The sequence below is a fragment of the Apium graveolens genome, chromosome 1 (genome assembly GCF_009905375.1).
Source record: "Apium graveolens cultivar Ventura chromosome 1, ASM990537v1, whole genome shotgun sequence".
In the NCBI taxonomy this organism is placed as follows: domain Eukaryota; kingdom Viridiplantae; phylum Streptophyta; class Magnoliopsida; order Apiales; family Apiaceae; genus Apium; species Apium graveolens.
In genome coordinates, this window is record NC_133647.1 from 80,245,552 (window position 1) to 80,317,640 (window position 72,089).

Consider the following 72,089-nt stretch of genomic DNA (forward strand, 5'->3'; position numbering starts at 1 on the left):
GGGATGCAAAGGTCATATGTAGCATGTTTGTTTATCATATATGCAAAAAGAACTTATAATTACAATAATTATATATTTATGAAATCCGCTAAATGAGGACATACTATACATTTGATAGGATATATTGATAAGAATAAACGGAGAAGTAGGGAATATAGTGTTAGATAATGAATACAACACAGAGGGGGGTGAATGTGTTTTGGATTATTTTAACCTTTTTGAACTGTTATGGATGTGATGAACAAAGTAATCTAACTTGTAGAGATAGAGTGTTTTAATATAAATAATAAAACATGCACATGAATACACTATCTTCAAAACTCACTTAATTTTATATTAAAATCAAGTATGTCTTGCTACAAATTTCTGGGTTCTTTGTTGATAAAGAACTCAGCTTCTTTCTTGAGAGATTTACAAGATTTTTAGATCTATTTGTTACTTCTAAAACAAAGCATCCATTGTTTACTTTATAGAACAGTATGTTGGGTATAATTCTAACTACACAGCAATAATGGGCAGTTATATATATAATAACAAGAACAAGGAAAATAACCAAATAACCAACTAACGAAATAAAACACGAAGGCAATAACAAACTATAAAGACTGTAATTGACAAAGAAAGTAAAGATCACTTATCTCTTATCGCTTTCCAAATTCTGATAAGAAGAAGAACACAACAACTGAGTCGCCAAACCCTTCAAGAGGACTTGACTGTTCTTGAAGAGATTATTTCCCCCACTTAAGTTGTGATGGAATGCAGCAATATCGCTTCCAGGATAAAACAGCAACAGATCAATCTGGCCACAGAACCAACAATGATCAACGGTGACTCGCACCTCAGTTTGCCCATAAAAAACCTATGCAACTCATATATGTTTGTGAGGTAGGCACCGAGACTTGTGTTATATTTATCTCAAGTATACCTCTCAATATATAGGCATCTCAAGTTGCTCTTTTTCTATTTTACTCGATGTGGTATCTCAAGGAACAAAACAGAAAAAGTAAACAAAATGGGTTTTCCTTATTATTTATATTATATCCTGATTAATTAATATTAATATTACAAAATATATTCAGAGTATGATTAAATAATCCTTACTCAATATATTTAATATTAATAATTAAATAATCAATATAAATAATTAAACTTATAATAGAATAGAAAAATATAAGAGGTTCCACTAGCACTAGGCCACACAAACATTCCACTTATGCTAGTAGTTGTAAACAACACTAACATAAGATGCTATATAAACTCAATATCTTTCTTTAACAATATCAATGTGGGACAAAATCCCCATAACCCATTTCAAACAAGCAACTTTGTCTCAATATATTCATGGATTCCACTAAGAAAATGACTTAGATCCAAATATGAAAGTTTAATTCCTCATGTCAAGGGACAACCTCCAAGTGTTAGCTTCCGGAAATCATATCAAGAACATATAAAAAATATGCCTCAAACTATCCATTTTCTAACAATCCCCTACAAATCCGTAATTAAATTGCATACCAGATTTTATACATGACATGTTTTTCAGAGTCGGTACCCTTCCGAGTTTGAACCCTCCTAAGTCCTCTACTTCGATGGCTACCGGATACAGATGGAATGTTTCACCTTGAATCTTTATCCTTTAAGTGTAACCACACTCCATAGATGACGACAAGTCAAAGGCTATGGTTTCAATCTACGGCTTTGAGACGTTAATGGTCATGTCTCGATCCTGTTCGTTGAATGTTTTAAGAAATAACCATTTTCTCTAATTGCGACCACACAATTACATTCGCTTAGCTGGGCATCTCCAAAATATATACTGCTAACATCTCGTCTTTTGACTTGACCCCATTTAGAGTTTATAAATTTTGACACAGTATTTGGTCCATTGGAATTAATTAAGTCATAATCTAAAACTATTACAATCAGAGTTTGTTAAAACTCTTGCTAACTAGCAGTCCAAGTACCTCTTAAGGTTTACAGGGGATAGACTCAGATACATAAGTATCTAAATGTATATGGTAGACGTACTACCAATTCATCCTTACAATTTGTTATTACCACATTGAATACACTTCGAGGGATCTCCTCTCATGTGTATTGGGTTCCCTGCTGTTGATGAATTATGATGGGTTATCAGTCTTATCCCCAACCTCGACTTAAGGACTACAGTATGCTCAAGCACTTTAGTCAGCAGATCATCTATATTATCCAGAGTTCCTATGAACTCTATAGAAATAATCCTATCAGACACAAGACCCCTTATAGACTTTAATCTAACTTGGATGTGCCTCTTTATTTTAGCATTATACTTTACACTTTTGACCTTGTCGATAGTTGTACGTCTATCAAAATGAACAGAAATGGCAGGAAGCGGCTTGCTTACTACAGGTAACATACTCATGAGTCCATGTAACCATTCAGCCTATGTCCCCGTGGCATCAAGTGCACACAACTCAGCCTCAAAAGTACACCGAGTAATCAAAGTCTTTTTAGAAGACTTCAAGGACACTGCTGCACCCCCAAGGGTAAACAAATATCCAGTCATTCCATTAGAACCGGATTTCTTAGTTATCCAACTTGCATCACTGTACCCCTCGAGTACTCCCGGAAATCTCCGATAATGCAAACCAAGGGAAATAGTTCCCTTGAGATATATAAGAACTCTATCCAGTGCCTCCTAATGAGTCTTGTTCGGACAGCTTGTATATCTAGCTAACTTAGACACTGAATAAGAAATATTTGGTCTAATCACATTAGCAAGATATTGCAAACTACCAATAATCTGAGAATACCTTAACTGAGACACAGGAACACCAGAACTATTCTTGATAAGGCCAACTCTAGGATCGAATGGAGTACTAGCGATTCTATAATTTGAATAACCATACTTCACAAGTATAGATTTCTTTATATAATGAGACTGTGACAAGGTTATTCCATCAGTTAAGCGAGTCAACTTGATCCCAAGAATCACACTAGCTTTACTCATATCTTTCATCTCAAAGTGCCTTTTCAAAAAACTTTTTATCTCGTTAATAATCTCAATATTGGTTCCAAACAACAAAATATCATCCACATATAGGCACACAATCACACATTCATTTCCTCTAACCTTATAGTAGACGCACTTGTCACTTTCATTAACTAAAAACTCAAAGCCTAAAATAGTTTCATCAAACTTTTTATGCCAGTCTATTGGAGCTTGTTTTAAGCCATAAATGGATTTGACTAACTTATATACTTTCCTCTCGTTACCAGAAGCAACAAATCCCTCAGGCTGATCCATATAAATCTCTTCTTCAAGGTCACCATGAAGAAAAGTTGTCTTTACATCCATCTGATGGATGGTAAGACCATTTACGGAAGCCAATGCAATAAGCAATCTGATTGTTGTCATTCTAGCAACAGGAGAGTATGTATCAAAATTGTCAATTCCTTCTCTTTGCCTAAAGCCCTTAGCAACTAGCCTAGCCTTGTACATATCTATTGAGCCATCAGGTAACTTCTTCTTAAAAATCCACTTACATCCTATAGTAGAACACCCGGGAGGGAGATCGACTAACTCCCATGTTCCGTTAGAAACAATAGAGTCCATCTCACTCTTCACAATGCCTTTCCAGTGCTTCGACTCCGAAGAATCCATGGCCTGACGGAAAGTTAAAGGTTCGTCCTCGACATTGTAAGTGACATAATAACTTCCAAAGTCCTTGACTACCCTTGCACGCTTACTCCTTTTAGGTTCCTCTACTTCGTTAGGAATAGAGATACTACCAGGATCCGCCCCCACATTCGACATCCTTTCCACATGATCGGGAATGGAACTCGATGTGCGAGTGGGATCATCATCAAAAGTACCTTGAGGTATACCAGTCTTCATAGGGAACACATCCTCAAAGAATGTTGCATCACAAAACTCAACTATCATATTCGCCACAATACCATCTATGTCAGATTTTTAGACTAAAAATCTCATAGCAATTGTGGTTTCAAGAGAGCCCAGAAAGACACAATCAACAGTTTTCGGTCCTAGTTTCTTTCTCTTGTGTTCAGGGACAAGCACCTTGGCAAGGCACCCCCACACACGAAGATATTTCAAACTAGTTTTATGTTTTCTCCATAATTCATAAGGAGTCTTTTCCATGTGTTTCAGAGGGACTCCGTTCAGAATATGGCAATCCATATTCAGAGCCTCTCCCCACATGTACTTAGGTAACCCCGAATTAATCAACATACTGTTAATCATATCTTTGAAAGTTCTGTTCTTTCGCTCTGCCACCCCACTAGACTCAGGTGTGTATGGTGGAGTCACCTCATGAACTATACCATTGTTTGCGCAAGATTCATTAAATGGGGTACTCGTATACTCACCTCCTCTATCCGATCTCAACCTTTTAAGTACTTTGCTAGTTTGTGTTTCAGCTTTTTTTTTAAACATAATAAATTTATCTAGTGCTTCATCTTTATGTTTAAGCAAATAAACATAACAATATCTACTACAATCATCTATAAAGGTAATGAAATATCTACAATGATCCTTAGTCAACACACCACCAAATTCATATATGTATGTGTGTACTAAATCAAACAAGTTAGAATCCCCAACAACATTATGAAATGGTTTCCTTGTTAGTTTAGCAGTCACACATACTTGACATTTAGTTTTCTTATCAATGGCATGCTTTGGAATTAACTCTAAATTCATCATATTCTTTATAGCACCAAAATTTAAATGACCAAGTCGTAAGTACCACAAATCAGATGATTCTACACAATTAACAGAAGGTGTGCAACACTATCATTAATATAACCACCCAAAACGGGTTCAACATTTATTAAAACCAAACCATCAAACAAGTAACCCTTGCCAAAGAATGTACCAGTATGAGTAATAACTACTTTATTACACTTCAAAGAAAGTTCAAAGTCGTTTTTAACTAAACAACTTCCACTTATAATATTTCTACGAATAGAGGGAACATGATGCACTCTAGTGAGAGATAGAATCCGCCCAGAAGAAAACTTCAGGTCCACATTTCCTATTCCAAGCACTTGTGCAACACTAGCATTCCCCATCGTCACTGTCACTCCATGACTCTGTTGATAAGATACAAACAAGCTAATATCAGCACAAATATGTACATTAGCTCCAGTATCAATCAACCACTCATGTGACAGATAAGTGGAAAGTAGTACAAGGTGGTAAGTAACATACCCGTCATCGGTTCCAGAGGCAACAACCTCACCAATGACCATGTTAGCTACTGGCCCACTCGTGGTTCCAAGTCCAAGCACAGTATTTGCTTGAGCTACCACTCCAGCTTTTTTAACTTTCTTACTTTGACAGTCCTTGCTCCAATGACCAACCTATCCACAAGACCAACATGGTTTGTTCGCCTTTGGTTTCTTAGCCTTATCAGGTTTAGTGTTAGTCTTCTTAGTGACTACATTTCTTTTTTTGTCCTACAGTCACTACATTCACCTTCGAGCTCCCATGTTCCACAGGCAACACATGTCCCTATTTGGACTTGTGCTGCTCATGTATAGAGATGTCCAACATCAAGTTAGTTCATATGATCTCTCCTTTCTATCTTTTCAGGGAGAGAGCAAACTCTTCCCAAGACTTAGGGAGTTTTTCAATCACAGACATCACTCGAAACTTCTCAGGAAAGACCATATCGGACTCGCCCAAAGCATGAACCAACATCTCAAACTCATGAACATGTTCAGTCATGGATTTCCCATGCACCAACTTGAAATCAAGAAACCTAGCCATAAAATACTTCTCAAGACCTTAAGAATCAGTAACATGGGTTTGGTCCAGCTTATCCTATAAGACTTTAGCAGTATAGGCATCTGATGAATAAACATCGAACAAGGTGTTCTCCAAGACGGCCAAAATGGTTGCCCTAGCCACCCCATCCTTCTCAGCCTATAAAGCATAAGCCTTAACAGATTCAGCCTTCTCTTGATCCAACACAGGAGGATCATACTATACCACTGGCCATAGACCCTTAACCGTTAACCAGAACTTCATATTTTTCTGCCAACGAGAAAAAGAAACTCTACTACCGAATTTATCAGGCATACCCGATAAATCAATTGGCTGAGGAAAATGATACGTAATCCAATCAATTGAAATAGTACCACCAGAACCAGCCTCAACAGTATTAGGAACATCACTAGTTTCGTTAACCATCATGCGAATTAACTATATATATAACTATAATCTCTTCAAGATTGTTGGGTATAATTCTAACTACACAGCAACAATGGGCAGTTATATATATGATAACAAGAACAAGGCAAATAACTAAATAACCAACTAACGAAACAAAACAAGAAGACAATAACAAACTATAAAGACTGTAATTGACAAAGAAAGTAAAGAACACTTATCTCTTATCGTTTTCCAAATTCTGATAAGAAGAACACAACAGCTGAGTCACCAAACCCTTCGAGAGGACTTGATTGTTCTTGAAGAGATTATTTCCCCCCACTTAAGCTGTGATGGAATGCAGCAATATCGCTTCCAGGAAAAACAACAACAGATCAATCTGGCCACAGAACCAATAATGATCAACGGCGAATCGCACCTCAGTTTGCCCATAAAAAACCTATGCAACTCATATATGTTGGAGAGGTAGGCACCGAGACTTGTGTTATATTTATCTCAAGTATACGTCTCAATATATAGGCATCTCAAGTTGCTCTTTTTCTATTTTACTCGATGTGGTATCTCAAGTAACAAAACAGAAAAAGTAAACAAAATGGGTTTTCCTTATTATTTATATTGTATCCTGATTAATTAATATTAATATTACAAAATATTTTCAGAGTATGATTAAATAATCCTTATTCAATATATTTAATATTAATAATTAAATAATCAATATAAATAATTAAACTTATAATAGAAAAGAAATATATAAGAGTTCCCACTAGCACTAGGTCACACAAACATTCCACTTATGCTAGTAGTTGTAAACAACACTAACATAAGATGCTATATAAACTAAATATCTTTCTTTTACAATATCATTGTTGGACAAAATCCTCATAACCCATTTCAAACAAGCAACTTTGTCTCAATATATTCATGGATTCCACTAAGAAAATGTCTTAGATCCAAATATGAAAGTTTAAGTCCTCATGTCAAGGAACAACCTCCAAGTGTTAGCTTCAGGAAATCATATCAAGAACATATATAAAATATGCCTCAAACTTTCCATTTTTTAACACAGTAAACACAGGTTTTAAACAGCATGCAATAGCATGTACTGAACTCTACGTTAAGTTAACTAAAACTTTCTATTTCTGGCTTAGTGTATCTTTGCAAATCGTACATGTCTGTGACTTTACTTTGTCAGTTAATCTTGGCCTTTGATCTTGTAATCTTTAAGCTGCTTTTTGTATACTTTTCAAATTAGTGGTTGATTTGTTTGTTGATTGATAATCTTGGATATTTAACCGGACTACATCTTGTACTTTCAGTTTCATATCGAGATCTCCAGTTTGTTATATAGAGAACTCGACATCTCGATAAGTATAATGGTTTATCGAGATCTCTTATTACTCTATAGTTATTTTGACTTATCGAAGTCTTTGAGATCTCTATAAGAGAATTTGGCTTGTCGAGATCTCTGAATTTCTGCTTGTGGAAAAGACTTGTCGATATCTCTGAGATCTCTATAGGCATATTTACTTATCGATATCTCTGAGATCTCTAATGAGAATTTGACTTGTCGATATCTCCAATCTTCATATCTTTATTTGACTTGTCGATATCTCTGAGACTTCCCTGTAAGCTATTTTTGACTTGTAAATAAGTCATTCTGGAGTTCTCGAATGACTTCTCTATAAGACTTAATTTGTAACTTGTAGATTTCTTAACTTAGAATGTTTTTCTCAAAACATATTTATTCAACTCCAAGCTTCTTCACAATTTCTCTGAGGCATGATCTTCATGATCTTCTTCTAGAGTTTATTCTTAGGCTTAAGACTGTTCACAGAAAAATACTTCAGTCTAATCTATTTACACTTTTACAGACTTAAGTGATACAATACAAAGTGCAAACTTATATAATCATACAACTTACTTAGGGTTGTCAATTTGACTTATTCTTGTTATAGTACAGGCATGTCTTGCACAACATATAGGTATAGAAGTACCCTAACCCGCCTTTTCCAAATTCCCTTCTATTCTCTTAACTTTTCCAGCAATGCCATTTATTCTTTGGCAACATCTCTCAAAGAGAAACATCCTGCAAGATTTGCACACTCTTTGCGAACCTGCAAAGCCACAAGTAGTTCAATTTTAATTTGTTAATGCTTAACTAGTTCAAACACTTATGATTGCAAGATAGAGTACTGCATCAATAAGTCTTGTTTGGATTACTCTCTCATTAAGGTTTCTATATATTTAGAAAATGAAAAATAGCTAATGAGAAAGTGGACTTCAGCTAAGCACTATAACTTCCCGCATTAAGTGCTAATTGAGTGTTAAGAATGGTAGAAATTTTATTAATTTACTTCTTACCATAGTAAAAGGAGAACTATATAAATAAAAGTCATTAAAATGGAGAACTTTTAGTCCTTATGCATATAATTAGTTCACCGCTTGCCAAAAATGACATAGATATCAAATGATTCGGTGCAAGCTGACATTAATTTCAGGTTAACCAGGTTAGCAGAGCGTGCTATGAAAAGAAATCAAGACATACCAACTTGCTGAATTTGGATAAGAACAACTCATTTATGCACTAGTATTATTTCTTGCCTATTTCATAAGTTACGGTAATAAATAGAAGCATTTTGGCAAAAAATGCATATGTCAAACATATATGGTATCTCTAACCAAGGTAAGTCAATTCTTTAGAACAATCAAAAATATATACGAACATAAAAGGTCCAAGCCTGGTATAAGTAGTCTCATATTTTTGCGATCTAATCTTTAGAACCAACAAAAGATGAAATGAGCATTTACAAATAGGAATGGGTACCGAATCACACTTCAATTTAAGTATGAGTAGCAACAATAACAACTTGGATCCTGAGAGGGTACCTAGATAATAATTCCATGTAAGATTCCTACATTACAAGTGGTATTACAAAACAGAAAATAGATCTAAAATATAAATCAGTGTTATACATACTCTACTATCCCAGCAGTAGGTCATGCCTAGTTGTATAATATCAAACCATTAGTCCCAACATCAATAGGCAGCAATCCTACCAAATTCTCAAAGCTTGAAAATGTTGATCCGCGGAAGTTCATTCCTGCAACAAGTAGTGTATACATGTATGAATTAATGTGGGTAAGTATAGAGTATGATTGTAGTAATTTAATCTACTACACAAGTTACAACATTGCACTAGCGAAAAACGTACACATATAATTTTAACCTCGTACATACTCTAGGAAGTTTAACTAAAAGTAAATATTTGTAACATTCTCCCCTCTATCCATTCTTGGAGACCATTCTGTATTATCTGCAAAAGATTCACAACCAAAATCCGAAATAAGAGAAATTATACGGTCGTGCAAGTGGTATTACATTGAAAAACACCATAAAAACATAGAATGCCTATGGTATATAAGATTTATCGATTTTTTATAAATGGAGAAGAAAAATTAATTATACATATCTAGCTAGCAGATAAACACACTCAGAGACCCCATTCTACGATATAGTGATAATAAGAAATTAAGAATATATTAAGAGAGAGGGACAAAGATATAGAGAGACGGACAACGATAGAGAGAGCAAGAGCTAGAGAAACACACACACACACACACAGAGATGTTGAATCTATTACACCCAAATTAAAACTCTTACCATAATTGACCCAAAACTAATCTCATGGAACCACTTGAACTGAATCTAACCATAGGTAAAACTCTAATTGAACCCCAAACCATTGAATCGAACTCGAATATGATACTCAATGTGCCGGCACTTGAAAGTGTTTAAACCCTAATTAAGCTTGACTGAGAGAGATAGCGTCGAGAGAGAAAGAGTGGACAGAGAGATAATTGAGAGTGCATTGTACTCTTTTGATCAAAAAGATTTTTCTCTTTCTTTTTTCCCAAAAATTTCAATTACCCCTCCAATATTCGGTCGTCTGACTCATTTTTCATTCACTTTTGTTTTATTCAAAAAAATATAAATATAATAATCTTTTATAAATTATACACATTATAATTATTCTTAAAATCATATTAAATTTAGTTAATTTGTAAAATTTTATATAATTTACAGGCTCTTAATTTTCATCATAAAGGCTTTGGTGATTTCAATAAAAAAATTATTTATTATATAAATTAAATTTTAATATATAAATTTATTAAAGATATTTTAATATTAAAAAAAATATATTGAAATAAAAATTTTCAAAATTTATAAGATATGTATAATTATTTTATTTGGCGGACACTTACTATCTAGGAAAGTTGTTAGGAATATGTTGTGAACTTGATGATAAATCATACAAAACACCTTAGTATATTTAACTTAGTGAATTTGTAGCACTCGACGGATGATCAAATATAGTCCCGACGGATGATTCAATATAGTCCCGACGGATGATGATTTGATATCCATCGAGTGAGTAGCTTATGTAATAATAAGTATTGTAGCACATTTCTGCAAAAAACTTTGTATAGATTTTGTAGTAGCATATGAGTTATGTTGACTACTAGTAGATATACAGAATAGGTTGATTAATTATAAATAGGAGATGTCTTGTAATTTTACATAAATAAAATGGAGTCAAGTGTCAAATAGCTACCCGACGGATGATCAACAAAGCTACCTGAGGGATGATCAACAAACCACCCGACGGATAACAAGCATGTACTCGACGGATGATCAATTCAAATATCTGTTGACAGTGACAAGACAGTCACATGTGTTGGGTGTTTGCAAAAGGAATGTAATAACCCCAAAATTTTGAACTTTTTGTAACCCTTATGAATAGTGTTTTTGCTGATTATGCTGAATAAGAAAACTTTTCATGCCACACTTTGTAGGGGTTCTTCTATTGTTATTCTAAGATTTTATTAGTACTCTATATGGTATATAAGTGTATGTAAAGATCGTCAGAATCTAAATTTGAACACTTTGATTTTTCCCAAAAATCCACCAGATATCGAAAGAATTGAGTATAAGGTAATAGGATAAAAAGGATTTAAATTCAAGGATTATAAGAGAGGATCATAAAAGGAATATAATGTATTGAGAAAGGTTAAGGAAACCCAAGTAATAAGATCCCGGGTATAATCCCTCAAACGATAAACGAGAACGAAAGTTAAGCGAACCGTATAACAGATCAGCGGTCATTAGCCAAGTAATTAGGAGCTAGTCAAAGAGGTTAGTGATGATGATGTCACCACACCAACAAGAAGAGGACAAGTGTGGGAAGATGATATAGGAAAATGACATAAGCATGACCAAAGGGAAGGAAGTGTTGGTTGATTATAAACCACACAAAATTTACCATGGTTAAAAGGTAATTAAGCAAAATAAAAGGCAAAACAACCAACAAAAAAAATCACAAATCACAAAAACACATTTTACTCCACCTTTTCAAGAAGAAGCTCTCGACCCTTGTATTTTTCAAAGAAAGAAAAACTCAAATTCAAGTTCCAAGCTTTGTTAATTAGTGAGGTAATTATCTAAGGTTCCTTGTACATAGATATAGATTTCCTATGAATCTAAGCTTCAAATTCCTTCACAATCTCTTCCTATAATTCATGGAAGAAAAGAGTGAATAGTGTTTTTCAAGAACTTGAAATTTTGATCTTGTGTTTTTGTTTAGATAAAGCTTTAGTAAGGATTTTCCAAGGTTGTTTCAAGCTCATTACTTACTCCTACTCATAAGGAAGGTATAATCTCTTAACCTAGCATTGTTATTGAATGTTAAGAGCTTATTATGAGTACTATAGTTCATGAGAGGCATGATTATTGAATATTTAGAGATTGGTTAGTTTTGTAATGTTTTTGGAGTTGTAAATCTTGATGATTAGTTAATGAACTTAAGTAAGCTCTTAGTTCATGATTGAGAAGTAGTATAAATTGGAAATATTGAGTTGTTGGGGCTGTTGTAGTAAAGAATGGATGAAGTTTGGTTGTAGTGGTGATTGTGGGTTGAATTGTGAATTGACTGGATTGGTTTAAATTTGGTAATCGCGTAAATATAGCCGTCGTAATGCCCGATTTACTTTAGACTGTTTTTGTTCTTAACATCAGGACCCGAGAACTCACTGTTAGGTTTTGACCATTGCCATGATTAGATATTTCATGTTACGAGCTTCATTTTGATATGTGGTTCGCTTGAATCCGACGTACGGTTTAGGAGAAACGACCGTTTTAAGTAACGGCATTTTACGACCGAACCATTACCCCTCGCCTTACTTTGAAACCTTGGTTAAGGCCCTTAAATGACTAATTGGAGTATAAAACAATTATGTAAAGTGTATTAGGCAGTTGGTAGGGTACTCTGTTAGGGCAAAAATACGCACTAATATTCACGCAAGTATACGCGTTCGCAAGTAATATAGAATACTTTCTAGTTCGTTCCCTCAGAGACTCAGACTAAATTATTGTCTAATTAAACTCACTCACCAATGTATGATTACTTCTCAATGTTAAGACACTAACACTTAAAATTGTTGATTAAATATTAACTATAATTAACTACTTAATTAATCACTTAACTAACACTTCAATTTATCAATAATAAAACACTCATGAGATCACAACTTCATTATTACTTCCTTCTATAGCCATTGTTATTACCTTTAGCATGTGACAGTGATGATATTAATCGAATAACACGAAACTGATAAAAGCCAACTTTCATTGTACTAATACCATTCTACCAAACATCCACAATTAAGATAGAAGTTGAATAGTCATCAATTATGTTGAGTTCCCATATGTCTATAGAAATTGACAACACAACGATTTAAGCACAAGTTATTCCTTTTGATTACATAGGGCAAATAAAACTGTTAGAGTTACCCACTAATCATGCATAACGTACTTGAAACTATGCTAGCATGGCAAGTTCTAAATCTCAAGATCCACCGTCGCTACACAAGAGATTAACACCCTATCTTATATGTTCGCGACGCACATAAGACGAATACGCACAACCAATACTAGATATCATGCAATCATCACACACTAAAGTATTCAACAATTAACTAAAGAATTCCATAATAAATCCGTTGCAACCCCATGATCACGATTAGCCCATAATAGCACTTATCGTCATCATGTGTTCATATGAAATCATGATAAACAAACACAAGAAAATAATAAATAAACTAATTATATTAAAACAGAGTACGTCACAAGAGTAAATAAGTTCAAAGCAAGAAAACTAGCATCCAACGTTACAACGAAACAAGAATCACAAGAATATATGCTTCCTCTTCGTTGCGGTGTGCTAAATCGGTCTTCTTCCTTATCTCCTTCGCTCCTTGCATAAAAACACAATCTTCTTTCTTCCACACTTGTGAAAAACGTCTCAAATCTACTTATATAATAGTCCCATAAAACTCAGATTACATAGAAGTGGAAACCAAACAGAAGTAGGATTCCTAAAATAATCTGTTTTTTTTCCCGACCCTGCGCGGCCGCTCAGCATAGCTGAGCGGGCACTCAGCTTGCTGCGCGGCCGCTCAGCAATGCTAAGCGGGCGCTCAGACCTCTACTGGAAAAATTCTGATTTCGCTCCGTTTCTTCGCCGTAATCTGCCCGTTTCTTTCCTCTCACAATGGTGAACACATGCCAAGGCTTATTCTTGATGATTCCTCCCCCGAAATGCAACTAAAACCCTGAAATGCATAAACACTAGAAAAACGCATCAAATACACAAAATACTTGATTTCAAGACACCAATTTAAGCCATTTTAAGACGTTCTAAGTGGTATAAAATGCCACTTATCACACCCCCAAACTTAAATCGATGCTTGTCCTCAAGCGTCACAGACTCAAATAAAAAGCGTCACAGACTCAAATAAAAACATGCATGAATGCAATCTATATGAAAATGCAGCGATCCCCCTTACTACAATTAACCAACCAAATTGTCACATCTCAACGAATGCAGTTAGACAACTAAAGATCAACAAACTCATGCAAACGGACATACAACCAGAAACGTGGTGTGTGCAAATGCTTAACAGATATGCTTCGGAACTAGACCAATTACTATGACTAGACTATCCTCAAGGCAATCCTATGATTATACAAAGAATAAAAAATTCTAGGCACAAAGTGATATACAACACTACAAGAACTCTGGAGCTTACTACAGAATCGTGCTTTTTATTTACAACTCAAATGCTTATTTGACCGTGCAATGAGTGAGGTCCACAAAAGACTTATACAATGGTATCCATGTAACTGAAAAAAAAAATTCTGGTACTCGACCCCTGAGCGGTCGCTCGGCAAAGCTGAGCGGGCGCTCAGCTTGCTGCGCGGTCGCTCAGCAAAGCTGAGCGGGCGCTCAGGGGGTCACTGGAAAAAAAAATTTCAGCCCCTGTTTTCTGATTTTTTTGTGTTTTTGGATAGGTTATTAACTTCTAAGGGTTCCTGTAACAACAATTCATGGGTTGCCTCCCACACAGCGCTTCTTTTTCGTCATTAGCTTGACGTTTCGTACCCTTCTCAAGTAGTCAACAAAATGGCACTAAGCACTTCTCGGTTTGCCATGTCCCAATAGTAGTGCTTCACCCGCTGACCGTTAACCTTGAATGCTTGGTCCGGATCATTCTCAAAAATTTCCACCGCTCCATGTGGAGACACAGTTTTGACAATAAAAGGTCCAGACCACCTTGATTTCAACTTCCCAGGAGAAAGTCGGAGCCGAGAGTTAAATAAGAGAACTTGTTGCCCTGGCACAAATAACTTTGGATGTAGCTTCCTATCGTGCCACCTCTTCACCTTTTCCTTATACATTTTGTTATTTTCGTACGCTTGAAGTCGAAATTCATCAAGTTCATTAAGCTGAAGCATTCTTTTCTTACCAGCTGCATCTAAATCCAGGTTCAACTTCTTCAATGCCCAGTAGGCCTTATGCTCAAGCTCTGCAGGTAGATAACATCCCTTACCATACACCAACTGAAACGGTGACATCCCAAGTGGAGTTTTGTATGCTGTTCTGTAAGCCCAAACAGCTTCATCGAGCTTTAAAGACCAATCCTTCCTTGACGGACAAACAACCTTCTCTAGAATGCGCTTTATCTCTCTGTTAGACACTTCCGCTTGACCATTTGTTTGCGGATGATAGGCAGTAGCTACTCGATGATTCACATTATAACGCTGCATCATAGAAGTGAACTTACGGTTGCAAAAATGCGATCCTTCATCACTTATGATTACCCGAGGTGTTCCAAACCTTGTGAAAATTTGCTTATGAAGAAAATTTAGCACTGCCTTTGCATCATTTGTCGGTAAAGCTTTAACTTCGACCCATTTTGAGACATAATCGACTGCCAGCAAGATGTACTGATTATTGCAAGACGAGATAAAAGGCCCCATGAAATCGATTCCCCACACATCAAAGACCTCGACTTCAAGCATCACATTTAATGGCATCTCATCTTTCCTTGACAAATTTCCCACTCTTTGGCAACGATCACACCTTAAAACAAACTGATGAGCATCCTTAAACAAAGTAGGCCAGAAAAAACCTGCTTGCAGAATACGAGCTGCCGTCTTCTCACCACCATAGTGTCCACCATAAACCGTGGAATGGCAGTCTCGTAATATCCCCTCCGTCTCACAGAACGGGATACATCTCCTGATGATCTGGTCAGCTCCCTGTCTAAACAAATATGGTTCATCCCACATATACCACTTCACTTCATGCAGAAACTTCTTCTTTTGAGCGGATGTCAAATTAGGAGGCATTATATTGCTGACGAGATAGTTTACAATATTTGCAAACCATGGTTCTTCCTCCTGAATTGCAAACAACTGCTCATCCGGAAAAGATTCATTGATTAACGTCCTATCTTGTGAAGTAGAATCGGAATTCTCCAACCTAGAGAGATGGTCAGCTACTTGATTCTCAGTACCTTTTCTATCTTTGATCTCTAACTCAAATTCCTGAAGTAAAAGCACCCAACGAATGAGTCTCGGCTTCGAATCCTTCTTGGAAACCAGATAGCGAATAGCTGCATGATCAGTGAATACTGTTACTTTCGTACCAAGTAGATACGATCAAAATTTCTCAAACCCAAAGACTATAGCCAAAAGCTCCTTCTCAGTAGTGGTGTAGTTTAATTGGGCACCATTTAAAGTCTTACTCGCATAGTAGACCACATGGAAGAGATTTTTCTTGCGCTGTCCCAGAACTGCACCTACCGCATAATCACTCGCATCACACATCATCTCAAACGGTTCTGTCCAATCTGGTGCTGTAATAACTGGTACAGTGATCAAACTCTTCTTGAGAGTCTCGAATGCTGCCAAACATTCATCATCAAATTTGAAAGGCACATCTTTCTCAAGCAAATTGCACAACGGCTTAAATATCTTTGAAAAGTCCTTGATGAATCGCCGATAAAAACCCGCATGACCAAGAAAACTACGGATTCCTTTCACAGAATTAGGTGAAGGAAGATTTTCAATGACTCCCACCTTGGCCTTGTCCACCTCCAGACCCTTGCTAGAGACCTTATGCCCAAGGATAATGCCTTCACGCACCATAAAATGACATTTCTCCCAATTGAGCACCAAATTAGTTTCCACGCATCTTTTGAGTACGGCGCACAGATTATTCAAACATTCATCATATGAGTGTCCAAAGACGGAGAAGTCATCCATGAATACTTCGACGTTATTTCCAATCATGTCAGAGAATATAGCCATCATACATCTCTGAAAGGTGGTCGGGGCGCCACATAACCCAAACGAAACTCTGCGAAAAGTAAACGTGCCAAATGGACAAGTGAAGGTCATCTTTTCCTGATCCTCTGGTGCAATACAAATCTGATTATACCCGGAATAACCATCCAGAAGACAAAAATACTCATGACCCGCCAATCTGTCAAGCATCTGATCAATAAATGGAAGAGGGAAGTGATCCTTCCTTGTGGCTTTGTTCAATTTTCTATAATCCATGCATACTCTCCATCCTGTAACTGTTCGAGTAGGGATGAGCTCATTCTTTTCATTTGCGACCACAGTGATACCTCCTTTCTTAGGTACACATTGTACGGGGCTCACCCACGAGCTGTCAGAAATAGGATAAATGATGCCTGCATCTAGCCATTTCAGAATTTCTTTCTTCACCACCTCCTTCATGATGGGATTCAGTCTTCGCTGCTGTTCCACAGATGGCTTACTACCTTCCTCTAGCAGAATTTTATGCATACAATATGAAGGACTTATCCCCTTGATGTCTGCTATGGTCCATCCTATAGCCGATTTGAATTCTCTCAAAATCCTTAAGAGCTTGTCTTCCTCACTACCTGAAAGGTCAGATAAAATAATAACAGGTAACGTAGATGAATCACCTAAAAAAACATACCTCAAGTGCTCAGGTAATGGCTTGAGCTCCAAGGTAGGTGCTTCCTCTATTGATGGTTTGAGCTTCCCTTCAACGTTCTTAAGGTCAGAAGTACCAAGAGATTCAAATGGTATGTCCAGCTTTCGCTTCCAGGGAGAAGCGTTCAGATATTGTAATTGTTCGTTGCTATCTTCATCATCGCTGTCAAAATCCCCCACTAAGGCCTTTTCCAATGCATCAGACATTAGCATGTGATCGAGTTCCGAAGTAACCGCAGAATCAATCACATCCACTTTTAAGCACTCCTCATCTTCTGTAGGGAATTTCATTTCCTTGAATACGTTAAAGGTCACATCCCGATCTTGGACCCGCATAGTAAGTTCACCTTTTTGCACATCTATCAAGGTACGGCCAGTAGCCAAAAAAGGCCTTCCCAAGATTATGGGAATCTTCTTATCTTCCTCAAAATCCAGAATAACAAAATCTGCTGGAAAGAAGAGCTTATCCACCTTGACGAGCACATCCTCAACTATGCCCCTTGGGTAAGTAATGGAACGGTCAGCCAATTGTAGCGACATGTATGTGGGTTTTGGATCAGGCAGATCCAGCTTTTTAAAGATCGACAACGGCATCAGATTAATGCTTGCTCCCAAATCACAAAGGCACTTGTCAAAAGTCAGATTGCCAATGGTGCAAGGAATGGTGAAGCTTCCTGGATCTTTCAGTTTTGGTGGTAACTTTTGCTGCAGAACAGCGCTGCATTCTTCCGTGAGAGCAACGGTTTCGAGGTCATCCAGTTTCACCTTCCTTGAAAGAATAGTCTTCATAAACTTCGCATAATTAGGCATTTGTTCAAGAGCCTCAGCGAAAGGTATATTGATGTGAAGTTTCTTGAACACCTCCAGAAACTTTCTGAACTGTCTATCCAGCTTTTGTTGCTGCAATCTCTTAGGAAAAGGTGGTGGAAGATAGAGATGTTTCTCCCCTGTATTAGCCTCAGGCAGAGTGTGTTCAACAGTAGTCTTCCTTGGTTCCGCCGCTTTCTCCTTTTGCTTAGATTCTTCATCTCTAATTTCAGCTTCTACTTCTTTTGCCTTTTCAGAATCAGCTACTTTTCCAGACCTTAAGGTAATAGTCTTGACTTGCTCTTTAGCTTCCTTCCTGCCTGGTACTTCCGTGTCACTGGGAAGAGTGCCAGGTTGACGATTGAGCACTGCATTGGCTAATTGACCGATTTGATTTTCCAAGGTCTTGATAGAAACCGCCTGACTCTTGCACAACAGCTTAAGTTCCTCAAAATCAGCACTAGTAGGTGCAGCCTCACTTCCCTGTTGAGGATATGATTGCCTTGTAGCATACTGATGTGGTTGCTGGAATCCAGGTGGGTTAAACTGTTTACTCACTCCTTGCTGATATGGTGGCTGAATAGCATTCTGATTATTCCCCCAGCTGAAATTTGTATGATTTCTATTGTTAGGATGATAGGTCGCTGGCACAGGCTGCTATTGTCGCTGATAATTATTCACATACTGCACAGATTCGTTGACAAGAGAACACTGATCCGTAGCATGAGAACCTGCACAAAGCTCACAAACCATAGCTATTTGATTAACTCCATACGTAGCCAGAGAATCAACCTTCATTGATAGCGCTTGGAGCTGGGCTGCAATAGCGGTGGCTGCATCAACTTCCAGAATACCTGCTACCTTGCCTGACATCATCCTCTGAGTTGGGTTTTGATGCTCATTTGCAGCCATCGTCTCTATAAGATTATACGCCTCAGTATAGCTTTTAGCCCATAAGGCGCCTCTAGCTGCTGCATCGAGCATGGGCCGAGATTGGGCCCCCAAACCATTATAGAAACCAGTGATCACCATCCAATCCGGCATTCCATGATGTGGACATTTTCTCAACATTTCCTTGTAGCGTTCCCAAGCCTCGCACATAGATTCTGTAGGTTGCTGCGCAAACTGAGTAAGAGCACTCCTCATAGCAGCAGTCTTTGCCATCGGATAAAACTTCACCAAAAACTTTTGTGCAAGATCTTGCCACGTAGTGATGGACCCAGCTGGTTCAGAATGTAACCAGTCTTTAGCCTTGTCCCTCAGTGAGAATGGGAAAAGCCTCAACTTGATAGCCTCATCAGTCACGCCATTATACTTAAAAGTGCTGCAGATCTCGACAAAATTCCTTATGTGCATGTTGGGGTCTTCAGTTGCCGCTCCTCCAAAAGAAACAGAATTCTGCACCATCTGAATAGTGCCCGGCTTGATTTCAAAGGTGTTAGCTTGAATAGCCGGATGAAGGATGCTTGACTGAATGTCATCAATTTTAGGCCGAGAAAAATCCATAAGAGCTGGATCAGCTTGAACAATACGATCTCCCATGTTTACTGGTTCTTTCTGCTCAGTTCCTGAATCTGAATCCTCAAAATCTAACTTCTCCGGAATATCAAGAACTTTGTCTGTCTCCTCAGCTGTATCTAAAGTCCTCTTGCGAGCGCGAGAACGAGTTTGCATAAACGCTTGCTAAAGTACCTGAAACACAACCGGAAAAAAAATAAGTAACTACTACGTCCTAATCACTGAGTCCTAATGACCAATGATGGTAAGTACATAAACTAAACAAATACGCCGAGTTCCCGGCAGCGGCGCCAAAAAACTTGTTAGGGCGAAAATACGCACTAATATTCACGCAAGTATACGCGTTCGCAAGTAATATAGAATACTTTCTAGTTTGTTCCCTCAGAGACTCAGACTAAATTATTGTCTAATTAAACTCACTCACCAATGTATGATTACTTCTCAATGTTAAGACACTAACACTTAAAATTGTTGATTAAATATTAACTATAATTAACTACTTAATTAATCACTTAACTAACACTTCAATTTATCAATAATAAAACACTCATGAGATCACAACTTCATTATTACTTCCTTCTATAGCCATTGTTATTACCTTTAGCATGTGACAATGATGATATTAATCGAGTAACACGAAACTGATAAAAGCCAACTTTCATTGTACTAATACCATTCTACCAAACATCCACAATTAAGATAGAAGTTGAATAGTCATCAATTATGTTGAGTTCCCATATGTCTACAGAAATTGACAACACAACGATTTAAGCACAAGTTATTCCTTTTGATTACATAGGGCAAATAAAACTGTTAGAGTTACCCACTAATCATGCATAACGTACATGAACCTATGCTAGCATGGCAAGTTCTAAATCTTAAGATCCACCGTCGCTTCACAAGAGATTAACACCCTATCTTATATGTTCGCGACGCACATAAGACGAATACGCACAACCAATACTAGATATCATGCAATCATCACACACTAAAGTATTCAACAATTAACTAAAGAATTCCATAATAAATCCGTTGCAACCCCATGATCACGATTAGCCCATAATAGCACTTATCGTCATCATGGGTTCATATGAAATCATGATAAACAAACACAAGAAAATAATAAATAAACTAATTATATTAAAACAGAGTACGTCACAAGAGTAAATAAGTTCAAAGCAAGAAAACTAGCATCCAACGTTACAACGAAACAAGAATCACAAGAATATATGCTTCCTCTTCGTTGCAGTGTGCTAAATCGGTCTTCTTCCTTATCTCCTTCGCTCCTTGCGTAAAAACACAATCTTCTTTCTTCCACACTTGTGAAAAACGTCTCAAATCTACTTATATAATAGTCCCATAAAACTCAGATTACATAGAAGTGGAAACCAAACAAAAGTAGAAGTCCTAAAATAATCTGTTTTTTTTCCCGACCCTGCGCGGCCGCTCAGCATAGTTGAGCGGGCGCTCAGCTTGCTGCGCGGCCGCTCAGCAATGCTGAGTGGGCGCTCAGACCTCTACTGGAAAAATTCTGATTTCGCTCCGTTTCTTCGCTGTAATCTACCCATTTCTTTCCTCTCGCAATGGTGAACACATGCCAAGGCTTATTCTTGATGATTCCTCCCCGAAATGCAACTAAAACCCTGAAATGCATAAACACTAGAAAAACGCATCAAATACACAAAATACTTGATTTCAAGACACCAATTTAAGCCATTTTAAGACGTTCTAAGTGGTATAAAATTCCACTTATCATACTCGCGAAAGAATCGCCTTAAAACCCTTAATGGTTAATTTATTAAAAATGGTGGAGTCGAGGGTACTCGAGCGACTTAAGTGAATCGTTAAGCGCAAAAGCGAACGTTAGGGTCTAATTGGTTAAAGTATAAATTCTTAAGCGACTTTGGTTTAATTCCAACTTATATGTTGTTTATAGGTTACCAGACTCGTCCCAAGCCTTTTATCACCCCCAGTCGCTCAGGCAAGTTTTCTACCCGTTATACTGTTGTTGTGATGTATATATGTATATGCATTATCTTGTGATAGATGCATGATGGTTAATTAACAAATCTTGCGATATATTGGAGCATGCTGATATGGTTTATATGCATGTCCGTTTCGTAATCTTGATATCTATCTGTTGATTCCAATGCTTATAATTGCATAATACCTATGCTAGAGATAAGCAGTAGTTGCGTATACCCTTAGTATAGGGGACCCAAAGGCGAACATTTTCTAAAACCGGGAGTCGATGTTCCCGAGTATATTATATATATTTTTATATATATATATAGATATAGTTTTCAAAACTATTAATCGAATAAGGTTTATTCGATAACTTTATTTTTATTAATGAATATTACTTTGAATATTCATTCGAGGACTTATGACTCGGTTTATTTTATTTAATAAATATTACTTTGAATATTCATTCGAGCACTTATGACTCGGTTTATTTTATTTAATGAATATTACTTTGAATATTCATTCAAGGACTTATGACTCTATTTATTCTATTTAATGAATATTACTTTGAATATTCATTCGAGGACTTATGACTCCGATTATTTACTAAATAATATTTTTTATTTTATTAAAGAATAATGTTTCGATAATCAAACTTATTTTCGATTATTCAAATAAAGATAGTACTTTCTTATAAGTATATCTTTGGTTATATTCATTTCAAGTATGAGTTTTAAAACTTCTACTTCAAATTATTTATATAGAGATTATCCTTATGGGAATATTATTTAAATAATAATATTCATATATTTTCTAATATATCGGGACTGATTTATGTCATTAAATCAGCATTACTCCAAACATTCTTAAAATTGTTTTCGAGTCTTCAAAATGATTTTAAAAGTTGGAGCGGATCCCAAAACTCATTTTTATATTTAAGATCTTCCTTTCAAAGGGGATTTAAATACTCGCTCAAAATCTGAGGGATCCAGCTCTGTGGTGTATTTATATTCACAACAAGGTTGCTATTTTGATAAATGAATTGATTACTTACCCAACGTTCGGGAAGTAAGTCCGTCTATTGAGTCGGCATAAGCAACATGGGCTCAATGGGCGTCCATGAAAGTGTAAGTGGCTCAGTGGGAGTCCATCAAATGCGTAAGTGGCTGAGTGGCAGTCCACCATAAGGTCCTATTGCGGCCAGGGTGATGACCAGTGGGGAATTCGTCCATCTACTAGTAGAAAAGGTTACTTATTGGTATCTTTGTCTGATCAGCAAGATATCAGGTTTATGCCAAGGTTTTCTCCTTTCCAAAATTCATTGGATATTGTAACTCTGTTTATAATTTTCATAACAGAGGTTTTCAAGGAGTGTATGAAATGTATATATATATAGGTGTATATATATATCGGGACTTAATGAAGTATCTCGTAACTTCATTCCTTTCAAATGATATTTCAAAGATTGAATCTATTCAAGTCTTATCTTGTAGTCTCATCAGTGTGATGAACTTTTGAAATTAATTATAACTTGAACGGTGGTAGTTCAAGTAGTATTCGGAAAAGATATAAATATATTGGAGTATCTTGTAACTTCATCTTTTGAACTTATATCTAGTAAATGATTATCTTATGCATGTCAAAGATTTTCAGAAAAACGTTGAGACATGGTTAGATATATGAGATCACCTTGCAACGATATTTTTATACAGTTATAAACTGGAACTCTGTGTATATTATACATGTCAGAGGATTTCAAAGATTGTGAAAAGTATATATGTATGTATATACTGAATATTTTGCGACTTGGTCGCATTAAGAGGTCAAACTTGGTTCAATTCTTCTTGACCAAGACTTTCATGAGTGTTATGAGAATGCTCATATATTGTTAATCATTATACATATTATTTTGGTGGGCTTGTTGCTCACCCTTACTTTCTTCTGTCATCACACAATAACAGATAGACAAGATGAACAGGATCAAGCTCCCAATTCGTGAGCGGATAGGAAACGTTCCCCAGTTTCCTGTAGGCGTTGATGCCGTTGTAGCTGAGGTAGGATCTACCAATAGGCTAGGCTTTCAAACTTTTTATGTACCAGACTTATGTATATTTATGAATTGTAATAATGGCAAAGAATATATAAATTATTCAGAAACCCTTTTTAAGGTGTGGTGGTTTATAATTGTGGAATAAAATGACTTGTGTTATTTTTTGGTATTCATCTCTGAGACTATAACTTGTGGTGTGTGTGTGTATATTGTGGGGTCACAGTGCGCAATAGTTGGTTGACTGATAAGATTAAGTATTGATAAGGGAAATGGAACTCGTGACAACCCGAATCCCCGACCCCGGATTTGAGGGTGTTACAAGGAATGTGGCAGCCTGTTTAGCAGGAAATTGAGAATAAAGAAGTATTACCATTTCCATGCTATTATGAAGATATTCAAATATACTGGAATAGAGTAATGAAGCAGCATGGAGTTAGACTTGATAGGTTTTGTTTTATTATCTTGTCTTATTACCATGTAAACTTGGTGATATATAAACCTAGTGTAGCTAGTAGAACAAACTCAACTAAGAAAATACATTTAGAAGAGAAATAGAAAAAGCTGTACTTGTCAAGAATTTCTCTGTAGTTTGTTTGTTCAACTTGTAAAACAGCTGTGAGCCAATTTGAGCTTCATAGAGTTCTCAAATCGATATATATATATATATATATATATATATATATATATATATCAGGTAGATACATTCAAATCCACCAGAAAGCTTTAAAGACTTGTGTTTTTATTACTTTGAGTTTGATTATTTAATCCTTTCATTCCGCACTTTGCAAATCAAACATTGTTATATATTTATCAAGGTAGAACAGTTTTTTAATAAATCTCAAAAAGAAGCCAGAATTACATTCAACCCCCTTCTGTAATTCTTGTTGTATTGTTAGGGAATAACAAAAGTTCATAAATTATTTTATTTAAATTAAATACTTTTAAAGATATATTTAATTTTAAGTTAAATAATTAAAATATATTTTAGTCTATAGTCTCTACCAACATATTCTCTTGTGTTGCTCTCCTTAACATCTTAGTGGGCTTTGGCAACATAGATTTATAGCAATAGTAACCCGCCTAGTGCCTGTGTTGTGATAAGCTGGAAATTTCATACCTATGGTAACATATTCTAAGGTAACACCCCTGCTCAAATATAAGGTTAGGTCATTTATGGCGTGGTGTAGCAATTGGTCTTTTTCTAACTACAAACATGTATTATCAAATCACAGACTGTACAAGTCTTTTATGCAAATAACATTTTTTTTTGAAAATATTGAACTTGCATTAATCAAAAGCCTCTAGGGCAACGTTACATATAATAAAATCAGGAGCAACATGTAAGTATTCCTAAAAACCTGACATAGAATAGGTTGCCTCTGCTAAGTTTTGGGCTATACTATTTTGCAGATCGATTAACAAAGACAAATAACACTGCATCAAAGTGTTTAATTAACTCTCCACAATCCTCCACCATCATGGTATCAAATATTAATCTACCATGACCTGTTCGAATTGCATCAATACTTTATAATCTGCTTCGAAAATACACCTGCTTCGTCTCCATGTTTTCATCCATGACAACACTTCTTTAAGGCTTAGAGCTTTAGCTTCTCTTGCTAAGGGTCCTCCTCGAACTAATGTGGTTCCTGCTCGAACAAAATTCCCTTCCTCATCTTTGAACACACACCCCGCACCTATAAACTCGAGACTCTGTTTTGTAAGCAGCCTTGATATTGATCTTCAATCATCCAGCTGATGGTTTAACCCAGCTGTACCTGAGCTCTTTATGTGCTTCGATCTCCTTGCTCTCTTGATTTTCTCCAGTCTGATAACATGATCACTGCCATCAATTTAATACCAAATACCGACATACTAATTGACTCCCTGCCCCATTAATTCCTTCACATCCATAAGCACCAATATAGCAAACCAATTGGTAGCCCTTGTTCCTTATTTAATAATTGAAATATTTATTTTAACACACTCATCACTGAATCCCCTTCCTCTGTACGAACTATGTTAAGAAGCCTCATCATCTCCCATACCTATTTCGCAAATGTACACTCAAATAGGATGTGTAATGCAGTTTCTAGTTCGCTTTGATACCATTGGAATCTTGTATCAACATTTGCATGCTTACCTTGTAGTGCTACTTTAGCAGGTAAAATAGCTCTTGCTGTTCTCCACAAGAAATTAATGACTTTTCCTGGGAGCTGCATTCTCCAAATCCTCGTCCCAATTTTTTTTTGTACACAATCTCTCACTGAATGCATCGATAACAACTCCTAACCAAAAACTCATCTTTATCATCTAATATCCAGTACCAAGAGTGCCTTTTTCTTACAAACAGAAATATGGATTTATTTTATGAGACATTTATCATGTTCATTACACAAATAATCCAAAATCTCTGCATCCCACTATCTTTCATGCTCATCTATTAAGTTATGAACCTTTGTATCCTTCCGTTCCTCGTGCATATAGACGTCAAATACGCATTTTCAACAGATAGCAACCAGAGTTCCTTCTACACCATTATATCTTCCCAATTACCTATTCGTTTACGACTTCCCCTTCTAATTACATCTTGTGTTACCAGTATGCTAGCCATATGAAGCTCGGGTTATTACCTAAACTCGCGTCTAGAAAACCAGAGTTAGGGTACCACCTCGCTTTTATTAAATCAGAGGCCAACGGATCACTATTGTTAATTAAATGCCAAGCTTGCTTAGCTAACATAGCAATATTAAAATCTCTCAGCCTTTTGAACCCCCGACCTCCTACCTCTTTCACAACACATAGCTTCTCCCATGACAACCAATGAATGTCTTTACTAGTAGTAGTACCACTCCACCACCAATATGCATTCATTCTCCGCTCAATTTTCTCACAAACCTCATTAGGAATCAACATGTTCATCCAAAAGTTAGGAATAGCTTGTGCCTTCGTTTTAAGTAACGTAACCTTGACCACTTTTGATATTACATTCTTATCCCACCCTTGAAGCTTCTGATCAACCCGTTCCAGAAGAAAACTAAATTCAGCTATTTTACTTTTCCTTACACGCATAGGTAGGCCCAAATAACGCCCCGGTGTCTCTGCCTCCCTCACCTCCAATTGATCACAAACCTCCATCCTCACTCGTACTCGGTGAGAATGTACGCAATGGCTTACTATAGTTGATAACCTTACCAGAAATATCTTCATATCTACTTAAATTCGTTTCATGACACTTGCTTCCAATTTCGTGGCCTTGAAAAAGAAGTAACAATCATGTTCAAACAGCAGATGTGATATCGTCGGTGCACCCTTTGCCACAGTACACCGTTGCAAATTACCAGCCCCTTTATTCCTTATAATCATCACACTTAGCCCCTCAGCACATTTGATATACAAATATGGTGATATAGGACCATCCTGGCACAAGCCACGTTGAGGAACTACATTTCCAAACTCTTCCCCATTGAGAATAAAACTATAAGAGACCAAAGTGTTAAACTGCAGCACTCTATCAGTCCAAATTTTGTAAAATCCAAGCCTTTTCATAATGTTCCGCACAAAACCCCACTCCAATCTATCGTAAGCTTTTGATATATCTATATTTAATGCTGCATTTCCAGTTGTACAGAACTTGGGTACGTATCTTCATATAGTGATTTATTTTAAAGGTTATCATTGCATTATCCATGAGCAACCGACCTTCGATAAATGCACTCTGTCTATCCGAGATAACTAATTTCAAACTCGATTTCAGACTATTACTCATAACTTTTGATAATATACGCATCAATACATTACACAAAGATATTGGCCTCAAATCCTCCATAGTTTGTGGTACCTTCATATTTGGAATCAAACAATTAGCTACTTTATTAATCCCTTCTCCCGTTCTTATAAATTTCTGGCAAAACCTCATTACATCATACTTCACCACACTCCAAAATGACTGGAAGAAAGTGGGATTAAATGGTTTTGTTCTTCATACCACTAGGTTTCCCAACTCTGATATGCTTTTGAAAGAAGTCCATGCTCACACTATATCCATTTCATAATGTCTACAAAATCATAGACAGTCTTTATCCAATCAAAGTCTGATGAGCTAAATACAAAGTGGGCCATTATCCATGACATGACATAACTGTGAAAACAATCTGCGATTAATACAAATAATCAAACAAGTGTGTGCGTGAGTAAACGAAATCAAACGGAGGAAGAAAAGATGTAAACAGAAGAGAGATCCTCGAGTCCAGTTGAAACTGTCTCCTTAAAGCTATTTCGCCTCTCACCGTATGTGCGAGTCGATAGCCTCCCAGGATAAAACGAGGTAGCGGCGGCGTTACGGATAACGAGCACCTTCAGCGAGCTTGAACGGGCACGAAACTATCACCGAGAGAGAGAGATTTGTGTTTAGAGGCGAATATGTTTTTGGTGTGTCTAACCCTAACGCCTTAGAGGTGTTTATATAGGTGTAGATAGACTTGTGCGCTACTCTTTTCCATAATTAAATATCATTAATTATGGAATCGGTGTAATACTTGCAAGCTACTCTATTCCATAAATAATCTGAAACAGAATCAGATTAAATATATCAAGACATACACCATATCAATTAATCTGAAACAAAATCAAATTAATTTATGCCATAATATTTGAGCCAAATTCTAATGGAAAATAATAATTTCCATTATTAAGAGAATATCATCATATCTCACACATCTTTTAGTCATAATGCTCAAAAATATGACTTACCAATATGGGACTTATACCCATATTTTCCAACAATCCCCCACATGGGTGAGATTGGTGATCTTAGTAGCACACACCAGACAGACAGACAGACAGACAGATACGGAGTTTGACTTGGTGATAGTTTCTTCGATCAGATAGCATACGATAGGTAGAGAATGCTCCTTGAACCTTCGCTCGAGTAAGCATACCGACTTTACTGGTAGACAGTAGACGTGCTTGTCCTTGAACTGTTCGACCGTTTATATAAACGATGATATACTTATCACTATATCGTTTCTGACTCGTTCAGCTCTCATGAGTATGTCCATTTTGGCCATGGAACATCGTCCTGGTTCTGCAGAAGTTTCTAAAGAATTGTGCCTCGCAATTCTCCTTTGAAGCGGCCCCACTTCTCTCCCACATAGGTGATCTTTATCTTATAGAGTAACACGCGTTTACTCAACTGAATTCCATGCGTTCACTCCTGAGCTCCATGTATTCATCAAAGATCATTAAAGGCTCAAAGCTTAACCTCGTACCTTACGGGTCTCACTGTTTCCTCATCATAGGAACAGGCCAGAGGTTACCCCCACAATGATTTGGTCATCATGATTTAGTTGTCCCATTGAACCAAGTTCTTGGGATCTCCAGTCAGCAATGGTTGGGTGTCCACCATGATGCCGTTAAGCAATAGGCTTAAGACCCATCCCTCTCGATGATTTCTCAACCACTTCTTTTGATAACCCTTTGGTTAGTGGATCCGCGATATTATCCTTTGACGGTATATAGTCAATAGTGATAATTCCGGTTGAGATCAATTGTCTAATGGAACTGTGTCGTCGTCGTATATGACGAGACTTTCCATTATACATCGTGCTCTGTGCTCTGCCAATAGCGGATTGACTATCACAGTGAATCCCTATTGCAGTTACAGGCTTTGGCCATCTTGGAATATCCTCCAGAAACTGACGTAGATATTCAGCCTCTTCGGTGCATTTATCTAGTGCCACAAACTCAGCTTCCATCGTGGAATGAGTTATCACCGTTTGTTTTGAGGATTTCCATGATATTGCTGCTCCAGCTAATGTAAACACATAGTCACTCGTAGACTTAAGTGCTTTCTTGCTAGATATCCAATTTGCGTCAGTATATCCTTCTAATACTGCTGGGTATCTGCCATAGTGCAGTCCATAGTCTCGAGTTCCCCTCAAGTACCTTAGTACCCTTATAATCGCTTTCCAGTGATCAGCTCCCGGATTACTCGTAAACCTACTCAACTTGCTAATTGAGTATGCAATGTCTGGTCTTGTACAACTCATGAGGTACATCAGACTACCAATTATCCTCGAGTATTCCAATTGGGAAACAGCTACACCTTTGTTCTTGGATAGGTGCAAAGTCATATCCACAGGTGTCCTAGCTTTCTCAAAGTCATCCTTAAGAAACTTCTCAAGGATCTTGTCAACATAATGTGGTTGACTTAATGCGAGACCCTCTGATGTTCTAGAAATTTGAATTCCCAGAATTACATTTGCTAGTCCCATATCTTTCATATCGAACCTTGATTTCAACATGTCCTTTGTAGATTTGATAACTTTATCATTGCTTCCAGCAATAAGTAGATCATCTACATATAGTGTCATCATGACATAGCCATTGTCATTCTCCTTGACATAGTTGTTCTCGTTATCCTTGTAATAGGCACAGCTATCACATTCATTGATTTTGAAACCATTGGCCAGCACGACCTCATCAAATTTTTCATGCCATTTCATAGGCGCTTGTTTCAAACCATACAATGATTTCACCAATCTACACACTTTCCTTTCTTGTCCTGGGACAACAAACCCTTCAGGTTGTTCCATATAGATTTCTTCATCTATGTCTCCATTTAGGAAAGCTGTTTTCACATCCATTTGATGTACAGTTAGATTACGCATTGCAGCAATAGCAAACATCATCCTTATGGACGTTATTCTCGTTACAGGAGAATATGTATCAAAGTAATCAAGGCCTTTTTATTGCTTGTATCCTTTAATTACAAGTCTGGCCTTATACTTATCAATAGTGCCATCAGTTTTCAACTTCTTCTTGAAAACCCACTTGCTACCTAATGGTTTGCAACCAGTTGGCAAGTCCACTAATTCCCAAGTATGATTTTGCATAATTGAATCAACTTCATTCTTGATGGCCTCTTTCCACATAGGCCCATCAGGTGAGGTAACCGCCTCCTTATAAGTTTTTGGGTCACCTTCTTCGAGCAAATAGGTCATAAAATCAGACCCATAGGATTTCTCCGTTCGTTGTCTTTTGCTCCTTCTCACTACCCCCACATTTTCGTCTTCACTTTCGTCACTCTTATTATCGTCATCTACAGACTCATGAGATCGTTTAGACGTCGTAGGTTGTTGTTTCCTGGATTACAGGGAAACATCGTCTCAAAAAATGAGGCATTCCTTGATTCCATAATGGTATTCTTTTGAATATCAGGAATCTTGGATTCATGAACAAGAAACCGATATGCAGTGCTGTGTGGAGGATATCCGATGAAGACACAATCCACAGTCTTAGGACCTATCTTCACCTTCTTCGGTGTAGGGATCAGTACCTTTGCAAGGCACCCCCACACTTTCAGGTGTTGGTAACTTGGTTTCTTTTTCTTCCACATTTCATAAGGACTTACATCCTTATTCTTGCGTATCGTAATATTTAAAATATTATTTGCGCTTAAGATGGCTTCTCCCCACATCGATTGTGGGAGCCCAGAGCTTAACAACATCGCATTCATCATCTCTTTCAGAGTGCGATTCTTCCTTTCAGCCACACCATTTGACTGAGGGGAGTATGGTGCAGTGACCTCATGGATTATACCATGTTGTGAACAGAATTCCCCAAACGGTTCAACATATTCACCTCCACGATCACTTCGTATCATTTTGATTTTCTCAGTTTGTTGTGTCTCAACTTCTTCCTTATAGATTTTAAATTTATCTATAGCTTCGTCTTTGCTTTTCAACAAATATACATAGCAGTATTTTGTACAATCATCAATGAATGTAATAAAATACTTGTTTCCTCCTCTTGTTGGAGCAAATTTTAAATCACATATATCGCTATGTATTAGGTCTAGCACTTTGGTGTTCCTTTCCACACGTTTAAATGATGATCTCGTTAATTTTGCCTCAACACAAGTCTCACACTTATGTTTTGGATCGATAGTAAGTTTAGGTATGTATTCTTTTGCACTTAAACGTCATAAAGTGTCATAATTTACATGTCCTAATCTAGCATGCCATAAATTAGGAGACTCAAGAAAGTAAGCAGAAGAATTCTTCATTTCATTATCGTCCTTAATGGACATTACATTGAGCTTAAAAAGCCCATCAGTTAAATAACCCTTGCCTACAAACATACCACTCTTAGACAAAATAACTTTATCTGACTCTATTACAATGCGAAAGCCATGCTTATTCAACAGAGAACCAGACACAAGGTTCTTGCGAATATCAGGCACATAAAGTACATTCTTCAAAGTCAGATTCTTCCCAGAGGTCATCTTCAGGATCACCGTGCCTTCACCCTCAATGGTAGAAGTTGTTGAATTCCCCATGTAGAGCTTCTCACCAGCATCGGAAGCTTTGAGGCTAGAAAAAACCGCCTTGTCTGAGCAAACATGCCTAGTAGCACCAGTATCAATCCACCATTCACGTAGATTAGAACCGACCAGGTTCACTTCAGAGACCGTAGCACAGAGGTCTATGTCACCCATCTCCTTGGAGATATTCTCTACCATGTTTGCTTCTTTCTTCTTGTTGGGCTTCTTGGGCTTCTTGCAGTCAGAAGACCTATGACCAACTTTATCACAGTTGTAGTACTTCCCTTGAAATTTCGACTTCGAAATCCCTCCCTTGGGTGCCAGCTTTGCCCCTTTACCAGAATTAGTCTTCTTGGGCTTGGAGCTTTGAGCATGCTCCACCATGTTTGCCTTCTCAGTGGCAACGTTAACTTTCTTCTCGGACCCTCTGTTGTCTTCTTCAATACGAAGTCTAACAATAAGATCCTCCATAGACATCTCCTTTCGCTTGTGCTTAAGGTAGTTCTTGAAATCTTTCCATCCAGGTGGAAGCTTTTCAATAACAGCAGCAACTTGGAAAGACTCACTTATGACCATTCCCTCAGCATGAATGTCATGAATGATCACCTGCAGTTCCTGCACCTGACTGACCACAGTCTTAGAGTCTGCCATCTTATAATCAAGAAAGCGGCCAACAATCCACTTCTTTGCCCCAGCGTCCTCGGTTTTATACTTATGGTCAAGTGACTCCCATAAGACCTTAGCTGTTGGCTTCGCGCTATATACGTTATACAACGAGTCAGACAAACAATTTAACACATAGTTCCGACAGATGTAGTCGGAGTGCTTCCAAGCATCAGCAGCATACACAGTCTGCATGTTACTCTTAGCAGTGAGCAACGGTGGTTCTTCCTTAAGGAAGCGATCCATATGCAACGTGGTCAGATAAAAGTGCATCTTTTGTTGCCAACGTTTGAAGTTCGTTCCGTTGAACTTCTCAGGTTTTTCAGCATGTGCAGCAGGCACAGTTGGCATAACAGGTGCAGCAGGCACCACGGGTGGAACATATGGTACGTGCGTCTGTACTACAGGTGTATGCACACCAGTAGGCACCGCAGGTATGATCGGAGGAGTGAATCCTGCCGATATCTGTCCAAGAGGAACACTAAACTGTCCAATGACAGTGTGTCCCACAGGCACATGTCCCGAAGGCACATGTCCAACAGGCGTTTGACCCCCATCAGATCGTACGATCCGTGCGTTAGGGTTAATCGGCTGCTGGTGAACCCCATCAGATCCAGTGATCTGTGCGTTGGGATCAGCCGTCATGTTCATCGAATCGTTCACAGTTTGGTTCTCCATCGATCTGTTACTCAACAAAACAAGCAGATACAGATGTATCAGTCACAGATGTATATAAAATAAATAGCTTTAAGATTGTGAAAACAATCTGCGATTAATACAAATAATCAAACAAGTGTGTGCGTGAGTAAACGAAATCAAACGGAGGAAGAAAAGATGTAAACAGAAGAGAGATCCTCGAGTCCAGTTGAAATTGTCTCCTTAAAGCTATTTCTCCTCTCACCGTATGTGCGAGTCGATAGCCTCCCAGGATAAAACGAGGTAGCGGCGGCGTTACGGATAACGAGCACCTTCAGCGAGCTTGAACGGGCACGAAACTATCACCGAGAGAGAGATTTGTGTTTAGAGGCGAATATGTTTTTGGTGTGTCTAACCCTAACGCCTTAGAGGTGTTTATATAGGTGTAGATAGACTTGTGCGCTACTCTTTTCCATAATTAAATATCATTAATTATGGAATCGGTGTAATACTTGCAAGCTACTCTATTCCATAAATAATCTGAAACAGAATCAGATTAAATATATCAAGACATACACCATATCAATTAATCTGAAACAAAATCAAATTAATTTATGCCATAATATTTGAGCCAAATTCTAATGGAAAATAATAATTTCCATTATTAAGAGAATATCATCATATCTCACACATCTTTTAGTCATAATACTCAAAAATATATATGACTTACCAATATGGGACTTATACCCATATTTTCCAACAATAATAAGAAACCAACTAGAGATATTTAGAATTATGTAAATAAAGGAGTTCGTAGACAATGGGCTATGTATATCATACACTATCATAATTACCTCCGGTTCAACTACTTTCACAAAATTGCTACGAGCATATAGTCTATAGTTCTTAGCAAAGCTCTTGTATTGCAACACAAAACCACGTCCCAAGGCCCTATACTTGGCCCCCATAAAGAATAGTCTTGCCGAACAAATGTGAACGAGTTCCCATCGAGAAATTGTAGAAGACTGAACTAAACTGCAACTGCATTGTTACAAAATCCCACATTGCTGAAAGGAATCCATGCTCTAGCGAATTCTCCACAATCATCAGAAGGGCAGTGAATATACCCATCTGGATAATAAACTGCTGATTTAAGATTGCTCCAAGAGATTTTTTATTCATGATGTCATCTTCTGCTACTCTTTTTGCTGCTCTCTCAGCACCATTGAGTGCAAGATATATACGATCCCACAAAAATGTATAGACCCATACAGCCACCATCATTGTGTTAAAAAAGAATCCCACGGTTGTATAGAAGAATGTGAGCATTCGAAAGAAATCAAGTCGATGACCCAACCTATATACTTCTCTGCTCAAAATTTGTTCACCATTTTCACAAGAAACTTTAGCTTCAAACATAAAGATCTGATGTAAACCAACATCCCTTCCTTTACCCACTTGTATGTGATGTGTCATGTTGCCACCTCGAAGCGTGCAGTTGAAACCAGCAAAAATATCCTCACTAATATTGATCACCCTGGAAGCTTTGCTGATGACACCACGAGTAATGAACCAGGACCTATCAAAAATATCTAGATGACCATAATGCATCCGTACTTTAAGAGGATTTGCCAGAACTCATTGTCCCAAAGTTACAAAGCTTGTCTCTTGAGCAGACATGAACCAAACAAGTGAAAAGACAGAGGCTGTAAAGATATTTTCTCGAACTTCCAAGATTGTTGACTTTTCATCCAAATTTACTGCCAAACACCAAGAACCCCAATTTGCAATTTCTTGTGAACCCTGTCTAATATCAATCTCAGATACACCGTCAAAATAATCAAGCATCTTTGTTGGTTTAATCTTTAACTTGGTTTGAGTTTTTAAATAAAGCTCATAACGTCTTGTTTTTATGTCTGTAAGTCATTTGTTTGGATAGTCGTAGAAGTAGCTGGTTTGTAGGAGTTTGAATAAGTCAGGTTATTTAGTAAGTGTAGGATGCTTGCTCATGATCGTGTCCTAGTTTGTAGGCATTCTGGTTTTCCCACGTTTCAGTTTGTATCGTCTTTATATTGGAAAGTTATCAGCAATAAAAAGATCAAGCCTTCAGGCAAGCAAAGTGTGAAGCTTTTCTCAGTTTTATATCATACAGTTAATACATATTTAGTAGCTAATATTATTAACAAGAATTGGTATCAGAGCTAGGAATTTCTGAGTGAAAGCCGTAGGCATCCACAATGGAGGGAAACAAAGCTAAAGGATCATCAATAGGCTTGAGCTACCCAACGCTGACAAAGAACAACTACACCTCCTGGGCACTAAAAATGAAAGTGTATTTGCAAGCTCAAGGTGTCTGGGTCGCGATAGAGCCTACTGATCCAAAGGTAGCAGTTGAGGAGAAGATAGATAAAATCGCGTTGGCTATGTTGTATCAAGGACTGCCTGAAGATATGCTACTTTCGATCGCAGACAAGGGAACAGCGAAACAAGCATGGGATGCACTGAAAACAATGTGTCAAGGAGCTGAAAAGGTGAAAAAGGCAAAAGTACAAACTCTGAGAACTGAGTTTGAGTCCTTGAGCATGAAGGACAACGAGCAACTGGACGATTTTTATCTGAAATTGATTGGACTTGTGTCGAATATAAGAGCCCTGGGAGAAAGCCTGGATGAATCCTATGTGGTTAAGAAATTGCTACGTGCAGTGCCGTCGAAATTTCTCCAGATTGTCTCAACTATGGAACAATTTGGAGATTTGGAGACCATGACTTTGGAAGAGGCAGTAGGGTCCTTGAAAGCTCACGAAGAAAGGCTGAAAGGAAGTAGTAAGTCAGACTCAAATGAGGGCCAATTGATGCTCACAGAAGAAGAATGGCAAAAGCGCGAAGCCGGAGAAGGAAAACTGTTACTCACCCGTGAAGATTGGTTAAGACGGTCTAACAGGAGAAATTCAGATGGAACATCATCTAACTGGAAGGGCCGAGGACGTGACAGGAGTAATCTGAAGTGCTACAATTGTTCCGCCTATGGACACTTCGCTGCAGAGTGTCGGAAACCAAGACGTACCAGAGAACAGAAAGAAGAGGTGAACATGACAAAGCTTGAAGATGATGAACCGGCGTTATTACTGGTGAAGTGTAATAAAGAGAAACAAGATGTGGCGTACTTGAGTGAAAAGCAGCTGGTGCCCTCCCAGATGCCAAAAGTGCAGAGCGAATCAAATATTTGGTACCTGGACAACGGTGCTAGCAGTCATATGACTGGCTTCAAATCAAAGTTCTTGGAGCTAAATGAGGAAATATCGGCTGAAGTCAGCTTTGGAGACGGCTCTACAGTAAGCATAAAGGGGGAAGGGGTCTGTGACGTTTGTGTGCAAGAATGGTGAAACACGCACGCTTAAAAATGTTTATTATATTCCAACACTCCGGAATAATATAATCAGCATAGGACAGTTAACGGAGGTTGGAAACACAGTCAACATGAAGGGAGAGATGTTGTGGGTGTATGACATCCATGACAAGTTACTTATGAAGGTGAAGCGATCGCAGAATAGGCTGTACAAAATTGTGATTAACACTGAAAACTCCAAGTGTCTGATGACTAAACAAGACGAGGTGTCGAGACTCTAGCATAAGCGTTTAGGACATGTTAATTATCATGCGTTGTCCTTGATGCTCAAAGATAGAATGGTGAACGAATTGCCAAAGATAACACAGCTGAGTGAGGTGTGCACTGATTGCCTTATGTCTAAACAAACCAGAAAGAAGTTCCCTTCACAGTCAAACTACAACGCAACCAAAGTGTTGGAGTTAATCCATGGAGACTTGTGTGGTCCAATACTTTCGGAGACAGCCTCAGGCAAAAGGTATTTTTTCTTGCTAGTAGATGATTATAGCCGTTATATGTGGGTTTATTTTCTGAAGAGCAAAGATGAAGCCTTGAATGCTTTTAAGAATTTCTGTGCTTTGGTGGAGAGAGACCCAGATAAGAAAATGAGAGTTTTCCGCACTGATCGAGGTGGTGAATTTGGGTCAAATGATTTCAAATCTTATTGTGAAAAGTCTGGAATTAAGTGACACTATACGGCACCCTAAACCCCACAACAAAACGGGGTGGTGGAACGTCGCAATAGGACAGTTGTCGAGATGGCAAGAAGCTGTTTGAAACAAATGAAGATGCCTTCATTTTTGTGGGGAGAAGCAGTTAGGCACTCAATATATCTTCTGAATAGACTTCCAACAAGATCTCTGTCAGGTATTACTCCGTATGAGGCCTGGAATGATAAAAAACCACACGTTGGACACATAAGGGTGTTTGGGTGCATAGCTCATATGAAGGTGCCCAGTCAACATACAAGGAAATTGGACGATCGAAGTAAACAAGTCATCAACTTGGGAAAAGAACCAGGGACGAAAGCTTATCGTCTTTATGAACCGAATGAGAACAAAGTTTATGTTAGCAGGGATGTAACGTTTGAAGAAGAAAAATTATGGTTCTGGTGTGAGAAAATTGGTGGGGAAAACAGTTGTTAGGAATATGTGTATTAGTTTGATGATAAGTTAAACAAAACACTTAAGTAGAAATCTAGTGTTTGTAGCCTCAACGGATAAGACCATCTTGGCTATCCGTTGAAGGAGTAGCTTTACTTAGCAATAAGTTTAGTATTGTAGCACATTTCATTCTCTGGATTCAAGTTGTAATTCCTAGATGTTGTAGAAAAGTATCAGTCATGTTGACTACTAGTGGATATGCAAATAGGAGGGCTAATTGTAAATATTTCATGCCTTGTAATTTTGTATAAGTGAAGAAGTTTCAACTGATATTGAAGACCTTCAACGGATAAGAAACAAAGCTTCAACGGATGTCTCTAATGCTTCAACGGATAATATCCATCAACGGATAAGTGCTTCAACGGATAAAGACTTCAACTGATAATGCATCAACGGATAAAGCTTCAATGGATAAAGCCTCAACGGATAAGGCATCAATGGATGAAAGCTTCAACAGATGCTTAGTTCATTAGCAGTTGATAGTGACAATTCATAAGCTGATAGAGGCACATGGGTTGACAGAAACAAACTGGAATATGGAAGCCTCTATGAGGAATCAAGAAAATGCAGCATTTCCATTCTGGTGCAAACAAGGAAGTATTCAAAGATTCACAGATTATCCTAGATTGCATTGGATAGAGAAATGAAGAAGAAACATGTGAAGAATTTTTTTAATTGTATTTTACAATTTTGTCTTCACTTGTAAACTTGGTGTTATATAAACCAAGTAGCAGCTAGTAATTAGATATGAATTTTCCTGAGCTGTTTAGAAATATCCAGAGAGAAAATCATCTAGTTTGTACTAGGAAGCAACTATGATTTAATTCTTTGAATCACAGATTTTCTGAAATAACACATCTCTGGTGGAACAACAAATCCACCAGAAAAGTTTTTAAGATCTTTGTGTTCTTTACATTTGTGTTTGAATATATATCTGTCTGTATCAGCCTCAAGCAATTCACACACACATTTGCTCTCAGAAACACTTAGCCTTAGAAACTGCTCAAAACTTGAAAAAGTTTTGAGATTTACATTCAACCCCCCTTCTGTAAATCTCATTGTTAGTCCACTGGGAATAACAACAGTCAAGTTGGTGTGTTTACGGTCGCTGGAGATTCTGAGACAGAGGAGAGGGAACTCCGAGATGAGAACGACGAAAACGCAGGAAGCAACAGCCCACACAGTGTACAGTCTGAAGCTACGGAAACACCAGGGACACAGTCACCAGTGCCAAGGTTAAACCGTGAGGATTACGATGATAGTACCGAGCCGAAGAAAACCAGAAACCTCAGGGAAATATATGAGGAGACAGAGGAAATGCAGCTAGATGAGGAACTCTATTTAATGGGAATTGAAGAACCCATGAACTTTGCATAGGCTGTTAAGGATCGAAACTGGAATATGGCGATGGAGAGGGAGTTACAGTCAATAGAGAAGAACGAAACTTGGAAATTAACTGAACTTCCTCAGGGTCAAAAGGTTATAAGTTTGAAATGGATTTTCAAGTTAAAGAAAGATGCAGAGGGAAATATCGTGAAACATAAAGCAAGGTTAGTTGCCAAAGGGTATGTGCAGGAACACAGAGTCGACTTTGACGAAATATTTGCCCCGGTTACCAGACTTGAAACTGTCAGGTTACTGCTGGCATTGGCGGAAAAAGAGGAGTGGGAAGTTCATCATCTTGACATAAAAATAGCATTTCTTAATGGTGAAATAAGTGAAGATGTCTATGTGAGTCAGCCTGAGGGGTTTGTGAAGTGAGGAAAAGAAAACTGGTGTACAAGCTGTCAAAGGCCTTATATGGTCTTCGCCAAGCACCTCGCACTTGGTATGCAAAGTTAAATGAATGCCTTGAGAAGTTGGGATTTAAAAGGTGCCCGTCAGAACATGCCGTTTACACAAGAACAAATGGAGGAGAAAAATTAATTGTTGTTGTTTACGTGGATGACCTCCTGGTGACAGGAAGCAGCGTGGCTGTGATCGAGAGTTTCAAAAACCAAATGAACCAAAGCTTTAAAATGACAGACATGGGCTTGTTGAGCTACTACTTGGGAATCGAGGTGCAGCAAAACAAAGGATGCATCAGACTTAAGCAAACAGGATACGCACGTAAGATTATCGAGAAGGCTGGTTTGAAAGGCTGCAATCCAACTAAACTCCCAATGGATCCGAAGGAACGAATTGACAAGGATGAAGAAGGCAAAGCAGTGGATGTCACATAGTACAAGAGCATGATCGGGGGTTTGAGGTATTTGGTACATAGTAGACCGGATATTGCATTTTCTGTTGGGATAGCAAGTAGGTATATAGAGCGTCCAACCATGGTTCATCAGAATGCAGCCAAAAGAATTCTTCAATATGTTCAAGGTACGTTACATTTTGGTCTGGTGTACAGCAAAACCAGTGGGAATAACATATTAACTGGTTTTAGCGGCAGCGATCTGGGTGGTGATTTAGATGATAGGAGAAGTACGGGGGGAATGTGCTTCTACCTGAATGAGAGCCATATTACATGGGTTTCACAGAAATAAAGATGCGTGTCCTTGTCTTCTTGCGAGGTGGAATTTATGGCTGCGACTGCAGCAGCGTGTCAAGCGATTTGGCTTCGAAATGTACTGAATCAGATAGCTGCAGAATGCAATGGTCCAGCGATTCTTTATGTTGATAACAAGTCGGCGATAGACTTGGCTAAAAATCTTGTATTTCACGGGAGAAGTAAACATATCGACACGCGATATCACTTTATAAGGGAATGTGTTGAAAGAGGGGAAATCATATTGAAGCATGTAAACAGTGAAGTGCAGAAAACAGATGTCTTGACAAAAGCACTGACGGTGGCCAAGTTTGAGAAAATGCGAAGTCTGCTAAGAATCAAGGAACTGTCTGAACGAGATAAAGATTAAGGGGGGATATGTTGGTTTAATCTTTAACTTGGTTTGAGTTTTTAAATAAAGCTGATAACGTCTTGTTTTTATGTCTGTAAGTCATTTGTTTGGATAGTCGTAGAAGTAGCTGGTTTGTAAGAGTTTGAATAAGTCAGGTTGTTTAGTAAGTGTAGGATGCTTGCTCATGATCGTGTCCTAGTTTGTAGGCATTCTGGTTTTCCCACGTTTCAGTTTGTATCGTCTTTATATTGGAAAGTTATCAGCATTAAAAAGATCAAGCCTTCTGGCAAGCAAAGTGTGAAGCTTTTCTCAGTTTTATATCATACAGTTAATACATATTTAGTAGCTAATATTATTAACAAGAATCTTGAGGGCTCTATATTAATACATCATTCCCCTAACAGTACGTGATAGAGTATGCCATCTGTATATGATACCCAGAGGAGGAGATCCCTTGATTAATCTGTCGACATTTATTTAGCATTCTGCAATCCTTCTCTTTGCATTCTCTCCATAAAATTCACCCACTCATCTTCATATATCTTCTGGAGATGAAACATGGTAAATATGTTATCTTCATTTGGACTTCTAAGATTTTCTTTTCCATAGATTACTTTTTCATTATAGTAAGGTGTAAGAACACTAAAAGCCTTAAATTTTTTCAACCTGAGGGGCACGTGGTATGTCAATAGAGAGGGAATTGCTAAAAAGGTGACACATCTTCGTGCTTCCATATTTTTTGGGATGTTAAGTATCCTGTTAGGAATATGTTGTGAACTTGATGATAAATTAAACAAAACACCTTAGTAGATTTAACTTAGTAAATTTTGTAGCATTCGATGAATGATCAAATATAGTCCCGACTGATGAACTTTATAGTCCCGATGGATGACAAATTGACATCCATCGAGTGAGTAGCTTATATAACAAATAAGAACTATAGACTATAGTACATTTCTGCAAATAACATGTATTAGTCAAGTAGATTGCTTAGGGTTCTGTAAGTCATATTGACTACTAGATTGATATGCAATATAGGCTGATTAATTGTAAATATGAGATGTCTTGTAATTCTGTATAAGTGAAATAGAGTCGAGTGGCAAATAGACTCCCGACGGATGATCTACAAGACTCCCGACGGATGATCAACAAAGCTCCCGACGGATGACAAGCATAGTCCCGATGGATGATCAAATTCAAATAGTTGTTGACAGTGACAACACAGTCACATGCGTTGGGTGTTTCCAAAAGGAATGTGGCAGCCTGTTAAGCAGGAATTTGAGAACAAAGAAGCATTACCATTTCCATGCAATTGTGAAGATATTCAAAGATGCTGGAATAGAGTAGTGAAGCAGCATGGAGTTAGACTAGATATGTTTTGTTTTATTATCTTGCCTTATTGTCATGTAAACTTGGTGATATATAAATCAAGTGTAGCAAGTAGAACAATTAACTAAGCAAGCTTATTTTCAGAGAAAAATATCAAGCTGCATTCTGCAAGCATTTCTCTGTAGTTTAGTTGTTCAAACTTGTAAGCAGCTATGAGCTATTCAAAGCTTCACAGAGTTCTTAATTTGATATCTGGTGGATACTTTCAAATCCACCAGAAAGTTTTAAAAGCTTGGTTTTTTATTACTTATTGTTTCGATTTCTGTCACTCTTTTATTTCGCACCCTTGCTAATGAAACACTGTTATATTTATCAAGTTAGAACAGTCTTTAAATTTGAAAAAGTAGCCATAATTACATTCAACCCCCTCTTCTGTAATTCTTGTTGTATTGTTAGGGAATAACAATTGGTATCAGAGCAAGCTCTTGAAGAACAAAGAGTATAAAGATCACAATAAACAATAAGATGAACAAAAAGGATGTTGGAGTGAAGATTCCATTTCTGGACAAAGACAACTATCACCACTGGAAGGTGAAGATGCATCTACATCTTCTTTCTCAAGATGAGGCCTATGTGGACTGCATAAAGAGAGGTCCTCATGTACCAATGAGAGCTACAACTGGAAATGAACCATCTTTTCCAAAATCTAGGCATGAATGGTCAGATCTTGACATTGAACAAGTCAGGAAGGACAAGAAGGCCATGAATATATTGTTCAATGGAGTTGATGGTGATATGTTTGATAACATCATTAACTGTAAAACAGCCAAAGAGGTTTGGGACACAATCCAGATTATTTGTTATGGTACTGAGCAAGTAAGGGAGAACAAGATGCAGTTACTGATTCAGTAATATGAGCATTTCCACTGTGAAGAAAGTGAGTCTCTTACTGACATTTTTAGTAGATTTCAAAAGCTACTAAATGCTCTGAAGTTTCATGGAAGAGTCTATCAAACAAAAGACTCTAACCTCAATGACAGTCTCATTGAGAAATTCACAGGATTATAAGGAGTTCACCTTGGAGAGACTGTATGGCATCCTGAAAACCTATGAGCTTGAAATAGAGCAAGATGAGAGGATGGAGAAAGGAAGGAAGAAAGGAGGGTGCATAGCTCTGGTTGCTGAGTTAGAGAAGGAGAAAGAGATGAAGGTAGAAGCTGTTGAGTCTACATCAAAGGTCTGTGAAAGCAAGGGTAAAGGGCTGGTTGCTGATAATGAAGATCAATTGAGCCAAGATAACATGGATGATATTGATGAACATCTAGCATTCTTATCCAGCAGATTTTCCAAGCTCAAATTTAAGAAGAATTTTGGAGCAGCTAAGCCAAACAGAAACATGGTTGATAAGTCAAAATTCAAGTGTTTCAAATTTGGCTTGGCGGGTCATTTTTCCAGTGAATGTAGAAAGTCGGATTCTAGAAAAAAGAAGTTTGAGCCTGTTGATTATAAACAGAAATACTTTGAGTTGCTCAAACAAAAGGATAGGGCTTTCATCACACAGGAGAATGAGTGGGCTGCAGATGGATTGGATGAAGATGAAGAAACAAACTATGTCAATCTTGCCCTAATGGCCAAATCTGGTGAAACAGAAATAAGTTCTTCAAGCAATCAGGTAATCACCACTAACCTAGCATATTTATCTAAATTTAAGTGTAATGATGCAATAAATGACATGTCTATAGAATTATATCACCTGCGTGTTACACTTAAGTCTCTCACTAAGGAAAATGCTAAAATTAAAGAAAATAATATATTTTTAAGTGAGAGGAATAATGTGCTAGAGTCTCAGTTTATTGAATTTGAGAATTTGAGAATTGAGTGTAAGATTGCTAAGGATGAATTAACTGAGTCCTTGAAGAAAGAAGAGATTTTAAAGAAGCAGCTTGAACGAGAACAGGAAGTGATTAAGGCATGGAAATCATCCAGAGATGTTTATGCTCAAATCACTAAGGTTCAGGTTATTGAGTCCTTTTGTGATGCAGCCTGGAAGAAGAGTAAAGAGAAACTTGAGTACAATTTGGTTGAAGGATTATTGATAGATGTGGACTCGACGGATGATGAAAATCATCTGTCGGATAATTAAAAGGATTATCCGTCGAGTGACAAGGAGCCACATCCGTCGGCTGTGAGTAAACCAGTTAGCAAAGCTAAGCTAGCTAAATTAAATGAGAAATATGGATTAGTTTCTAAAAAATTTATTCCAGGAGAATCAAGTCAAGTCAGGAAAGAAAAGAAAATGAATGTTGGTCATCTGTTTATTAAGCAATTGAATGACAGATTATAAAAGATTGAGGTTAAAACAGAGGCTAAAAAGAAAAACAATAGAAATTGGAAAGTAGGAATTAACAAACATAAAAACTACACACCTGATAAATATGCACCTAGAAAAATCTGTGTTAAGTGTGGTGGTGTTAATCACTTGTCTGTTATTTGCAAACTTTCTATGCCTACTTCCATGTCTGCACCCTCTTCTTTTCCTAACATGACCGCCATGCCTATGAATGCTATGTCTACTCATTATATGAATGCACAATTTGTTAATATGCCATTTACACATAATCCTTATTATGTTGTATTCAGTATGCCTCAAGTGCCATTTAGCATGCCTTACTGGAATAACATGTTTACAAATAGCATGCATTTTCCTGTTACTCAAAATGTGCATGATAACTCTGTTTTAATGACTGGTTTCAAAGGTCCAACTCAGATGACTAAGGATGAATCAGAAATTCACAAGTCAAATGAGATCAAACCCAAGAAACCAAAGAAGAAAGCTAACAAGGCAGGACCCAAGGAAACTTGGGTACCAAAATCAACTTGATTTGATTATGATGTGTGCAGGGAAACATAAAGAATCTTTGGTATTTGGATAGTGGTTGCTCAAGGCACATGACTGGAGATTCTACCCTGCTCACTGAGTTCAAGGAAAGAGTTGGCCCAAGTATCACTTTTTGAGATGACAACAAGGGTTATACTGTGGGATATGGCTTGATTTCAAAAGACAATGTCATCACTGAAGAAGTTGCCCTAGTGGATGGTCTCAAGCACAATTTGTTGAGTATCAGCCAGCTTTATGATAAGGGAACTCAGTTACCTTCAATTCAGAAGCCTGTATTGTGACAAATATAAAGAGCAACAAAGTGGTTCTCACTGGAGTGAGAAAAGGAAATGTGTACCTAGCTGACTTTAACTCATCAAATGAAGAATCAGTCACTTGTCTTCTCAGTAAAGCAAGTCAAGATGAAAGTTGGCTATGGCACAAGAAGTTGTCCCATCTAAACTTCAAGACCATGAATGACCTTGTCAAGAAAGAACTGGTTAAAGGTATTCCTCAAGTAGAGTTTACTAAGGATGAATTGTGTGATGCCTTCCAGAAAGGAAAGCATATCAAAGCATCATTCAGAAAGAAGCTTGATTCAATAATTGAAGAACCTTTGTAATTGTTGCACATGGATTTGTTTGGCCAGTCAATGTGTTTTCCATCTCAAGAAAAAGATTCTGCCTAGTAATTGTGGATGATTTCTCAAAGTTCTCTTGGACATATTTCCTAAAGTCTAAAGATGAAGCTAGTGAAATCATCATCAATCACATAAGGCAAGTCAACAATCATCCTGACTTTAAAGTAAGAAGAATCAGGAGTGACAATGGAACTGAATTTAAGAATTTTGTGATGAGATCATTTTGTGAAGAGAATGGGATTATATATGATTTTTCTACAGCAAGAACTCCATAACAGAATGGAGTAGTGGAAAGGAAGAACAGATCTCTTATTGAAGCTGTAATAACAATGCTTGAAGAGTCAAAGTTACCAACATATTTTTGGGCTGAAGTTGTGAATACTGCCTGCTACACTCAGAATATCTCTTTAGTTAATCAAGCAAAGTGATGAAACCCTACCAATTGTTCAAGAATAGGAAGCCAACTCTAAATTTTCTTCATGTCTTTGGCTGCAAATGTTATATCTTAAGAAATTAAACTGATCAACATGGAAAGTTTGATGCTAAAGCAGATGAAGGAATTTTTGTTGGATATGTTGTGGGAAAAGCATATAGAGTCTACAATCTAAGAACCAACATTGTTATGGAATCAGTACATGTTGTGTTTGATGATAAAAAGATTGAAGGACTGCAAGATGGAGATTTCCATAAAAGCCTCAAGTTTGATAATGTGGAGATGGTTAGTGATGACAGTGATGATGAAAGTGATCAAGAAACAGTGACTAAGGATAATGCAGAAAATTCTACAACCAATGAAGCACATAATTCAACATCTGTCGAGTTACAAAATGTTTCATCCGTCGGGAGATAATCTGCCTTATCCGTCGGAGACAATCAGCTTCATCCATCGAGATACAAAGTGCATCATCCGTCGGAACAATGAGAAAATTTGAGAGTCAGAATAGATAACCTACAGGAAGTACTCCTTTATCAAATCAAAGATTCATAAATTCAGGGGGAGTTTCTCATAATCAAAACTCAGTCACACATCAAGACAACAATGAGGCCTCTTCATCTAGAGCTAATCTACCTCAACAAAGAAAATAGACTAAAGATCTCCCAATTGAGCTCATCACTGATGATGCATCTTCTAGAGTTCAAACAAGGAAAGCAACTCAAGAAGAATGTCTATACAGCAGCTTCCTTTCTAAGAAAGAAACCAAGAAGGTAGAACAAGCTTTGTTGGATCCTGATTGGATTTTAGCTATGTAGGAAGAGCTAAACCAATTTGAAAGGAACAAGGTATGGAAGCTGGTACCCAAACCTAAAGGGAAGAAACCAATTGACACCAAGTGGGTATTCAGAAACAAGATGGATGAAAATGGCATAGTGATCAGGAACAAAGCTAGATTGGTTGCTAAAGGCTACTGTCAACAAGAAGGAATAGATTTTGATGAAACTTTTGCTCTTGTTGCAAGACTTGAAGCCATCAGAATCTTCTTAGCCTATGCAGCCCATGCCAATTTCAAGGTCTATCAAATGGATGTCAAAAGTGCCATTCTAAATGGAAATTTGGAAGAGGAAGTCTATGTCAGTCAACCTCCTGGTTTTCAAGATCCAAATTTTTCAGAATATGTCTACTATCTTTTGAAAGCACTTTATGGACTGAAGTAAGCACCTAGAGCCTGGTATGACATTTTATCAAAGTTTCTTTTAGAAAATTACTTCACAAGAGGTACTGTTGATAAAACTTTATTCTTTAGAAATGTTAATGGCTATAGTATACTTGTTCAAATTTATGTAGATGATATTATATTTGGCTCTACAGATGAAAAACTTTGCAAAAAGTTTGGCAAATTGATGCAAAGTAAGTATGAAATGAGCATGCTGGGAGAACTAACTTACTTTCTTGGTTTACAAATTAAGCAAGTTAGTGGTGGAATATTTATTAGTCAAACTAAATATATTTATGATCTTTTAAAGAAGTTTGATCTAATGGATTGCACATCTGCAAAAACTCCCATGGCCACTGCAACTAAACTTGAATTAAACACTATTGAAAAGTCTGTGGATATTTCAAGCTATAGGGGCATGGTTGGCTCACTTATGTACTTAACAGCTAGTAGGCCAGATATAATGTTTGCTACTTGTCTTTATGCAAGATTTTAGGCTGATCCTAGAGAATCTCACTTAGTAGCTATAAAGAGAATTTTCAGATATCTCAAGGGAACACCAAAACCTGGCATTTGGTACCCTAGAGATTCTGGTTTTGATCTAACTGGTTATTCAGATGCAGATTATGCAGGTTTTAAAATAGACAGAAAAGTACAACAGGAACCTGTCAATTTCTAGGGAACAAGCTTGTGTCCTGGTTCAGTAAAAAGAAAAATTCAGTTTCTACCTCTACAGCTGAAACTGAATATATTGTTGCTGATAGTTGTTGTGCACAGATTTTGTGGATGAAAAACCAATTGTTGGACTATGGTCTACAACTGGACAGAATTCCCATTTTCTGTGATAACACAATTGCAATTTCCATCACTGAAAATCCAGTACAGGATTCAAGAACAAAGCACATAGACATCAAGTACCACTTCATTAGGGAACATGTGATAAATGGTACTGTGGAACTTTATTTTGTTCGAAGTAAAAAACAGCTTGCAGATATCTTTACCAAGCCACTTGATGAATCCACCTTTTCAGGATTGGTAAGTGAGTTAGGTATGCTTAATTATTCTTGAATCATTTCAGATATTTTTGCAAGTTATGATGCATCCAGAAACTTAATTGATTTTTCTGTTTCAGATGAAATTTTGGCTAAGTCAAAATTTACATCCCGACGGATGCTCATTATCCATCGAGTTTGATCATCCGTCGGAATGGTACTTATTAATAAAAATCAATTACTTTTCTGGATTATTTTACAACCCGACGGATAATTGTTTTACTACCATCCGTCGAATTGTCTCAATCTTAGCCGTTAAAACTCTGAACATTATCCGTCAGGTATACTTACAGTTTGTAAGTATAACACGACGGATAATTGACAGAATTTTGACAGTTTATTTATTTTTAAATGGCTATTTTGGGCTATTTTGATTGGTTACTTTATTTCACTTTATTATTTTTGACAGTTTATTTCTGAGATAGTATAAAAGCATAATTCATTTTTAATATATCCTTTTATCATTCTCAAATCAATTGCTCTAACTCCTTTCTTCTCAAAAGCAAATACTCTCTCTACAAATTTCTATAATTTAACAATGGTACCAGTAGTCAAAATTATGTATCAGTCTGGGTTCATCTATGAAAAGAACAACTTCGTAGCTCTTGTGAACAAGGAGATTCCACAATCTGGAGACTTCTACAAAATGATGGACTTTGTGAAGAGCTGTAAACTCAGTTATGCTATGCTGGAATCACCCACAATCTACTGTGAAGTTGTGGAGGAGATATGGACAACTACTGTGTACCAATCTTCTGAAAAGACCATAACTTTAACTCTTAAAGGTAAGCAGTTTTGCATTAATAGTGACATTATCAAAGCATGCTTTAAAATTCCAGATAACACTACTACTGTTCCACACACAGATACTGATTTATTAACATGCTTAATTTTATTGTCTATGCTCTCCCGGCCTCTAAATTAATTGAGATTAGGAGACTAGGTCTTAGAAAAGAATGGAGTTATGTGTATGATGTAGTTACCAAAGTATTTTCTGGTAAAGTGAGTAATTTTGATTATGTTAACATTGACATGCTTAACATGCTTTATATGCTAGTTACTGATAAGTACTTTAACTTCAGTGACATGATCATGTTTAAGTTAGGTTATAAGTTAGGGGAACTTAATAAGAGAGGTAAAAGTGTCTATTATGCTAGATTCTTTATGATGCTTGCTAACCATCTTATTGAGAATATTGTTATTGAGAACCCAACCAACAAATTGAATTGTTGGGTTCAAGAAAGGAGAATCATTACAGATCTCAACAGAGCAAGTCACCACAAAGAGGTGCCCCTCTTCTACTTTCCAATCATGGAGGGCCCTAAGGTAAGTGAGGTAAGCACCACTGTCTCTACTCTCCCAACCTCACAAATTTCTTTGCCCTCAAGTGTAGCTATGACATCTGTGCTAATGACCCAACAGATGCCTACCCAAGCTACCAAAACAACAACATCAAAATCCAAAGCTAAGAAAACCTCCTCTGGTTTCTTTCAAAATAAACCAGTTGCAAAAACTACCAAACACAAAGAGGGGAGTGTGAAGGAGAGTGAGTTAGGTGAGGGACAGGGTGAAAATCAAAGAAACCCTAAGGATAAGGATGGTGAGATTAGTGTACCCAAGCCTAGCCACACCACACTTTCCCAATAAACTCTGGTTGTTAACAAGAAAATCAGCTCAATTCTAGTTTCATCCTCCAAAAAGGATGTTACTATTGAAATAAGCTCCCAACCAGGAGGAAAGGCCAAGAGGGTTAGGGACACAAGTTCACCACAGACTTATGCCAGAAAGAAAAGATCTAAAACCTTTGGGGATGCACAGGGAATACACACAGTGCAAACTGGAGCTAAAGACTCAGTCACTGCACCATCTCAAAGTCAGCTTGATGTGACTCCAATAAATGTGAATTCACAGTCAAAATCATTGATAATTGAAGCACCTGAAACACCAAATTTACCCACACACTCACTGGATATAGACATGATTCATACATCACTTCCAAATTCTCCATCTTTAACTCTATTGGAGAAGCCAAAAATCCAAGCAAGTGAGCATCATCTTTTAGATGATTTGTTGGCTCACTTGTCAATTCTTTCTGAGTCTATTAAGACATTTGTGCCTAAATTTTCATCAAACTACACAGAGTCTACAATAGTCTCCATTCCAAACTCATTCATTTCTTCTATCCTGGTGGATATTATTCATCCGTCGAGTAGTGATTGTATCCCGACGGATGTGCCTAACAACAGTCATCCGTCGGCTAGCCAAGCTACTATCCCGATGGATGTTCCTCATCCGTCAGTACTCTCTACACAACTTCAAATCCCAACAATTGTCACAAGTGTAGATGACCTAGTAGTAGTACAATCACTCTTAGGACTGAGGGCAGGGAGTGAATTGAGTGAGAGGCTGGGTTGCTCCCAGGAAAAAGGAGAGGAAATAAGTGAACCAATGCAGACCATTTCTTCAAGTCTGGAAAAAGTGAGTGAGGGGGGTCCCATCTTAGATGGTGAAGGTGAGGGTGTGAGGGTCGTAAGCCAAGGGGAGCCCTTGATGCAAGAAAAGGGAGATAATGAGAGAAATGCAGGTACAGGAGTGATAAGGGTGGACACCATTGCTAGTGAGTCAATGAATGTCAGTGATGCAGAAAGGAAAAGACTATTACAGCAAGAATATCAAGCTGTTATAGATTCTATCTCCCTAGATGCTGAGCCATTTACTCATCCTGTTCTAGCCTATCAAACTCTAGCTGGACAGGGCAATGAGGATGCTGAGAGAATGCTGAATCTAGTACATACCACTGCTTCTCTACAAAGGGCAAATGATGCAATCGCTGCTATGCCATCTACAACTGGCAGTGATTTTGAACTGGCTGAAGACTTTTTTGGGGATGATGGTGGGGATGATGAGGAAGACAGCATGAACATAGGGGAGATGCAGACATTCTTTCCTGGATGCTAACCAAAGAGTGTTCATACTCACATCTCCAATCCACATTATTCAAGCTCATTCATGACACCCAAACATCCATTCAAGCATCCACAAGTGCCAGCACAAAAAGGTTACTTACAGTACATCTTGAAGCTCTATAGCTGCATAAGATTCAAGCTCTCCAACATAGTCAAAGTGTGGATAAAATGAAGCAAGAAATCTCTGAGGTAAAACAGGATGTCATAGCAAGGTTGGATGCTAGACTTCTTGGAACCACCATGACCGAGATAGCTCAGGAAATTGAGGAAAGAAGCTGATTTATATAGAAAGGTTGAGGGCATGGAATCTAGATTATCTGATGTGGAGAAGTCAATGGCCAAAATACTTGCCAATCAGGAAGCTCAGACTGCTCTGCTCCAACAGTTGGTGGCTGCTCAACTCCCTTCCACTCAACAACTTGATGCTAACAAAAAGGGGGAGAAAGGTTCATCAAGCGAGGGGGAGAAACAGCTCAACATTCAAGTCAGCAAAGTAGTTGTGCCAAAAATTGCTTTCACTAAGCCACCAACTATGGATAGCATTGATCTCATCAATCTAGCAGCAGAAAAAATGGAATCAAATGACAAACTGCCAAAGATTGATGTAGCAGCAGCCGAGAAGGAACTAGATGAAAAATGGAAGAAAATTGATGCTGATATTCAGAAGAAATTTGGTCAGCTACAGAAACCAGACAAGACTTTTCATCACCATTCTCAAGTCAAACATATCTCAGTGCATGAAATGAGTCTAGGCAACTTGGAAAAGGCCAAACTTCATGCATCAAATCTCCAAAAGCTGATCGAATTCTGAAGCCTAAAAGTAACTACTCACAGTTCTCAGAAAAAAACCCTGTGGATCTTTTGTTTGAGACACCTAGGCTAGATGAAAAGAAGTTGATGGGAAGGTCAATTGCATTTTACAAATATCCATCTGATTCAGTTTAAAAGAAGAGAATTGGCAAGATCTACAGGAATGGAAAAGAGATCCTTGTGGTGGTTGGACACCCTCTATTTGTAGAAGCTAAGAAGGAAGAAAAATAAAGGATAAAGCTAGAAAAGAAGCAGGCTGCTCTAGATGCTAAGAAGCTCAAACAAAAGAAGGAGCAAGCTGCTATCTTGGCCAAAATTCAAGCTGTCAAATTTACAACTGAGATGTCTGAAAAACCACCTGTGATAACTGAAGCTCAGAATCAACAAATGTAAAATAAACCTCCACATAAAAGAAGATTCAGATACAAGCTTCATTCGAAGAGAAAATTGGACTTCAGTGATGAGGAAATGGAAGACTACATTCCCAAACAGTCTACAACTTTAACTCAGACATCCAAGCCCTTAGTGGTACATGAAGAATTCAAGGTGGATCCAACTAATAATTTTCAAGGTGAGCCTATTATTTCCAAGGATGAGCCATTAGACTGGGAAAGTCTGCCAATTCCTGAATTCAACTTACCTATCTTCAACAAACCAAAGAAGACAAAGATAAGAGCAACCAAGAAAAGCAAGCTTGTTACTCTCAGAACCAAGACCTTAACCAAACCTAAATCTATAGTCAATAAGAAAGATCTCTTATATATATATGATATCAAAGAGTTTTCAGATTTAAACCTCTACTTAAATGAACTGGAAGAAGTAAGAGGAATTGATGCTCACATACATCTTCCTGAAAGATTGGTGTTTAAGTACAAGGCAGGGAAAGAAATCACATGGCCTCTTTACAGGATTCTAGAAGAAATCCAATATATACTGACAAAGGTCTACTCATCTTTCAAAAAGAACTTTGGTTTTAATGTGATTGCAAGGAGATTGGTTCTGAAGAAGATTGAAGAGCTAAGGAGTAATAAAGCCAAATATGCACTTCCAAAAACTCTATCAATTCCCTTCACAGGGAAGAGAGTGAATTTGAGGCCTTATTGGATGATGGAATTCATGGATGATAAGGGAGTTAGAAGATTCTTCAGACTGGATGACCAATTGAGTATCTCTAGCAATGAGACTATATTGGAAATGCAAGAAATGTTGGATCTATCTGAAGCTGATGAACTTGAATTCCACAGACAACTCCAAAATTAAATAGAGGAAAATAACAGGAAGCTTGGGAAGAAATTCAGACAATCAAGGAAATAGAAATATCTGCTCAGACTAGAGGAGCACCTTGATAATAATTGTGAGAACTCTTTGTACACTTTGCTTTGTTCAATTTTAATAACTTTTGTAGCACTTATCAGTTTTATCTACTACTTTTTAATTTGTATTTTTAGGGTGTTTTGTTATCATCAATTTTCTCTTAATTTATGGCTAAAATTCCAGTAGACATAAATTGGGGGAGATTTTTAGGAATATGTTGTGAACTTGGTGATAAGTTAAATAAAACACCTTAGTAGATTTAACTTAGTGAATTTTGTAGCACTCGACGGATGATCAAATATAGTCCCGACGGATGAACTTTATAGTCCCGATGGATGAAAAATTGACATTCATCGAGTGAGTAGCTTATGTAACAAATAAGAAATGTAGCGCATTTCTGCAAACAATATGTATTAATCAAGTAGATTGCTTAGAGTTTTGTAAGTCATGTTGACTACTAGATTGATATGCAGAATAGGTTGATTACATATAAATATGAGATCTTGTAATTCTGTATAAGTGAAATAGAGTCAAGTGGCAAATAGACTTCCGGCGGATGATCTACAAGACTCCCAACAGATGATCAACAAAGCTCCCGACAGATTACAAGCATAGTCCCGACGGATGATCAAATTCAAATAGCTGTTGACAGTGACAACACAGTCACATGCGTTGGGTGTTTGGAAAAGGAATGTGGCAGCCTGTTAAGAAGGAATTTGAGAACAAAAAAGCATTACCAATTTTATGCAATTGTGAAGATATTCAAAGATGTTGGAATAGAGTAGTGAAGCAGCATGGAGTTAGACTAGATATGTTTTGTTTTATTATCTTGTCTTATTGTCATGTAAACTTGGTGATATATAAACCAAGTGTAGCAAGTAGAACAAATAACTAAGCAAGCTTATTTTCAGAGAAAAATATTAAGCTGTATATAGCAAGCATTTCTCTATAGTTTAGTTGTTCAAACTTGTAAGCAGCTGTGAGCTATTCAAAGCTTCACAGAGTTCTCAATTTGATATATATATATATATATATATATCTGGTGGATACTTTCAAATCCACCAGAAAGTTTTAAAAGCTTGTGTTTTTATTACTTAGTGTTTTGATTTCTATCACTCTTTTATAAGCACCATTGCTAATCAAACACTGTTATATTTATCAAGTTAGAACAGTCTTTAAATTTGAAAAAGTAGCCAGAATTACATTCAAACCCCCCCCCCCTTGTAATTCTTGTTGTATTGTTAGGGAATAACATATCTATTCTCTTGAACTAAGGATCGTACACAAACATCATAGCTGCCTGTAAATATTGCATCTTCAACATGAGATAGATCAACATCATTTTCAAAAGGTAGCCCACCATTGATGTGAACATATACCGTCAAGATAAGCAAGCATCTTGAGGGCTCTATAGTAATACATCATTCCCCTAACAGTACATGATAGAGTATTGTTAGAAGAAATTGATGATATTAGTATATAAACTATCAGAGTTTATTTATCAGCATTTGATATTAGTATTTGACAGAGGTGACATAAGTAATTATTGATCAACTTTTGTCATCAGGATTTACTCTCATCAGTACATGTCGAGCTGGAAATCAGGAGATATCAAAGAAGGAATTATTTAAAGAATATATGTCGGTGTAGGACTTTACTTATTATAGCAATCAACATATAGATATGTTATAGGATTCCTTTTGTATTGTAATAGGATTCCTTATTGATTTTGTAACTGTGCAGTATATAAGCACAGATTAGGTATACATTTTCAGTATTACCAATTGTTATATCATTCATATAACCTAGCAGATCTCAGGTATATTTGATCATCCATTGAGAGAGTATTGTAATCATTTTTTATACATCAATGATAAAAACTATTGATTCAATTGTGTCTGTTATTTCAATTTGATTGTTTAACTGTATTCATCCCTATAGTTTATTAAAGACCTAACAAGTATGCCCTATGTATATTATACCCAGAGGCGGAGATCCCTTGATTTTTCTGTCCATATTTATTCAGAATTCCGCAATCCTTCTCTTCGCATTCTCTCCATAAAATTCACCCTCCCGTCTTCATATATCTTATAGAGATAAAACATGATAGATATGCCATCTTCGTTTAGACTTCTAAGATTTTCTTTTCCATGGATTACTTCTTCATCATAGAAGGTGCATCGATTAAATTATTGGTTTGATAGAAATCAACGTTTTAGTAAACGAGGTACAAATAGTAAAATTCTGTAGTTGACCGAACTTTTAAAATATTTTCCACCTATTTAAATTCGTGTTTTAAAACTCAAAATTTTATGATAAATATCACGAATACTCAGAAATATCCTCGATGTGGTTTCATATTAAAATATTAATTTTCCAATTTATTAAAAATATTAGAGTGCGAGTCACATAATAGTAACATTTTGGAAAGTCAACTTCAGGAGACCACTTTGACCATCCATTACGACTAAGGGTTGATAATTATTTCGAGTCGGTCTGATTACAAAAATTATAATGTATTACACTTATTAGTAAAATAAGTCGTTGATAGGATTAGGAATACTGATTAAGGTTATGATATTTGTTGATTAGAAAACCCGGAACGAGTGAAAGTCGGAGAATGTATCTTGGACTCCAGGCAAATTTTCGAAGCCGGCCTTTTAAATATTGTTGTGTTGTGAAGGATTTAAACTACTTTAAATATACATGATGCCATGATTACCATGATTTACAAGTTACGAAATAGTATAAGTTGAGATTGATGATTGATTATGATAAAGTGAAGTACCGGATTTATAAATGTTAACGCTAGTAAGTAGTGTGGTATATATACATATATTAGACCGGGAGTCGGTTGGGGTAAGTTATTAAAAACCCAGAAGTAATCCGGGGGCATTTGGGTATATTAATTATCTATTTTAATGATAAAAGCGAATATTCTAAAGGACTTAGTGTTCCTCTATGGTTCATTAAATGCTCAAAACCTTTATCAAACGATTTCAAAAAACTGTACTTGATTTAAATGTTATTTAGTCAATACATATATTTTAAATATTCATTTAAAAAAGTAAGATTATCCCAAGAATTATTATTTAATAGTTATTTATTAATTATTGAACATATATTAAAGGTAGTGTATTTCACCTTAGTATTAATTAGATAATGAATATTATTTAAATATTTTTAATAAAGAATTATTGAAGGGTTAATTATTTAATAATAATTATTTAATTATTAAACATCCATTGTGGGTTTTGTATGATTTAAAAATCATAAACCCTATTTTAAAATATTTCTAACTTTTAGAAAATCATTAAAGTACTTTCAAAAGTTAGCTCCGTTTTAGTGAAAACGATTTACGCGACAAAAACTGCTATCAATTACAAACTTTGGAAGTATAAATGATCGACTTAAAATAATTAAAAAATCATGAAAATTTTACAGAGAGTAAGAAATGGAGTATACTAACTGCCATAAAAAGCAAACTAGAATAATGAACATAAAGGATTGTGAAAAGAAAACGAAGTAAATGACTACTCGTACCTTATTAAAATGACGAGAGTAAAGCGAGTCGTGCAAATTGGTTATAAGCATTGCGTATTTACCAAGTGACAATAAATACGATTAGAATCTAACAGAATGATAATGTTCTTGATTATAGATTTTTGGACTAACTCGAGAGCGCCCTCCACCTCAAAACACCCAGGCAAGTTTATGAACCCCACTCCATATATTATTGTGTTATGAAGAGTTAATTTACTATATTTCGTATAAATGCCATATTTGCCATGATAATAAAATACGAGTTTTTATGTATCGATAATGATTGAGATTACGATGAATATATCGTAGAATATTTTAACGCTATTAAATAGTGTGATGTATAAGTTATAAGATCGAGAGCCGGTCAACTTTTTATAAAGTATAAACCCGGGAATCATCCCGGAGATGTTTTGGACAATTAAAGGTCCGTAATTATTTTGTTCCAAGGGACTCGATGTCCTTTTGTGAAGTAGTAATTACCTCGAATATATTTAAAACAATTTTCAAAGATAGTATTCCCTCAACTATATTTAATTACTCGAACAATGAACAAAATTTCAGATATTCATTTAAAGGGGAGAAGTATTCTCCGACGTTTTTTTTAAAACCAAACATGTAATATTTATTAAAGATTAATTAAATTTCTTAAACATAAATTTGTTGAGAAATATTATTTTAAATAATCTTTTAAAAATAGAATTATTCGAGGTTTAATTATTTAATAATTATAGTTGCCCAGTAGTAATACAATTGTTTAAGGGGGGTTGGATACAATTGTATAGATGTTTCGAACAAGTATAAAAATATAACAGTTCTTTATATTTCTGATAAAAACTGTTACAAACTCTTTCAAGAAATACTGATGTTCTTGGAGCTGCTAGGTCGTACAATACTCAAGTTAATCACTATGTGATGACCTAAATTATGTTTATATATTACACAGCTGCTACAAATCAATTTAAGATATGCATTATCAAATACTAACAGAAATTGATACATATTTTTAACTGACAAAGTCCTATCACTCAGAACGTAACAGATATTCATCCCTTAAAATAAGGAACATAATCAATCTTCATAACAGACTGCCTTCAAATGCTGATGGCATACAAATACTGATGATGCATCAAATCCTGACGACACATCAAATACCGATGACATCTAAACACAGTCAGATCTTGAGCTCCTTCTGATCATTGAGAATAAGCACGTAATAATCTTCCTTAATTTATGCGTAATGTAATGAAGCAAAAATTCCATTCTCAATGATGCCAAAACCAATTACAAATGTACAAGGAGTAAAGCTTACTTCAGTATCCTAAGATAACTGACAGTTGTTTCCAGAAAGTTGTTCAACCTTTCTTCCTCCTTGTCTTGAAGGACTTTAACAAGCTTTTTCTTCAACTCTCTCTTCTCTTCAGTATCTTCTCCAAGCTGATAGATGGATGATCTTAGTTTAGAAATCGAGCTTTTAGTTATTTCAAGATCACCAATCAGCATAAAGCTTAAACTAACATCTTCATGATTAGGACTGAAAGATAACTGAGGATTATTAAGAAAAACTTTTAGATCTGAAGCTCCCTTTTGCATCTTCATTTCTTGACCCGTATAAGTTCTGTACATAGGGACATAATCACCATTGTATTTTTCATCCTCTGTCATGACTCTTCTTTTGATAACTTCAAGTATCATAGAAGACCAATTTTTGGTGACACTGTCCTCAACTCTAAGAAGATAGTGAATGTATTTCAATTCCGTCACAGTCTTCATCAAGAATTGCTGCAAAGTAAGACCCTTTACTTTACCATCTCTCAAAAAGTACAGAATCTCCTCTCTGACATCATCAAGATTTATCTTTCTTATATACAATCTTTACAGCTTCAACCTTCTCAAGATGTAAAGGGGTAACTCTTTCACCAAGATTGTCAGTCAGAATATTTGTGTCCAGTAAATCAGACCTCAGAGTTTCCATTCCAGAATGACCAATACCTCCTCTAAGTCGAGTTTTGATAAGCTTTAGCTTTTCATTATGTTCCACCCAAGAAGGTTTCTTGATGGACTTGTCAACATCTTCCTGTTCTGAAATAGGATCCCTTAGTCATGCTGACACAAATTCAATATGCTTGAACCCTTTAGGATATGTGAATGAATAAACATCTTTCCATCTTTTATCCTTCCTGCTGAGAGGAGCATAGCCTATAGATAAATCATAAATCTTTCCTTTTGTTTTATGACATAGCTCTCTCCTTGAATTTAGAATTCTCTGCACATAGTCATTGCATGCTTGATCAGCTTTTCTTCTGTCAATTCTTTCTTGTTCATCAACCTCTGAATTATGAGAAACAACTACTGTAGTAAGAATTGACTCATCCAACACTCTGATCACTTTTTTATCAGAGTCAAAATCAACTATCAGGTTCACAGCATCAGGATCTGCTTTTTCCTCAGGATTTGTGTCTACTTCAAGTGATACATTTGCATTAGTTATATCAATTTGAGCAATGTCAGTGGTTGATTTCTTCTTACTAAAACAATCATCTCTTCAGTATTCTCAACTTCTTCTGCTAAATCATGTCCTTGTACAGGAACATAACCTTCTCTGGATAGGACATTCAGAAATTCAGAATCAATTGCAAGCATTTGCCTTGGTTTAGAAATCCTTCCTCTTCCTCTTCTTCCTCTAGCTCTTGTAGATCTTCCACCTCTTTTTCTTCTTCCTATAGAGGTGTTGACTTCAACTTCAATTTGAGCCATTAACTCCTTCTGTTGCATAACTGCTTCTTCAGTTGTTAGATCAGGAAATTCTTCAGTTATCAATCCAAGAGCACCCCTAGCATTCTTTTGCTCAAACCTATTATCTTTGTAGTACAAAATAATATCTTCACCTGTTTCCTTATGTTTGTAAGGGAAGAATAACCCTTTAGCATCTGCCAAGTTAGAGATTGTAATATCACCAGTTTCAGGAGCATCAACATTAGTTTTGTGCTTAGCTTCATGAACACCAGTAGACTTTCCTTGTCCTGAAGAACCAGATCTTTTAGAATGTTGAGGTTGTTGAGCAGTAGGAGCAATTTAAACATTTACAACCATATTTTTATCACCATCACCATCAGTATCTTTATCTTTTAACTAAATAGAGTCAGGTGTACATTTTGTGACAGCTATTTCTCCCCCTTTTTGGCATCAGTATTTGAAAGAAGAGTAAACATATCATCCAGTTTATCAGCCTAGAAGATACTTTATCTTCCAAGGAAGAAAATCGAGAATCCATGATTTGTTGAGATTAAACTATGGCTTTAACAGCATTTTTCACACTTATGAGTTCAGCTGAAGTAAGTGGGTTAATCATAAATGCATCAATCTTGTGCTGTAAACTAGCATGAGATTTCTTCATATCAGCAAGTTCAGAATGAATTCCTTTCATCAATATGGTAGAGGCCTTAAGATGCAATTTAAGTTCAGGATTTTGAAGTTCATCATAGGCCCTGTGAACATGTTGAATAACAACAGCATCGTAGATAGAAGTATGTGCATCTTTCCATGCAAAATCCCATTCAGTCTTTCGAAAATGCTCAGCATCAGCATTGTAATAAGAATGATCTGCATTGAAATGTGAAGAAGAACCAACATTTGACTTCTTAGATGCATCAATAGCAGTCTTAAGCTGAGATGTGTCAGGATCATCATGATCATTATCTTCATCAGAATCAGAGCTTGACAGACCCTCAGAAGAATTTGCAGAGCTAGGCAGAATTGCTTTGTCTTTATGAGGATCCTTAGCAATAGGTGTTTCTTCCTGATGAGATCCTCAAACATAAACAAGGTAACACCTAAATCTCTCTTTTCTTTTCAAGTGATCTCATCACTTCTCACACAATATATTACTTTTAAGAGTAATATTTTTCTCATAAAAGAAAGTTTATAAGTAAAGAAACACTTATAAAATTATTTTCTCAAAGCTACCTCTCCTTTTGCCTGTACAGGAGACTGCCACTCAAAATTTAATTTTCTCACATAGTATTTGCACACAGTCTCACAAAAAAAGCACAGTCACACAGTTTTTGATTAGTTGATCCAAAAATGATATCATCCACATAAATTTGAACTAAAAGCAGATCTTCACCTTAATTCAGATAAAATAAAGATTTATTCATTGTACCTCTTTTGAATCCACTTTCAAGCAGAAACTGAGCAAGGGTCTCATACCATGCTCTAGGTGCTTGCTTTAGTCCATAGAGTGCTTTGTTAAGTCTATAAACATAGTCAAATGTTTAGGATCCACAAAACCCGGTGGCTGTTCAACATAGACTTTTTCTTCAAGTTCTCCATTGAGAAATGCACTCTTGACATCCATTTGAAAAACATTGAACTTCTTGTGTGCATCATATGCCAAGAAAATTCAGATTGCTTCCAGCCTAGCAACAGGAGCAAAAGTTTCATCATAATCAATGCCTTCTTGTTGGGAATATCCTTTAGCCACCAATCTTGCCTTGTTTCTGAAAATGGTTCCATCAGAATCAGTCTTATTTCTGAAGACCCACTTTGTGCCTACAATTGACCTGTTTTTGGGTCTAGGCACCAACTTCCAAACTTCATTTCTTTCGAACTCATTCAACTCTTTTTGCATAGCTATGACCCAATCTGCATCCTTGAGTGCATCTTCTACTTTCTTTAGCTCTTCTTTTGAAAGTAGATTGTGATACAAACATTCATTTTGAGTTGCACTCCTTGTCTTTACACCTTCATCGGGATTTCCAATGATTAGATCAGGAGAATGATCTTTAGTCCATTTTATGGCACTAGGAAATGTCCTTCTTAAGCTAGATGCTCCCCCTGAATCATATGCCTCATCAAATGCATCTGAGGCTCCCCCTGAATCAGTGCTGTTATCTCTTGATGAAGTATTAGGACTTGACTCATGTGCATCTGATATTGAATCAGCATTAGATTTTGAATGACCAGATTAAGAAGAACCTTAAGTTGATTCTTCAGTGTTAGTACTATCAGTTGAACCTTGTTGTTGCTCCCCCTCAACATGTGCAGATTCATTAGTACAATGATCATCTTCAGGATCTGAAGGAGTATCAGGATTTAGATCATCAGCAATTGACAGTCTATTAGAGTATGATGCAGATTCCAACAGTGCATTTTCATTTGCAAAGATCAGACTTTCATGAGAGTCTTCTTCAAAACTAGGAATCTTCTTATCATCAAAAGATACATTGATGGAGATAACTACAGTATTTGTTCTCAGATTGAACACCCTGTATGCTCTTGATGGTGAGTAACCAACAAAGACTCCTTCATCAGCTTTTGATTCAAATTTTCCTAGCTGATCAGTATAAGTTCTCAGAATAAAGCACTTACATCCAAATACATGAAGATGTTTGAGACTGGACTTCTTTTCTTTCAGCATTTGATAAGGAGTGACACCATGTCTGTTTATTAGTGTGATATTTTGAGTATAACAGGTTGTGTTTACTGCTTCAGCCCAGAAGTAAGTGGGTAGTTTGGCTTCTTCTAGCAGAGTCCTGCCAACTTCAATCAGGATTCTGTTCTTTCTCTCAACAATACCATTTTGTTGGGGTGTGTCAGGAGCTGAGAAATTGTTGTTGTATACCTTAATACTTGCAGACTTCCTCCATTTTTGAGTTCTTAAATTTAGTGCCATTATCACTTTTCAGTATTTTCACTTTGAAGTTGGATCCATTATCAATTTGCCTTATATGATCCAGAAGAATTTCAGGAGTTTCATCCTTCCTGTGTAGAAAATAAACCCAAGTGTATCTAGTGAAATCATCAACAATTACAAGTGTGTACCTTTTCTTGTTGATAGACATTATGTTTACTGGTCTAAAGAGATCTAAGTGTAACATATGATATGGCTCAGTGATAGAGAATTTTATTTTACTTCTGAAAGATACTCTTCTTTGCTTGGAATTTTGACAAGCATCACAAAGACCATCAAATGAGTATAGCATATTTGGTAATCCTCCTACGATCTCCTTCTTGGCAAGTTCATTGACGATGTTAGAGCTTTTTGTGCCAATTCCATCTCTCATCTACTGATGCCTTTGAGATAAGGCAAGTAGCTTCTTGCTCAAGTATTTCATGCAGTCTTGCTTCATACATGTTGCCATGTCTATATCCCATCAAGACAATTTTTTTGACTTGTTATGAACAACTTCACAGTGTGAGTCATAGAACACCACATGATAACCTCTGTAAGTGATTTGACTAATTCTTAGAAGATTGTGCTTCAGTCCTTCCACCAGAGCTACATTCTCTATTACTACCTTTCCAATTATCAAGTTTCCATATCCCAGAGTGTGTCCTATATTTCCATCCCCATAAGATACATCTGGGCCAGCCTTCCTCCCAAATTCTGACAACATGGATTTATTTCCAGTCATGTGTCTTGAACATCCAATATCCAAGACAAGAGTATTTTTCCTATTACCCTGCTGTCAGAGGAGTGATTAATTAGAAGGATTTTTAAGGACCCACACTTGTTGGGCCCTCTTTTTGGACAATTTAAGTCTTTGTAATTCAGGCTCACTTCTGACAGTTTTTCCCTTGTCAGGATTTGTCTTATCAGAGGTAGATTTAGTAGAACTAGAAGAATTAAGCACATAAGCAGTTTTATTGAATTTAGGCAAAGGTTCGTAATAGTTGTGATACAGCTTATGATAAAAAAATACAAGTGTAAATTGAATGCCAACTACTACCACAATGAAAACAAGGATTTTATGTTTTATAAAATACTGATCTACCCCTAACATCAGACTCAAGAATAGCAGTTTTCATTTTCTTACTCCTCCTACAATCAATAGCAAGATGATTAGTATTACCACAGTTAAAACAAGTTTTTCTAGGAGCATTGGGAACATACTTATAATTAGAATCCTTAGAAATACCTTGATTACCATTCCTGTTTCTTTTAGGGCTTTTTACTTGAGGTTTGTCAGTAACCTCAGATAATTTCTTTCTCATTTTTCTTTTAGACAAAAGTCTTATGTTCTTTTCTTTCTTAACAATCTTAATGGTTTCCTTGTTTTCCTTTCTTTGAGATTTATCACTTACTAACTTTTCGTGGGATGCTGAGGTTGAACCCTTCTCAAAGGTAGATTTGGGTTCATCAGCTTCTGAAGAGATAAACTTAACAAGAGTCTTTAGGGTAGTTTTATTTTCAGTGTCAATATCATTAACTCCATATACACAACCAAGATATTCTTTCTAGTTTTTCGTAGAGATCATCTCATGAGCTTTTTTTCCTGAAATAGTCCAGGCTTTAAGGATTTTCCTCTCATTTTCTGGTTCATTTTCTAACATACTGTACTTAGCTTCCAATATCTTTGTTGTATGTTTAGCTTTCTCACATTCTTTTTGAATTTTAATCTGATTTACTAAGTCAGACTCCAACTGATCATTCCTAGATTTTAAAACTTCATTTTTAGTCAACAGTCTATTGTTCTCTAGAATCTTATTTTTAAAATTTCCATGGAAAGACTTAAGAATAGATTTCAATTCAGATATATCTTCAATATCAAGAGAGAGGAAGAAAGTTGATACCTTAGAATCAGAGGAAGCAGGAGCATCAAAGTTAGCCATCAGTGCATAGCATGTTTCTTCATTTTCAGAGTCAGTGGAATCCATCCAATCCTTGCTTGAAGTAATCAAGGCTTTGTTCTTCCCTTTGTCATGCTTTGTCTTTTTGCACTCTATAGCAAAGTGACCAGGTTCATCACAGTTGTAGCACTTGATTTTTGACCTGTCGACTTTTCCAACTTTAGAGTCCTTTCCTTCTCTTCTTCCAGATGACTTCCTTTCTCCTCCAGTGAACTTCTTCCTAAAGCTTCCTTTCTTCTGAGACTTTCTGAATTGCATTCTCTTGAAGCCTTTAACTAGTAATGTAGTCATTTGTATGGCATCAGAATCTGTCACGTTCTCATCAGCTTCAGAATCAGTATCATCATCGGGATTTGATGATAAATCATCAGTATCTGATTCTGGCAGAATGTTCTTTTTCCTTGCAGCTTCAACAGACCTGTCTTTTGAAGCTTTAACATTCACTTTCAAAGCAACTGATTTTCCCTTGTTGCTTTTCCTCTCTTTCCTTTCTTGAACTTCCAAATCATGAGTTCTCAGCATGCCATAGATTTCATCCAGAGTGACTATTTCCAAATCATACTGATGTCGTATGATTGAAGTCTGAGTCTCTCATTCCTCATTCAAAGCTCTCAGAAAATTGGTGTTTGAATCTTCCAGATCGTACACCTTTCCCACCAAAGATAGGTTGTTTAGCAGAGTGAGAAACCTATCATAGATGTCAGTGAGACTTTCATCAGACTTGGCCTCAAAATATTCATATTCTTGAATTAGAACAGCCCTTCTATTCTTCTTGATGGCCATGGTTCCTTGATATTGAGTTTCAAGAGCATCCCAAATCTCCTTGGCAGTCTTGTAGGCTATAACCCTGTTTGACATCACGGAGTCAAGACTGTTATGCAAAATATTTCTTACCTTTGCATCCTTCAGCACGGCAACCTTTTCTTCTGGTGACCACTCACTCTTCATTTTCAACTGAAGATGTTCAGCAACAGTAGAAGTTGCAGGCACTAGTTTTGTTGGCTTGTAGGGTCCATCATTAATTACGTCGAGGTAGTCTGGATCTGTAGCTTCCAAGTGCATGAGCATCTTTACCTTCCATGTGGGATAATCAGTCTCTTACAGAATGGGAATTTTGATACTTTCATACTTGTTTAGAGAAATGTTTAGATCATTTCTGATAGTAAATCATTAGTCCGCTCTGATACCAATTGTTACCCAGTAGTAATACAATTATTTAAGGGAGTTGGATACAATTGTATAGATGTTTCGAATAAGTATAAAAATATAAGAGTTCTTCATATTTCTGATAAAAACTATTACAAACTCTCTCAAGAACTACTGATGTTCTTGAGAGATGTTAGGTCGTACAATACTCAAGTTAATCACTATGTGATGACCTAAATTGTGTTTATATATTACACAGCTGCTACAAATCAATCTAAGATATGTATTATCAAATACTAACAGAAATTGATACATATCTTTAACTGAATACACAAAGTCCTATCACTCAGAACGTAACAGATATCCATCCCTTAAAATAAGGAACATAATCAATCTTCATAACAAAATGCCTTTAGATGCTGATGACATGCAAATACTGATGATGCATCAAATCCTGACAACACGGCCAAATATACATTTCTTTATTACTACCTAACACAAGTCATACTTGTATATAAGTCAGACTAAAAATAATTGAAAACTAATCCAGCTCATATGGTCTACCTGTGGCACTGCACCAAACAACCTACGGAAAAGCTGGCCATTTCCTACTAGCTTCCAGGCTATGAGCTTTCTGACGGGCATCTTGGTTCACTATTTTGTTGTGTCATTTTAAGAAAACAAGTGTGAGCTATAATGCCTAGCATAATAGTTGACAGTATGAAAAGACTGTACAAGAATTTATATCTGAATTCGTATATGGATATATGTTTGGTTGAAGTAAACTTTTTTGGAGATACACACCTCTTTTCAAAATAATTCTTTGATTGACTTATTAGTCTGCAAATACCTTAATGGTAAACCCAACACCTAAGCTTGGGTTATGGTATTGCATCTCAATAACAATTGGAAGAATAAGACATTCACCGGAGTCCCCGAGATACGATGATCAGTCATATAACGGTAAATTTTTATTATTCTCTACATGTAGAAGGACGACTCCCATACATCCATTTGTCACCCTTTCCGTATTTGGGTGTATTATGTGTGGCCCATACATTCAGGCTTTTCACATACTTCACATATTTACATGTGACACACCAGTAGTCACTCCAGTACATAAAGTACTAGAGTCTACCCCTCCTTGTCCTTTAAAGAATCATATTATATACTTGGAACTTGAACTATATCGAAGTTCCTCAATCGTTTTGCTTGTTCATTGGCACAACTCATCTTATATATGTATATATGTACTTCCGAGAATTTTCGGAGGAAGTACTAAGATAATGTGAGTTGACCGTTGTTAACAGATAAGTATTTAAGGGGGAGTTTCTTTTGACACTATAATCAAAATATTTAGAATACGTTGAGATAATGTTTTTCGATGATCCGAAAGTATTAAACTAATTTTCTAGAATTCAGAAAATATTTTAAAAGTAGATTTTTGGATTTTTAAATCATAATAAATCACATAATAAATATTTAATAATTAAATAATAATTGTTACATGCTGATTTTCAATGATCAGAAGGAGCTCAGGATTTGACTGTGTTTTAGGTGTTGGCCAAAAACCAAGAAATAAATGTTATATGTGATTCAAATTAAAGAGGTTGAAATTATGTTACAAAAAGTTAGGAAAATACTCATTGTGGCAAGGGCTTGTCAGCCCATAAGCTCAACACGAGCTAGATCGGAACTGACCACAATGTGCTGAAAGTCAGGAAGTTCACCACGCTAAGTCGTGGAAGTGGTTGTTTGAGAAATAGGAAAAAGAGGCCAAAATGGAAAAATGTAAAGCGAAAAGGTTGAAGGAGAAGTTAAAGGCCAAGGATGAAGCGTTAGCTTCGACTCACACTGACTTGGTCCAATACAAGGCCAAGAAAGTGAATCTGGTCAATGATTTGGGCTCCCAGGAATTTTTAGATCTCATGACCAAACATGATGAGACCTTTTACTCTGCACACTTCTCCAATGGGTGGAATGCTGCCATCAAAGCTGTTAAGGAGAAGTTCCCTGAGGTCGAGCTTGTGGACTTCAAGAGTACTGAGGATCCTGTCTACTTGAGGCAACTCTTGGATGGAGTTAGTGATGAGGACTCTGAGGATGAGGAGGAGATCGATGAGAGGGTTGAGCAAGATAGGCGCATTCTTGATCCCAACTCAATTTCTCTTTAGGCTCCAACTCAGGATTCCGGTTCTGACTCTGCATCTAGTTCTACCGCTTCAGAGAGCGAGAGCGAGGATGGCAAGGACGAGGGAGAACCATAGAAGAAGGAGGATGGGATGGATGTTGATCAACTTTCTCAGGATGACTAGCTTCCTTTTGCCTTCTTAGGCTTTTGTATTTATTATGCTTTTTATCGAACTTTTATCCTCCGGCATCTTATTTATGTATGTACTGGTACCTTCTAACATTTTGTTTTTAACCTTTTTTATTTCTTTTCTCTATTTTCGTACTTAAGCATTTTGTTTATATAAAACCATATAATCATAACTTCTCAACAATAAATATGAAAAAGTAACTCGGTGTATTGGAAACCTTGAAATTTTTTGGGTCCAACCCTTACAAAATATTTTAATAAACTGAAATATATCCTAGCAAATCGAAATTCAAATCCTAAGGGCCAATAGGCCCATAGTTAAAAACTTTATCCTCAGTTGATTTATCCAACTAGATAGCATCTTTCCTAATATTTGTAGCACAACTAATTTGATTTTTAATAAAAAGATCAAGTGAGTTTGATAATTATTTTTCTATGTTTTCTACAGTTGATTAATTATCACTATAAATTTTATAAAGCTTGTTGAGTTCCAAACCAAAAACACTAAGCTTTATTTTCTTGAAAGCAATTTACAAATTCCAAAAAAATCAATCAAGAAACACACATTCACCCCCCCTGTGTGCATTTCATACCTAATAAGGTGATGGACTGAGATGACCAATCACCACTACACCATATACGGCCTCTACCAACACCCAAAAAAAGTGTAAAAATGGCCAAAAAAATGCTACCTAAAGCAAAAAATTGGGTCGTGGTTAAACTTTTTAAAAATTTCGTGGTGTTGGATTTGCTCCTGCTACAATAGGGGTCTATAATTAACGTTTTTTGAACTTTTGGTAACAAAACACAGCTACTTCTTGAGAGAATACAAGATAATTTAAATCTATTTTTGTTACTCCTGAACTAAGGACCTGTGACATATTTTATAGATCAACATGCACAATATATAGAACTTGCACTAAAATAGGCTAACACATTTTCTAAAGTCCTTTTGTTATGGCTTGGCCTCCTTGTTGGTGAGACTGCGTAGCTGTATGAACAGTTACGTGATAACTCAACACAATAACAACACTAGAACATGACAGGTTAATAATACTACGTCTACACTAGAAATCAGGAAGAATGAAGGCAATGCAAATACAGAGAATCTGAAGATTAGAAGAAGGCCTGAAGTCTGTCTACAGGTCACTGAAAGAAGTTCATTAATATGATCATGCCTCAGGGAAGAACAAAGGTTAAAGACTTTCAGGGTTTCAGAAATGTTGAAGATTCAGTATACAAGTGCTACTGGAAGATTTCAGTATATTGGCATTGATTGAAGATAGACAGTGTTCGAAGCATATGAATCTGAAGAATTGAAGACATGGTATAGACAGAGGTTAATGAAGACGTTGTCTAAAGTACCAGAAAGGATTCCAGCGAAAGTACAGTTGTTTGTTGTCAGTCAGTGTTCGAAGCAATAAAGTTGAGGCAAGCTTAACAATGTAATCAAGGCTATAATACGAAGACCTGAATCTGGGTTAGTCGTCTGTGAACCAGACCAGTAGCACTAGGCGTCAACAGCTCGTGAAAGGAATCTGAGTATTATTTATAAAAGAATTGTTAAGTTGAGGAACGTACTTGGATTGAATATTTATATGTTAAAGTACGAGAAAAGGTGCGCGGGGTATACAGCTCAACAACTCAGGGGACTGGCGAAGCTCAAAGTTTAATTGTTAAGTTAAATAAATTATTTAATGGACATTAATATAATTTATTTAATAAACTTAAAATGATTTATCTTATAAACTTTAAATAAGTTTATTTTATAAATCTAAATTAGTTTATTTATATAAGTTATATTTAAGTTTATTTTATAAATTAATTTAATTACAATTTAAACTTAAAAAGAAAAAGAAAACAAAAAAAAGAAAAATAGAAAAACAAAAGAAAAACAAAAGAAAAGAAAAGAAAAAGGAAAAGCAAAAGCAAAAAGAGAAAAAAAAGAATAAATAAAAAACCAAACGTGTACATAGTTTGTTTTATTTGATTAAGTACAAAGGGTACTAGTAACCCCCTGTGTCGCCACAGGGGAGTTAGTTTTATAGTAACCAAATTTTGATGTACAGTACTAGTAGTATAGCAGGTGTCGCCAGAGACATTCCCCCTCCCCCCTTTGTCGCCACAGAGCCTTTTTGTTTGGTTAAGTAGTGTAGTGTTGTTGTCTCCACACACTCATGTCGCCACAGAAGAACAAAGATGTCGCCACATAAGTACTCTCTCCTCAGCCACAAATTATTGGATAAAGTCTACACTTTGTAGCAGAAGATACAAGACATTCATTTTATTTTTTGTTCATCTTCTCTCCCAAGAGAGTAATGAAAATGGCAGCGGAGATTTACAGAGGAGTTCAAGCTACTTGAATATCCGTTTAACTTCTCACCGGAGTAACGTTATAATACCCGATTTAATTCTTGTATATTCTTAGGGGCATTATAATCGTTACCCAGTAATTAAATCCTAGACAAACAAAAGCTAGATTATTGTATAGGATTTAATTTGTAAATCTTTGTAGAAGCTAGGAACTTTATTGTTCTTAGATTGTAGCCGGTTAATTTATTTACCGGAGTGTAGCAACACCCCCGAGGATTTATATAAGAATATATATTTCCCCGAATATCTTGTGTTCCTCATTTTTATCGTTCCAAACACTATTCCTCTTAAGAACACGAAACCACTAACCGAGCACTAAATATTTTATCCGCTAAAGATTCGAAAGAATTTTTAATTTAGTGATTATCGTATTCAACCCCCCCCCCCTTCTACGATAATTCGGTACCTAACACTCCTAAATCCCTGACCCTGGATTTGGGGGCGTCACAAAAATGGTATCAAAGCCTTAGGTTATCAAATCTTAGAAATGATAGGAGCTAAATTCATAGACATAAGAATAATAAGAAATAAGTAGAACTAAAATCGAGTTCTTCGTCAGACTACTTGGTGTAGTCTTGACAGTTTTACCCTCAAGGGAATCACGACTCTAAGTTAGTAACACCTTGCATATTGTGTCAGGAACTCGTGGAGCCTATAGGGAGGTCAACCCTGTTGAGGATGTTATGTCATTTGAGCGTGACCCTACTCCCGATATGGAGGACTCACCAATTGATAACTTAGAGGATAACCCTACCGATGACCCCCCAGAGGATGAGGCTGACTTTCCTACACCTACAGCAAATGATGCCGAGGAGCCCCAGGATGATGGCGTAGACTGGACAAACATAGAGATGTACCATCTCCCGACTGTTCTCCCTCCTACCCCTCACCCAGGGATACTGAGCCCCTTACCCTCCGCTGATGAGGATGAGGACGATGAGATGAAGGCACAGACTGTAATGCCCCCAAATCCGGGGTCAGGAATCTGGGTCGTCATGCCATCCTTCACTCATGTGTAACCTGTATTGATTCAATAATCCAACATACCCCAATCTCATGCACACACACACAAGTTATAGCCTTAGAAATGATGTACAAAATGTAATCTTCTTTTATTACACTCAAATGTACTTTACAGGATCTCAAACAATTATTCATAACCTCTACATGAAGTTACAATAATTACGACTAATATCTTATACCTATCTAATACTATTACCCACCTGAGACAAAGCTGCCACGGATTCTCCCCATGACTGCAAGCAACTAAGTCCCACACCAGCATACTGGTTATCTATTGTGTTGTGTCATTTAAAAGAGAGCAAGAGTAAGCTATAATGCCCAGCATAATAATGTATAGCATGAAATGACTCTATGATAAACTCAAGTAAAACGTCATATATGATAAATATGTTTTATTCAAAAAAAAGTTTTCCTTGGTGATACACACCTTCTTTTGAAAACAATTCTTTGGT

General features: G+C 36.7%; 3 protein-coding genes, 1 long non-coding RNA gene, 3 other non-coding genes and 1 pseudogene across 15 annotated transcripts; 3 read left to right on the plus strand and 5 right to left on the minus strand.

The window, feature by feature from the left end:
* Window positions 1-7,857: 7,857 nt before the first annotated feature.
* LOC141664693 (uncharacterized) lies at window positions 7,858-10,094 on the minus strand. Of its 9 annotated transcripts, none has more exons than XR_012552043.1 (5): window positions 9,837-10,094; window positions 9,388-9,489; window positions 9,000-9,276; window positions 8,097-8,289; window positions 7,858-7,999 (listed from the first exon to the last, which is right to left on the minus strand). It is a non-coding gene; the product is annotated as an uncharacterized LOC141664693 (long non-coding RNA). The 9 variants fall into 9 exon arrangements; XR_012552046.1 differs by having other exon boundaries at window positions 7,858-8,289; window positions 8,984-9,061; window positions 9,153-9,276; window positions 9,837-10,093; XR_012552040.1 differs by having other exon boundaries at window positions 7,858-8,289; window positions 9,000-9,061; window positions 9,153-9,276; window positions 9,837-10,092.
* Window positions 10,095-19,413: 9,319 nt separating this feature from the next.
* Window positions 19,414-19,520, plus strand: LOC141679541 (small nucleolar RNA R71). Its single transcript, XR_012558128.1, has one exon. It is a non-coding gene; the product is annotated as a small nucleolar RNA R71 (small nucleolar RNA).
* Window positions 19,521-25,926: 6,406 nt separating this feature from the next.
* Window positions 25,927-27,042, minus strand: LOC141680593 (putative mitochondrial protein AtMg00310). The gene is made up of 3 exons (XM_074486791.1): window positions 26,538-27,042; window positions 26,048-26,170; window positions 25,927-25,952 (listed from the first exon to the last, which is right to left on the minus strand). Exons 1-3 carry the CDS (start codon window positions 27,040-27,042, stop codon window positions 25,927-25,929), a joined length of 654 nt encoding a protein of 217 aa, XP_074342892.1.
* A 78-nt stretch (window positions 27,043-27,120) lies between these two features.
* On the minus strand, window positions 27,121-35,377 carry LOC141680664 (callose synthase 12-like; annotated as a pseudogene).
* Window positions 35,378-35,766: 389 nt separating this feature from the next.
* Window positions 35,767-36,912, plus strand: LOC141680714 (uncharacterized). The gene has a single exon (XM_074486869.1). It carries the CDS (start codon window positions 35,767-35,769, stop codon window positions 36,910-36,912), a length of 1,146 nt encoding a protein of 381 aa, XP_074342970.1.
* A 3,396-nt stretch (window positions 36,913-40,308) lies between these two features.
* Window positions 40,309-40,608, plus strand: LOC141680836 (secreted RxLR effector protein 161-like). The gene has a single exon (XM_074486956.1). It carries the CDS (start codon window positions 40,309-40,311, stop codon window positions 40,606-40,608), a length of 300 nt encoding a protein of 99 aa, XP_074343057.1.
* Window positions 40,609-41,287: 679 nt separating this feature from the next.
* LOC141680680 (small nucleolar RNA J33) lies at window positions 41,288-41,366 on the minus strand. The gene has a single exon (XR_012558386.1). It is a non-coding gene; the product is annotated as a small nucleolar RNA J33 (small nucleolar RNA).
* A 13,537-nt stretch (window positions 41,367-54,903) lies between these two features.
* LOC141680675 (small nucleolar RNA J33) lies at window positions 54,904-55,039 on the minus strand. Its single transcript, XR_012558385.1, has one exon. It is a non-coding gene; the product is annotated as a small nucleolar RNA J33 (small nucleolar RNA).
* Between the last annotated feature and the right edge of the window lie 17,050 nt (window positions 55,040-72,089).

Coding starts and splice junctions, on each gene's coding strand:
- LOC141680714 (XM_074486869.1), top strand. CDS start 35,767: ATGGAGGGAAACAAAGCTAAAGGATCATCAATAGGCTTGAGCTACCCA.
- LOC141680836 (XM_074486956.1), top strand. CDS start 40,309: ATGATCGGGGGTTTGAGGTATTTGGTACATAGTAGACCGGATATTGCA.
- LOC141680593 (XM_074486791.1), bottom strand. CDS start 27,042: ATGGAGGTTTGTGATCAATTGGAGGTGAGGGAGGCAGAGACACCGGGG. Junction 26,171..26,537: donor TTTTCTAGACGCGAGTTTAG/GTAATAACCCGA, acceptor CGATGCATTCAG/TGAGAGATTGTGTACAAAAA. Junction 25,953..26,047: donor TGCTAAAGTAGCACTACAAG/GTAAGCATGCAA, acceptor TTTGCGAAATAG/GTATGGGAGATGATGAGGCT.